The 60,197-nt window shown below is 48.3% G+C and overlaps 6 protein-coding genes across 6 annotated transcripts; 5 read left to right on the top strand and 1 right to left on the bottom strand.

Moving 5' to 3' along the window:
* The first annotated feature begins 7,306 nt into the window (after positions 1 to 7,306).
* On the top strand, positions 7,307 to 7,897 carry LOC135388998 (uncharacterized). The gene has a single exon (XM_064618902.1). The coding sequence runs from the start codon at positions 7,307 to 7,309 to the stop codon at positions 7,895 to 7,897; it is 591 nt and encodes a 196-aa protein (XP_064474972.1).
* Positions 7,898 to 20,028: 12,131 nt separating this feature from the next.
* On the top strand, positions 20,029 to 25,671 carry LOC135378746 (uncharacterized). The gene is made up of 2 exons (XM_064611832.1): positions 20,029 to 20,064; positions 25,008 to 25,671. The coding sequence occupies exon 2, from the start codon at positions 25,008 to 25,010 to the stop codon at positions 25,536 to 25,538; it is 531 nt and encodes a 176-aa protein (XP_064467902.1). The 5' UTR covers positions 20,029 to 20,064; the 3' UTR covers positions 25,539 to 25,671.
* A 6,737-nt stretch (positions 25,672 to 32,408) lies between these two features.
* On the bottom strand, positions 32,409 to 32,954 carry LOC135388991 (uncharacterized protein K02A2.6-like). The gene has a single exon (XM_064618890.1). The coding sequence runs from the start codon at positions 32,952 to 32,954 to the stop codon at positions 32,409 to 32,411; it is 546 nt and encodes a 181-aa protein (XP_064474960.1).
* Positions 32,955 to 33,744: 790 nt separating this feature from the next.
* Positions 33,745 to 35,022, top strand: LOC135388982 (putative nuclease HARBI1). The gene has a single exon (XM_064618879.1). It carries the CDS (start codon positions 33,745 to 33,747, stop codon positions 35,020 to 35,022), a length of 1,278 nt encoding a protein of 425 aa, XP_064474949.1.
* Positions 35,023 to 42,868: 7,846 nt separating this feature from the next.
* On the top strand, positions 42,869 to 43,846 carry LOC135388973 (uncharacterized). Its single transcript, XM_064618867.1, has one exon. The coding sequence runs from the start codon at positions 42,869 to 42,871 to the stop codon at positions 43,844 to 43,846; it is 978 nt and encodes a 325-aa protein (XP_064474937.1).
* Positions 43,847 to 55,544: 11,698 nt separating this feature from the next.
* LOC135388963 (uncharacterized) lies at positions 55,545 to 56,600 on the top strand. Its single transcript, XM_064618857.1, has one exon. The coding sequence runs from the start codon at positions 55,545 to 55,547 to the stop codon at positions 56,598 to 56,600; it is 1,056 nt and encodes a 351-aa protein (XP_064474927.1).
* The last annotated feature ends 3,597 nt before the right edge of the window (positions 56,601 to 60,197 follow it).

Below are 60,197 nucleotides of genomic sequence, written 5' to 3'. Positions count from 1 at the left end.
CAATGAGTGGTCTCTCGAAAGACGGCGGTTCTACCTGAGTACGTCATATGCATTAAGGATTAGAGGTTACCCACAAAACCCGGCGATCCCTGCTATAAGAGAGACACAATATAAACAACTCTTTTTGAACAGACCTTCAGCGGTATTGCCATTTAGTATGCGCATGTCGCTGGAAATTGAGCACTATGGCTTTTCAGAATATAACTCATTGATCCTTGAGTGCAGCAAAAAAATCTCACCATGGCAACCTTATCCAAAATGTGATAAATCACTGACCAGATTCGACAAACGTGATACGCCAAGCATTGTATTGAAACAGGAATTCGAGCACCTAAAGAGAACCTTTGGCAGCCATATTGAATTCTACACTGATGGATCAAAAACAAATACCAGGGTTTCATGTGCTATGGTTACTGGAATAGTTACACGTTCACACCGTCTAAAGAGCACCATGTCTATTTTTACTGCTGAAGTGTATGGAATAATTTTAGCCCTCAACTACATCCTACAAAATCACATAAGATCCTCAGTAATATACACAGATTCTCTCAGTTCTCTGCAGGCTATTTGTAACATACACCCCACTAAAAACCTGGTAGTTGCTCGTGCAAGGAGCCTGGCAAGCACTATAGCTAATAGGGCCTATCAGCTACTCTTCTGCTGGGTACCCAGTCATGTTGGGATACCTGGCAATGAGCGAGCTGATCATGCTGCTACGGCTGCGCTAACAAGTGACATATCCCCTTTCGAAATTCCATATCAAGACCTCAAACTATGTCTAAAAAGATGCATCAATAACGACTGGCAGACATCTTGGGACCAGCAAACCAATAATAAATTACACAGTATCAAGCCCTATGTAGGCTCCAGTTCACCTGGTATGTCCAGTCGACTATATGAAGTGCTATCCTCTCGCCTTCGTTTGGGACACACACACTTGATGCATGGGTATCTTCTTCGAGGAGAAGACCCACCGGAATGCAACCACTGTGGGAAACAGCTTTCAATCATTCACATCCTCATCACGTGTCCAGCGCACCAACATCTTCGTCAACATCATTTTGCTCCTTTTTATAGAACCTTCTTGCCCCTCCACCCAATGCTTCAGCTGGGTGATGACAGCTTTGTTCCTTTTGAAAACGTATATAGGTTTTTTAAAGATACTGGGTTTTTAAAGCATCTGTGATTTTAAATACAATTGCAAAGTTTGCGCCAAAAAAACCTTAATCATCATCATCATCATCACAATTGCAAAGTTACTCACATTTTAGTCCTACACACGTACCTTTTAACTAACTAGTCTTCAGTGGTATTTGGTGCATTATGGCCTTTGTAGCTGATGCGCCAATAAAACCCGAATCAAATCAAAAATAATGGAATTAGCTGCTGGAATTCTAAGTGTTGTTCGTAGTGCTAGCTTTGAAATCAGTAACAAAGACCGTACACTTCAGCTGCACAATTAAGGTGCGAGTGAACTAAGGTGTGATAGACTTTCAACATCATTGGAACAGGAAGGAACCTGATTTTTGATAAGGCATGTAATGATGCAGTCGTTTTACTTTTCAAGTGCTGAACATGACTATGCCAATTGAAGCGCTCATCGAGGATCACACCAAGAAGCTAAATATCTGACACTCTAGGAAGAATGATTAATCAGAATGTAATGGGCAAATGAATCTATCGTTAGTTTCTTCTGTGGTGGATGAAAAACAATGTGCATGACTGATGTTCTGAGGCTGGAACAATGCAATTTGTCTTCGCGAAGTTGGGAACTAAACTATTAAACGAAAGCCAATTCTTCATTTTTTCAAGTAAAAAATTTGCTTTTAAGAATAGGTCCTCGGGGGTTGCACCTTCCAAAAATATGTTCGTATTATTGACATATAAAGTACGATTATTCATGTAGGAATTTTGGTACATTGTTGATAAAAACAAGAAAAAGAAACCATCCTAATCCGCTTGGGGTGACCTGGCGTCGGGAACTTGGCGCCCCCATAGCCCGGCAGCAGCCGCAGTAGCCCCCTCCTGCACTCACGGTTGGGTCGCCGCAGGAGGGAGACCCTCACGTATAGCTGTGCGTGGCTTTCCCGTGTCTGGGGAAAGGGTGATCCTGGCGGTTGAGTGGACCCGGAGGTTGCTTAGGACCCTTCGGGGCCCCTCCGGGAAAGCAACACACCGCTTTGGCCCCTGCTTCCCATAGGCGGGTGATCCTGGAAGGCCCGGCCAGGGCTATTCAGCCTGTCCTCTAGTACGAACTTCGATCTCATCCCTCTCTGTGACTCCTTATGATCTTTGTTGTCAATGCGCCATTAAACTCCCAATCATCAACCCAATCATCAACCTCTCTGTGACTCCGACTTGGAGGCTGGAAAACAGTGCTGATGTCTTCTCTTCATACTGCTCTGGAAGCATATCTGGACGCTGGCAGTGTTCCCCGTAGTGTGCATCAGAAGTAGGATGAGACACTTTTTTTTTCTTTGGGATCACACCATCGTTGAACTCTTCTGCCAGTCGCCGTTTTCGAACGTTTGCTCTTTCCCTTGTGTGTTCCCTCCTGCCGATGAACTTTTTCAGCGATGCAGAAGGACTCTTGCCTGTAACAGATTGTGCACCCCATCGCTCGACCACGTTTCGTAGAACCGAAACCATTGATGCGGAAGCAAGGTGACGCTGGTGTTCAAGTAACTTTTTCATACTGCAGCGTTCGCAAAAGCTGAAATAACGGCCGAAACGGCATCAGATTTATTGCTGTGAACAGTCAGTTCGAACCTTTCCAGTCTGTCTAGCCTTTTTATGAACATGTCATGCTTGCTCTTTTCAGTTGAGCCCTATACTTTATGCATGCGCGTACTTGTCATTGTGTGAACACCTGACTTCGAGGTTCACCTTGCAAATCACATAACGTGGGCTCAGTTCCAGTTAGATCACTAGAGAAAAACTATTTCCCTACTTGTCTGTTTGCTTTTTCGCGATTTCAGACAACCGTGTTCACTACAGCACACAATTATTTATTCAGTATGGAACATCTACATTGTCCCGGACCTTTGACGACCCCGGTGGGCTCCCCGGGCATTCGGGCCACGCGGATGGTGGGGCTGGCGGGGACAACTTGAGCTTGAGCAGGAGCTGCGCCTCCTCTTCCTGGCTCTGCCTCCTTCCAGGTTACGGGCGTGGGCAGATGCCGGCCCGGCCACCTGGCGGAAGCGACCTCCGAGGAGGTACCCCCCCAGGTGGCAGTCACGGAACTGCCGCTCGATGAGTTCGAGCCCGGGTGCCACGAAACTAAGCACCCGGTGCTTCCTTTCTGAGGCCTGCTTAGCCGCGGCTTGACCAATGTGGTGAACCGCGGCCCCGACGTGCCTCGCCACTTCGGTATTGGCCACCTCTCCCTTTGCCATGGCCTTTACCAAGGCTGCCATCATACGTGAAGACGTCGCTGTCGCTGTCCAGGACCGCTGGCTGCGCGAACTGCCAGGGGACGCGTGGGAATTCCTCTCGGTTCTTTTTGCACCTTCGGTCTTGTCCTTCTGGATGCCAGTGGCTCTCAAAGAACGCTTCTGCCTCTCGGGAGAAGGTTTCAGCTTTAGCTGATGGCAGGTAGTTGTAATCCTCCTTCTCCTGTGGAACGAAAGAAATAAACTGAGTGCCTAAACGTTGCACAGTTCCATGGCATCGGAAAAATTGAAGACCGTGTCTAAATACCCTGAAAATTTTCACACCAACATACGACATGCTCAAAGTTTCACAACTTATACTAACCGCGTAGGTCTATAACTGTGCTAACGCATGACAGTGTGAACACCGCCATAAGCTTCGCGCTCACCAAGGCGCAAACGGTGATGATGAACATAAACCACAAATCATACCATTCTTGGGTCCAGAGATTGTCAAGTCGATGTCGGGTGTCCATAATGGTGCACTAGTTCACTTCAACAAATGGTGTCATAGCTTTTTCTTTTATAATTAAGCTTGCATCAATCGGAAGAGAATTTCATCCTTGCGTGTAGACGAGGCTGTAGATGCCAGCATTTCAGTTCTCTAGTGCCAGACATGGCGTATACGCGTCGGCGAACGTTCAATAGTCGATACATCGCGTCTGCCGGCATGCTAATTAACAAGAATACGCCAATTAACTTGGAAGACCAGGAAAGCCTTAGAATGCTCAGATACGGGCCAACGCAAGTCGTAAATAACGCACGAAATGGCAGTGAAACCGAAAGCGGTCTTCTCAGAGCGCAAGAAAAAGATAGCTGATAGGAGTACGCGTAGACTACATTGTGGAATCTGATAAAATGACTGGGTCAAGGGCTCACGTTACAGTAATATAAAAGAGCTTTTCTTCCAACCCTTCTGTCGCTCTCCGCCGAGCGCTTTCAGTTTCGCTGTCTCATTTGCATGTGCATTATAAGTGATAAAGAAGAAACAATTACTACTTTTGTGGTATTTGAGCTAGAAACAGGTGCTACATAAGAAGTAGCTCCCGTTTTTAGTGCGCAGAAAGGCTCGCTTATCGCTCTTTGCGCTTTCACTTATCGCTGTCCTTGTGACGTGGTCTATCTCCATAAAAAAATCACTGTATATATGCACGGTGCATCATTAAAAAACTTCAACCGCTTCATAAGGCGAGCGATATACGAAAACCAGAGGCGACATATTTTTGTGAGTTACAAACTGCTTGTAACGCGAGCCTCACAAAGATAACTTCCGGTTTCCGTTCATATAGGAAGAATTCCGTCTGTTTTAATTGTAACTCAACTCAGATGCTACATGCGTTATCTACTTTTGCGGATTCTGAAGTATATGACCACGTCAACGAAATTCAAGATGGGAAACACAATTCAGTCACAGACCTGTGATCTTGGGCACTGGTCGTCTCTGGTGGGGCAAGGTTCCTCTGGCTTGCCCTTGGCGTGCATGCACTTTGCAGGAACAGGAGGTCGGAATAGTGCTTCCATTTCGGCACATAAATGTCGTCGGTCCCCTGTCCCGACCGGCGACTGCTCAGGACCTTGTTGTGTTCCCGGTTAAACTGTGTTCGTAAGTTCCCCATTTCTTCATTATCTTGGGAACTGGAAATTGGGAAGTGGCTGTACCATACACAGATGTGTGCTTATGGAATATGAAACTCACTACTGAATCGGCCTTCTAAGGGCACATTTATGCTGCAGCATCGCTGCTCGCTGCCCGCTGCAGCTTCAAGCACATCGCTGCTCGCATAACCGCTAGGGTGCGTTTACCCTGCAGATTGCTCAAGATGCTGCTCGCTTTCGCTATATCAGTCGCCTAGCAGCGTTCACTGTGGAAGTATGATTTCTTCATCTGACAGCGACAGTTCGGACTCTCTTGCGGTCAAGTTATGGTTCGCGTCAAGGAGGAAAGCCAGAAGATATGGAGTTCACCCTTTGAATCAAGAACGCCCTAAAGAAGCCTATTTTCACACGTATTTTCAGCGCTTGAAGACCTATCCCGAAAGGTTCTCTGAACACGTCAGGATGTCACTGTCCACATTCGAGTACATACTGAACATGATGACACCTGAAGTGGAAATGCAGCTGAATATCCCTCCAAACGTCGTGAACCCTATATCTGTCGAGGAGCGGCTCGTAGTTACATTAAGGTAGGTTGCTTCATGCATTTTAGTTTATATGAATTTATGCTACTGTTTATTGTACTGCTTATTTGCGTTTACTGACGGCAATTGTGTTTATTAAAGCTTGAAAGGAATACATACTGAGCGACAGGAAAAGTCATAATCTGAAGCAGTACGTTGGGGAGTAGGTGGATATATCCCGTGGCTTGTAAATGTTCGCATCGTAGATACCATTGACTTTTTATTCGTTTCCTCGTATCTTTAACGGAATTTAGATAGCTGCTGCATGACGTCTACAGCTTTTTTTTTTTTTTTTGCGGTGAAGACAACATATGCCTAACGATCTGGCAGACCTTTCATTCCTGTAGTAAATGTATATCCTTTCCTCCCGCGTACCCTTTGCGACCAACAACGGAACCAGAAGACAAGAGCAGAATTACAAACAGCAGACGAGCTTTTACTGCGAACAAAATAGAGACGGCATAGCTACGGCATTACTCTTGGCTCTGCCACGTTCTGGGTTGCGACAGTTGAGTGCAACTGCCGTCGAAGAAGGCAATCCCTTGTGACGGCGCTGGCCAACTGTTTGATGGGGATTGGCGGGAGACCACAGTTGCCGAGCGGGGACTGGAGTTCACAGGTGTTACTGGCGGAGTTGAATATTCTCCCCTACCAAAGTACGACGATGGGTGATAAGGATCACTGAACCCGTGGCCCTCAGGAACCGTTCTCCCTCCGTCTGTATGGTACGTGCCTGTTGGTCCGTAACCAGATACGTATGCCCGTTCCATCACAAGTCGTTGAACGTCAATTCTGAATATCATCTTATTTACGGGTGTCATACATCTCACGTGAGGAAGAAGGGATGTGAAAAACGCAACATCTTCATCCTGTCTCGCAGCCGACTGGGGCTCCTTTTCTTTACGTAATCGTAACTTTTCTTTTTCAATTCCGACGAGCTCGCTACCAATTAAATCAGTGGGCCGCGTCCTCTTCCTGTGGCCAAGTGAGCTTGTCGGCATCTGTGGAATGGGAGTCGAATGGATCGGTGGGCATGCAGTCGATGTCGGTTGAGACTGAGGGAGCACCGGGGTGCTGCAGCTTGAGGTTGGTGTTAGCGGGCGGGAGCTCGCATCAGCCTCTTGGTCACTGTCGAGGTTTTCATCACGCGCTTCAGTATCCCCTTGCGCTGGATCGGTGAAGCTAAGGTTTCCACTTTTTTCCCTTGGCTCAAAAATGTCACGCAAGAAAAGTAGAGACCGAAAGTACTGCCACTGTACAGCGTCCTCGGGGGCTGGGTCTCCCGATGACGGCTTTGGCAGAGATTGGTACTTGTCCTTGAACTGCTGGCGCAACGTCTTCCATTTGCCTTTAGCTTCGGCTATTGCTGAAAAAATGACAGAAAGGAACGTTTTTGGTGTGACTCTGAGTAGCTTTCTACCAGTTCTTTTCCTTTTCAGGTTTTTAGCAACCGGAAACTCCTATGCAAGTCTGGCAGCAGAATTTCGACTCGGGCATACAACAGTTTCGGATATCGTCAAACAGATGTTACCACTGCTGTGGAAAGTCTTACAGCCACTCCATATGAAGCCACCAACCGCGGAAGGCTTCAGAGAAATTGCTCACAACTTTTACCGGAAGTGGGGATTCCCAAATTGTGCCGGAGCCATAGACGGCAAACACATCCGGATACTATCTCCAAAATGGTCCGGAACTATGTTTTTCAACTACAAGAGCTATTTCTCGATAGTCCTGCAAGCTGTCAGCGACGCAGAGTACAGATTCATTTTCATTGAGGAAGAAACTTACGGGAAGGAAAGCGATGGAGGCATTTTTAGGACCTCAGCGTTGTACGACAGGATTACAAAGGGTACACTTGGCATCCCCGAAGACAGAGGCCTCCCGCATAGCAACGTAGCGGCACCCTTTGTATTCATCGGTGACGAAGCCTACCCATTGCTCAAGCATCTGATGAAGCCGTACGCAGGAAGAACCCTTGACCCAGCAAAAGAGAAGTTCAACGTAGCCCTTTCTAGAGCAAGGAAGACAATTGAATGTGCTTTTGGCATTGCCGCTGGAAAGTGGAGAATACTACGAAAGTCAATTGAGACGAATGTGGGCATAACGGAGTGGGCAGTTAAGGCAGCCTGTGTCCTGCATAACGTCGTTATTGACAAGGAAAACGTGGATCTTCACCATGCCGGGGACGTACTTTCCAGGGCCCCAACGGGAAGAAGGAATCATGGTGCTTCTGCCGAAGCCGTTGAAGTGCGCAATCACTTCAAGAACTTTTTTAACGATCTGTGAAGCCTGACCCGTGACGAACTGAACGAAAAATTCTGTTGTGAGACAATGTGACCTCATTCCTGTGCCCCTTTTTTGACATGCTTCTTGGTATTATTAAAATACGTACTTGTTCCACATTTCTCCGCAACCTCAGTCCAAAGCTTATCGAGCTTGAACCTGTTGTGATGGTCAGCATGGCGTTGGTTCCAAATAGCTGTTCGTTCAAACACAGCCGATATTAGCACATCTTTCATATTTTCGCCCATAGCGGTACCACGCGAAGGGTCAATTGTTATCGGTGACAGATAAACATAGAAAGCGGTGAAAACTGGGGAAGAATGGAAACGAGGAAAAGTGGGAAGGAGGAAACCGACTTCATCACAACCAATCGCAGGTCGGATTTCAAGACGCCAGTCATCAATGATACCAGGAAGACAAACATGTTTACATCCCTAGGTGCAGCGAGCAGAGCGGCAAGCAGCGGCGAGGATAAGCGAGCAGCCAGGCTGCAAGGTAAATGCACCAACAGAAAGCTCTGTGTTTGACCTGTCATCGCCAGAAGTCAGGTAGTCCCCGGGCATGTTCAAACATGTTTGGCAGCATTGTTGTGGCGATGATCATGGCGTGCATCTTTGGCAAGCAGCGATGCTGCAGCATGAACGCGCCCACAGAGATACATGTGTTTGTTTCGTCATCGCCAAACAGCGATGTGCCATGTGCCAGCAGCGATGCTGCAGCATAAATGCACCCTAATTCGTCTTGCACTCTTCTGTAGCACCTTTCCTTGACGTCCTTTCTGTGGTACTGAAGATGCTTCAAATTCCATATTTCGGGGCACTTTTGACAGTGACACCAAAATGGAGGCACTCGAAAAAACAGTTTAACTTCATCATGTTCTGCAGTAACGGACCTGCAGCAGACTACAAGTGCTCTGCCAGTGACCTCTATTCCATTCTTCATCCACGTGAAACCAGTCTCAACGAGTTCTGTGCACTGTTTTATGAAGTCCTTGAGGAACACCTCCATACAAGGTTAACTTTCCCAAGCCAAACACTGAAGAGGACCACTTCACGAAACCTCTGGATGACCGGAAGTTCATTGATGAGCAGTTGTACTGGCCAATTTGAGTAGTATTTACTGTTGACACTGGAATTCTGTCAGTGTTGAAGGCCAAGGAGATGTTGAAAGGGTTTCAAAGCAGGTTGAAAACCCCTATGAATATCCACAAAATGCTAAAAAGACTCATCCATTCGTATCCTTTTGCCAAGCGGTTAAAATATCTGTCCACCTCATCCTGCACATGAGTGCAAAAAAAGCAAATCTTTGGTTTTGTGGAACCGGAAGCTTCGTTCACCGTAGTTCCTAGCGGTCCCTGTTTCTTTCGACGACAGGCTTGAAGTCCATCTTGTGTGTCTGTATAGCGGTGCGAAAGGACATAGTTATAACTGACAAGAATACTAGCTTTCATCGTAATTGACACAGCATAGTGAACAACGCAGTTGCCGTGTATATCTCGGCTGCTTGATGATCGGCTGCGCCTCGTAGTATCCGCCCTGCGTTCATTTTATGACGTGTCTCTTTGGACTGGACGCGGCCGTGTCTCTTTGAATTGCCACTGGCTTCCTTAGTGGCGTTCTTTTGTGGGTTTCTTTGAGAATATTACGCGTGTTTTAGCTTGTTTGGCTAGTAGAGTGTGACTTGTGTAGTGTAAGCATTTTGTGTATTTAGTTCGCTGAAGGTGACCGGGAGCAACGCAGTATTGGACTGCAGGAGTGCTCTCTAGGCTGGAAACTACGCAACGCACGATCTCCTGTTGACGGCTGCGCATTTTGCCGCAATAACGGTGAACCACGTTCTTTTTACATGAGCCATCCTTTGCGGAACGTGTACAGCGCTGTATCTTGTCCAATTCTTCGGAACTACAGATGCCCGGTGTGCCACAACCTGGGCGGTGACACTGCACACACCACTCGGTACTGCCCTCTCAACAGGGGCCAAGTAGTCAGCGCCTCTTCAATCTGCACGACTTCACGCCAGTCCAATGGATAATTACGTGGAGCTTGTTCACGCAAGCAGCCTTCTGCAATCAAAATCAACAAGCTGCAGAAAATAAATTATAATAAATTGATCACTTTCATTCTCGTTTACATAAGGCAGTCGGCAAGTGTGAGATATGCTTGTCTTGCGTTGGAGACGAGTCGTTATGGTCATTTCCCTTGTTTGTTAATGGAGAGGAGGCAGAAGTACTCTTTTCTTTCTCCTTTAGGACAACCACAAGCATTTTGTGCGAGCAAGGGGTGGGTTCCTTAGGATAACGGCATTTACAACTGCAGCTTTCTTCGTTCTTCTCTTTCTTTTATTGATTTTTAATTTTTATTTTACTTTATTTTTTCATCAACACTCCTGGTGAACCAATAAGAAAAATCGATCAAACGACTGCTGCACCATTATTTCTGCCCACGCAGTGAGGTACCATCGTCCCCGGACGAAAGTTCCCTGGACAAAATGTCCCTAGCTGACTGCGGAATGAAAGTTAAATTTTGAGTTCTTGTTACACTACCGTTGCTAGCTTCCGCGACGATTAGGGAAGCGAAAAGCATACTGTACCTGTTGTCGCCATTCACCGAGCCCACAATACCCAGCAGCGGCAAGGTCACGTGTCGACATCACAACAGGAGAGCGGAGGATCATCTCTTGAGGATAAACTACCTCACCGTCCTCATCGCCTACAGTCCTGGGCAGTCAGACACACTCACCGACACCAACATCGCTGGTTGTCCTTGTCCGTTCACCCTCAACGGACACAACATTCGCTCAAGGCGAGGCTGACAAGCGGCAAGACACAGCCGCACACGTTGCAACGCTGTAGGCACCAGAAAAGCGTCGAAAATCTTTCGACCTGGCTCGACTCTTCTCCTCTTTCCTGCACCATCAGTAACCTCAACATCCGGACCTCTTTCAAGTCCAGTGAGGTAGGCGCAGTAGGTGGACTGATTGAACTCCACCACACCAACTGAACCGACCAAGCTTGCCAAAGGCCGGAAGTAGACAGTCAAGCTGTCAAGGAGCTGAGCAGTCTGTGGCTCAATCATTGCCATCGGAAAATGGATGGTAGGATCTGGCCGGGCCTGCTGGAACCTCAGTGCCTGGTGGAGCTGGTAGTCAAACAAATGCAAAGTCACAATACACAAGTCCTGCACGGACATCTGTGACTGCTGGATGGCCTGTGGACGCAACGCTTGAATGTGATTGAAAATCATTTGAACATGAAAACCAACAAACCAGTCAGGTATGGTCAGTATGGTCAACAGGTCAGTATGGTCAGGTACCATAACCAATTGCCTGGTAGAACTTGCACCAAGCCTCTCCACACAGGCAGTAATCAGACGGAACAGCTTCTCCGAACAGCCGGTCATCTAACTGCTGCATGAACTTTGAGTTCGCCCTCTCTCTATCTCTGTTTTGCCAAGCAGACGCTCGCTGCCCCCTTCTTCCTCTTTTGACCAAATGGGCAGATGAGAACGGATCGAGTTATTCACTGAGAAAAGCGCCTGTGTTTTCTTTGCAAGCAAGCATGGTGTGCATCCTGAACCCAGTGTATTGCTTCATGGAGAGAGGACACCGGTTACACCTCAGTGTATCATCTGCCAGTGGGACCATGTGCCATGCAAGTCTGTGGCAAAGATCTTGATGATTTTCATTCTCTGAATGGCCCTTTCCACATGAACTCCAGCAGGGGCTATGTTCTTTGTCAGCGATGCCTCTTGTTTTGTCAACTGTTTCTTCTGCTGAAGGAATGGAGGCAGTACCACAGTTATCAAGTTGTTTGCACGCGTCGAATCGAGGAGGAAGTTTTTATCCTACTCTGATAAAAAAAATGACTTTGTCTGAGGCTCGTCCTCCATATCCTTTGCTGACGTACGTGATCATCCCAGCTGGAGAGATGCCTACCATATATTCTAATGTGTGCCCATGCTTGTAGTGACAGTATGCCCTTGCAGCACATTTGAGGTCTACAGCTTGGTTGCTAGTGCCCCATAAGACCTCAATAATTATCATCATCATCATCATCATTTGAGTCACTTTGGAACAGTAAGAGAAACCGTGTACAGTCACGTATAGCTCTTGTATAACTCGTATCTGTGAGAAATTGTGAGAGCACACTTGCATGTTTTCTTGGATTTCTGCTGTTGTATTATCCATAGCTTTCAGGAATTCGTTTGTTGGTATGTCCGGGCCAGTAGCTTTTCCCTGGATTATGCTCATGCGCCAGTAAAACCTCAATCCAATCCAATTCAGTCCAATTTTCCTGGGATTAGTTCTCTCTAGGTTTTGATACCATCCATTCACACTATTCAAGTAAACACTTACCTCATCGTCTCAATTCCTTTTCTGTTGTCATTATGTCGGCCACTAGCTAAGCCTCGTGGTGTTCAAAAGTTCCACAATTTGCCTTCATTAATGTGCGATTTTTTTTGTCCAACCTGTTCCTCTAACTCTCACCTTGCTTGTGTAGGACGACTTGCCCACACGTTGCACACCATGTAGCACTGCCTGCAGTGGGGCACAACCCAGTGTTCTAACGATGTGGGCAACAACATTAGACTCAAGCCTAGAGTAGCTGAAGAAGAGCTTCTCCGGGATCGCATCGTGGTCAGACGTTTGAGACAAAAAAAAAAAAAAAAACTGTCCACAAAGTTGCAAACGGAGAGCGACCTCACCTTGGAACGAGCTGTACTGCTCGCCAAGCAAACCGAAACCAAGAGAATCTGAAACACTCCGCCAACACAGCGTCAGCTGAAACTCTCCATGTTGACAGGCTACAAGCCAAGTCACAACAGACAAAGAACAACACACCTATGTTTTCTGTCTTATCACTGTAGTCACAAAAACAGTCACAGCTCTTTTTAAACCACTGACACATAAGACCCTTCTTGTCTTAAACCAGCATAGAACATGCAAACACAGCACGGAAAATAAATCGTGTGTCTTGGCACTATTTGGCCCGAGTCGCTCTTAGACAGCAAGAGCCTTTACCTAATTTTTCATCTGACAAATAAGAACTTATGTGCTACATTTTCCATGTTGTTCACCCTAGGGAAACATAAGTTTGATGTTCCACCTAAAGTATAGTTAGAAGAACAGCATGACCTCATTGGAAGTATTCATCTGTATTAGCCTAAAAACCGAAACCTCAGTCGTCTATAAATTGCGTGTTTATAACACGGAGAACTATACTTTATGATTATTTTCACATGATCTGCTCTGCGTCCGATGATTAGCTGTTTGAAGTGAACGAGACTGACGAACAATAGTTCGCGAAATGTCCATACTGTGCTGATGAGACACAACAGCATCAGGCAAAACACTAACCTCTGCAGCTGCAGCTAAATTCAAAGATGGAACTGCTGTCTTCCCCAAGCGGTACCTCTGTCGCTGCAGTCCGAGTCGTCGTGACACAGAGGGGTGCATCACGTAGTCTGAAGGTGTGAAGTGCCGTTCGCAGAACCGAATGTTCTCCAGCTTTCTACCTTGCCAGAGTCGTGACGGGACTGTCGCAAGCCATTGCTGCCGCCGCTGGTCGTCATTTGGTAAACCATGAAACCGAATATCCGATGAGTACGCCGCATTCGGACACCCTTCAACCAGACATCCGTAACCAGGCATACTCGGCTAACAGTGAGCGTTCACAGCACGATCACTTATCGTATCACGTATGATCACTAACGATCACGTATGAGAAACGCAAGAAACTGCAGACACAAACTCCAGAACAAAGCACCGCGGTTTCCGAAAGTAGCGTCTGCAATAATCTTCTCCGTCGCGCGCTAATCGGATTAGCGCGGGTCGAAGTAATTACAACGCACGACAAAGATGTGATATATTGGGTATACTTTTTATTCCTGCACATTTTAACATTTAGAAATGCACGTACAAGGATCATTTTGTACAAATAATGGGTTACAAGTTCATGCTGATGTCACAACCACACGTACGCAATCCCAGGCTGTGATTGGGTAGGGCTCGACGTCACGGCACACGTCACTTGCAGATGTTTTAATTTATGCGCGGGCGCTTCTTCGGTTTAGCCCTTGGCGTGTCATCATCATGTCCTCAACCGGCGACGGCGAAAGGTTGTTGGTCGTTCGTGCGTGTTGGGCGCCAACCCTTGCCCGCGACCCCTACAGAGTTGTTGTTGGTGTTGCTCTAAATAGCTCGGTGGAGGCGCTTCACTATAGGGAGGCGGTGGAGCCTCCGGGCCTCGCACCACGAACACTCGAATATGGGACCCCTTCTTTTTTGCCAGGCGCCCTCGTTGCTTATGCGCCATGAAAACCCGAATCATCATCATCATCATCATCATGTCCTCGACCGGCGATGGCGAAAGGTTGCTGCTGGTCGTTCGTTCGTGCGTGTTGGGCGCCAACCCTTGCCCGCGACCAATACAGAGTTGGTGTTGCTCTAAATAGCTCGGTGGAGGCGCTTCACTATAGGGAGGCGGTGGAGCCTCCGGGCCTCCCACCACGAACACTCGAATATGGGACCCCTTCTTTTTTGCCAGGCGCCCTCGTTGCTTATGCGCCATGAAAACCCGAATCATCATCATCATCATGTCCTCGACCGGCGATGGCGAAAGGTTGCTGCTGGTCGTTCGTTCGTGCGTGTTGGGCGCCAACCCTTGCCCGCGACCCCTACAGAGTTGTTGTTGGTGTTGCTCTAAATAGCTCGGTGGAGGCGCTTCACTATAGGGAGGCGGTGGAGCCTCCGGGCCTCCCACCAGGAACACTCGAATATGGGACCCCTCAGGTAATATGGGACCCCTTCTTTTTTTGCCAGGCGCCCTCTTTGCTTATGCGCCATGAAAACCCGAATCATCATCATCATCATGTCCTCGACCGGCGACGGCGAAAGGTTGCTGGTCGTTCGTTCGTGCGTGTTGGGCGCCAACCCTTGCCCGCGACCCCTACAGAGTTGTTGTTGGTGTTGCTCTAAATAGCTCGGTGGAGGCGCTTCACTATAGGGAGGCGGTGGAGCCTCCGGGCCTCCCACCACGAACACTTAAATATGGGACCCCTCAGGTAATATGGGACCCCTTCTTTTTTGCCAGGCGCCCTCGTTGCTTATGCGCCATGAAAACCCGAATCATCATCATCATCATGTCCTCGACCGGCGACGGCGAAAGGTTGCTGGTCGTTAGTTCATGCGTGTTGGGCGCCAACCCTTGCCCGCGACCCCTACAGAGTTGTTGTTGGTGTTGCTCTAAATAGCTCGGTGGAGGCGCTTCACTATAGGGAGGCGGTGGAACCTCCGGGCCTCCCACCACGAACACTTGAATATGGGACCCCTCAGGTAATATGGGACCCCTTCTTTTTTGCCAGGCGCCCTCGTTGCTTATGCGCCATGAAAACCCGAATCATCATCATCATCATGTCCTCGACCGGCGACGGCGAAAGGTTGCTGGTCTTTAGTTCGTGCATGTTGGGCGCCAACCCTTGCCCGCGACCCCTACAGAGTTGTTGTTGGTGTTGCTCTAAATAGCTCGGTGGGTGGCGCTTCACTATAGGGAGGCGGTGGAGCCTCCTGGCCTCCCACCACGAACACTCGAATATGGGATCCCTCAGGTAATATGGGACCCCTTCTTTTTTGCCAGGCGCCCTCGTTGCTTATGCGCCATGAAAACCCGAATCATCATCATCATCATGTCCTCGACCGGCGACGGCGAAAGGTTGCTGGTCGTTAGTTCGTGCATGTTGGGCGCCAACCCTTGCCCGCGACCCCTACAGAGTTGTTGTTGGTGTTGCTCTAAATAGCTCGGTGGAGGCGCTTCACTATAGGGAGGCGGTGGAGCCTCCGGGCCTCCCACCACGAACACTTGAATATGGGACCCCTCAGGTAATATGGGACCCCTTCTTTTTTGCCAGGCGCCCTCGTTGCTTATGCGCCATGAAAACCCGAATCATCATCATCATCATCATCATGTCCTCGACCGGCGATGGCGAAAGGTTGCTGCTGGTCGTTCGTTCGTGCGTGTTGGGCGCCAACCCTTGCCCGCGACCAATACAGAGTTGGTGTTGCTCTAAATAGCTCGGTGGAGGCGCTTCACTATAGGGAGGCGGTGGAGCCTCCGGGCCTCCCACCACGAACACTCGAATATGGGACCCCTTCTTTTTTGCCAGGCGCCCTCGTTGCTTATGCGCCATGAAAACCCGAATCATCATCATCATCATGTCCTCGACCGGCGATGGCGAAAGGTTGCTGCTGGTCGTTCGTTCGTGCGTGTTGGGCGCCAACCCTTGCCCGCGACCCCTACAGAGTTGTTGTTGGTGTTGCTCTAAATAGCTCGGTGGAGGCGCTTCACTATAGGGAGGCGGTGGAGCCTCCGGGCCTCCCACCAGGAACACTCGAATATGGGACCCCTCAGGTAATATGGGACCCCTTCTTTTTTTGCCAGGCGCCCTCTTTGCTTATGCGCCATGAAAACCCGAATCATCATCATCAACATGTCCTAGACCGGCGACGGCGAAAGGTTGCTGGTCGTTCGTTCGTGCGTGTTGGGCGCCAACCCTTGCCCGCGACCCCTACAGAGTTGTTGTTGGTGTTGCTCTAAATAGCTCGGTGGAGGCGCTTCACTATAGGGAGGCGGTGGAGCCTCCGGGCCTCCCACCACGAACACTTAAATATGGGACCCCTCAGGTAATATGGGACCCCTTCTTTTTTGCCAGGCGCCCTCGTTGCTTATGCGCCATGAAAACCCGAATCATCATCATCATCATGTCCTCGACCGGCGACGGCGAAAGGTTGCTGGTCGTTAGTTCATGCGTGTTGGGCGCCAACCCTTGCCCGCGACCCCTACAGAGTTGTTGTTGGTGTTGCTCTAAATAGCTCGGTGGAGGCGCTTCACTATAGGGAGGCGGTGGAACCTCCGGGCCTCCCACCACGAACATTTGAATATGGGACCCCTCAGGTAATATGGGACCCCTTCTTTTTTGCCAGGCGCCCTCGTTGCTTATGCGCCATGAAAACCCGAATCATCATCATCATCATGTCCTCGACCGGCGACGGCGAAAGGTTGCTGGTCTTTAGTTCGTGCATGTTGGGCGCCAACCCTTGCCCGCGACCCCTACAGAGTTGTTGTTGGTGTTGCTCTAAATAGCTCGGTGGGTGGCGCTTCACTATAGGGAGGCGGTGGAGCCTCCTGGCCTCCCACCACGAACACTCGAATATGGGACCCCTCAGGTAATATGGGACCCCTTCTTTTTTGCCAGGCGCCCTCGTTGCTTATGCGCCATGAAAACCCGAATCATCATCATCATCATGTCCTCGACCGGCGACGGCGAAAGGTTGCTGGTCGTTAGTTCGTGCATGTTGGGCGCCAACCCTTGCCCGCGACCCCTACAGAGTTGTTGTTGGTGTTGCTCTAAATAGCTCGGTGGAGGCGCTTCACTATAGGGAGGCGGTGGAGCCTCCGGGCCTCCCACCACGAACACTTGAATATGGGACCCCTCAGGTAATATGGGACCCCTTCTTTTTTGCCAGGCGCCCTCGTTGGTTATGCGCCATGAAAACCCGAATCATCATCATCATCATGTCCTCGACCGGCGACGGCGAAAGGTTGCTGGTCGTTAGTTCGTGCGTGTTGGGCGTCAACCCTTGCCCGCGACCCCTACAGAGTTGTTGTTGGTGTTGCTCTAAATAGCTCGGTGGAGGCGCTTCACTATAGGGAGGCGGTGGAGCCTACTGGCCTCCCACCACGAACACTCGAATATGGGACCCCTCAGGTAATATGGGACCCCTTCTTTTATGCCAGGCGCCCTCTTTGCTTATGCGCCATGAAAACCCGAATCATCATCATCATCATGTCCTCGACCGGCGACGGCGAAAGGTTGCTGGTCTTTAGTTCGTGCATGTTGGGCGCCAACCCTTGCCCGCGACCCCTACAGAGTTGTTGTTGGTGTTGCTCTAAATAGCTCGGTGGAGGCGCTTCACTATAGGGAGGCGGTGGAGCCTCCTGGCCTCCCACCACGAACACTCGAATATGGGACCCCTCAGGTAATATGGGACCCCTTCTTTTTTGCCAGGCTCCCTCTTTGCTTATGCGCCATGAAAACCCGAATCATCATCATCATCATGTCCTCGACCGGCGACGGCGAAAGGTTGCTGGTCGTTCGTTCGTGCGTGTTGGGCGCCAACCCTTGCCCGCGACCCCTACAGAGTTGTTGTTGGTGTTGCTCTAAATAGCTCGGTGGAGGCGCTTCACTATAGGGAGGCGGTGGAGCCTCCGGGCCTCCCACCAGGAACACTCGAATATGGGACCCCTCAGGTAATATGGGACCCCTTCTTTTTTTGCCAGGCGCCCTCTTTGCTTATGCGCCATGAAAACCCGAATCATCATCATCATCATGTCCTCGACCGGCGACGGCGAAAGGTTGCTGGTCGTTCGTTCGTGCGTGTTGGGCGCCAACCCTTGCCCGCGACCCCTACAGGGTTGTTGTTGGTGTTGCTCTAAATAGCTCGGTGGAGGCGCTTCACTATAGGGAGGCGGTGGAGCCTCCGGGCCTCCCACCACGAGCACTCGAATATGGGACCCCTCAGGTAATATGGGACCCCTTCTTTTTGGCCGGGCGCAAATGAATACAACATTTTTGGGGGAATGTCACCAGAAGTGTTTTGCAGCCTTGGAGTTTGCATTCTCCTCTGTCTTCTTTGTCCAAGGGCCAGTGCTAACATAATCTGTACTGACACTTTTCTGTGGCAGAAGCTTTGCAGAATGACTCAACAACTTCTTCCTTTCATATTCGGCTTCAACAGTTCCAAGTGGTTTTCCTCTTCCTGTTATAGGATTCTTTCAGTCACGGAGACACAAATTCTTGGTGTCAGGCTTGTCACCTCCTACTGGAGAGACGTAAGTTGGTCACAAGCTCTGCCATGCCCCATAAAACGTCTTATACAAAATATCTTCCACATATTGATGTCCCGATTAAAGTCTGTTAATTGAGGTTGTGTTATTCAAAATGCTTCTTATGATGACCAGGGAAAAAAATTGGGCGCATTCGTAGTTGTACTTTGGCACCAGGTGCGCGCGTGCCGTCTTTTCCTGCTTGCTTATGGGAGTTCCGAGTGGCCAATCATGAATGTGGCTTGCCGCAGAAACCCCCTCGCCTGTTTCTTTATCCAGCTTTATCGTCCGCATACTTATCTCCATACTAAAGTCAATTGCCGAAGGCAAGGGAAATACACATCGTGCACTATTTGCATGTTTCACACAAATTTTATTTTGTTCCATCTATATACATATATACAACATATAACATTCATGCTCAAACAATTACAAATATACAAACAATTATACATACAAATATTTACATATTTACACTTTCTTCTCATGCGGAGCTGCTTCCTCCTCCGCCGCCAGCAGTGCGTTGATGTGTCGCCTTGTGTGGATGTACACAGCCTTGCTGACGACGAAGGTGCCACAAGTTGGACACGTCTCGAGTGCGTGCCCCGATGGTGCAGTTACGACTTCCGCTTCTTGCCCCACCGCCGCTCTTTGGCTCATCTGTGTCTGACGAATATCGAGGAACCGGTTGGCCCACGGGTCCCCGCGTACTCCCAGAGGCTCCATGCACCAGGGTTCTTCAGTCCACGCGAGGACTGTGACCCTGCTCCGCTCCCTTTGCACCAGCGTCCCGTCGTCCCGTCCTTTAGTTCCATCTCCTGTCTCAGCGGCTGGGCTTTGTCCACTGTCTTGATCTACTGGTTGGCGGCGCCATCATGGAACAGCGGAACAATTAGTACTCCGCATAAAATAAAAATAAAAATAATGTGTGCACCGTAAACATTCCTGTCTCATATTTTTTGTTTCTTTTCACAAGAACGTGCAAGTTTTCTCCTTCAGCAAAAGACACATCCTTTCTTGGCGCATACATCTGCGGAAGGGGGAAAGGTATCTAGCTTACATGCGAATAAAAGTAATATTTCTGGCAATTTCTATCTTCATTCTTTCCTACAAACCCCGTAAAAGTTGTGGCGATAAGAGAGCGCCACGGGTTACGGCGATAGGGGGCAGCCGTGCTCCAGGGGGGCGTACCCCACGCAGAGGGATAAAAGCGGTGATCCGCTGGATAAGACCCTTTTTTCGTTGTGCGGTTTTTGCTGGGTGCAAGCTGTCTGAACGTGAAATAAACCTGGTATGTCTGTTTGAATTTCTGTTGTGCTGCTTGTTCCTTCGCGCACGGAACGGACGGGCTGACGCCCCGAGGTTGTGGGAACTTAGGTTTCCACAACTGGCGCCCAACGTTTGGGGTTCGAGCTCGTTCGTCCCGTGGCGGGGAACACGCGGCACTGTGAGTTTGTGTAGTTAGTACTTGTTGTAGTTTACAGTTTTTGCTCTTAGTTTTTTTGCCGTTGTTTTTTTGTGTGTGCGTTTTTCGTGTGTTTCTTTGAGTTTTTCAGCTCCCACCCGGTGGACGAGCCCTCGGAGCTGATGGCTGACAAGGCGAAGGTGCCCGCGCCGCAGTCAGACGCCATCACAACAGCAGAACTCCTGTCACGCATGACGGAGTTGTGCTCGTTGGTGGTTCAACGCCTGGATGCCGGGTCGGTTTCGCCGCCGCAGGCACAAGCACCTCTACGACTCAACTTACCGGTGCCTACCTTCTCAGGTTACACCGATAAGAAGTCTGTTGCCGATTTCCTGGATGACCTCACCGCCTATCAGACGGGTATGGGAATTTCGGATGAAGTCCTAATCCAACGCATCCTGCAGGTTGCTTTGGTCGGAGACGCCGCCCGCTGGCTTCGGTTGCAATCGGAGTTTACGTCCTTGCAGGACTTCCAGGAGCGGTTCAAAAACGAATTCCTTCCCCCGGATTACGAATACCGTGTCCTAGAGGAATTACATAAGCGTACTCAACATCCTGAGGAAAGCTTATCTGAATTCGTTCGGGCATTGCAGGATCTGTACAGCAGAGCGGATCCCACTGCTACGGAAGAGCAGCGTGTCGCACGGGCGATCCGTCAGTGCCACCCGCGCTTCCGGCCCTACTTAAGAGCCCATCGCTTTGAAACCCTTGAGGCGTTGGCCCAGGAGGCTCGTTCAATACAAGGCGACCTCCTGGCAGAGCTTCAATACCGGCCCCCTCCGCCCCCGGAGCTAGCGTTGGAACCGCGCTGCGCGTGGTCGGGAGGAGCCGCCTCGGTCGAACGCCTGTATGCAACAGGTTTGGGTGACAACCCCCGTAATTCAGACAATGCGGAGTCATCCCACCGAGCCCTAGATCCGTTCCTCTATGACCAGAGGACGATCCCCGCAGGAACGAGCCTTGACAGACCCGTCCCGCCCCGAAGTCGCGGTCAACCTGGCCTTTCAGCTAGCGAAACCCCACGGCAGCGGGAGCGGCATCATCCTGCGCCCCCGCAGCCACGAGCGCCTACCGGCTGTTGGAATTGCGGCAGCCCTGACCATTTTCGTCGGGAATGCCCGCGACAAAGACCGAACACCCGTAATGTGCCATCGGGAAACGGTCGCAGCCGGCGTCCATGAATGCTCGCTCAACGACGTCGGCAAGTTGCGAAGAAAGCGAGCAGACGGTTACTATCCGTGGCCTTGATCAGTCAAAAACTAGCTTTGCAAGCGGTAAGATAACGCAAAGAGATGCTTTGGCTCCTCTTGCTTTTTCTGTCCGAGATTACATCGAGGATAAGGAACCAAACATCGCCGTTCGAATTTTGGGTAAAGATTACATCGCCCTTATCGACACGGGAGCTACGCTTTCCCTTATCGGGGATAGTGTTTACGAGCATTGCGTATCGCGGCATGTGGAATTGCAATCCACAGATGTCACTCTTCGTCTTGCTTCCAATGACGCCGTTCCAGCACAGGCAGCAGTTGTGCTCTGGGTACGTTTGGATGGTAGACGACGAAAGCAGCGCTTCGTGCACCTTCCTGGCCTGGCAGTTCCTGTTATCCTGGGCAGAGACTTCATCATCCGGCAGAAGTTGGTGCTGGACCTGCCCAATGGAGGATACGTGTACCACGGCTCGTCGGGATTTTTCCGCTTCGCCGCAGCACGGGAACACTGCACAGCACAGCAAGCTGTGGCAGCGTCTGTTGAAACGTCTCGGCTGCCGACTGTCTTGGGGTCATTCCATGGTCCTGAGGAGCAACGCCGTCAGCTTGAACAAGTACTGCGGCAGTTTGACGGAATCTTTCCCGAAAAACCGGGTAAGTCGTCTGTGTTACAGCATAGCATAGACACCGGTAACGCTAGGCCCTGGCGTTGTAATCCGAGACCATTGAGTGTGCATAAGCGTGCTTTGCTAGACGCTGCTCTTGACGAAATGCTCCAAACCGGTGCAGTTCAAAGGTCTCGGAGCCCTTGGGCATTTCCTGTTGTTCTGGCTCCCAAACGTGATGGTACGGCTAGGTTATGCGTCGACTACCGTCGACTTAACGCAGTAACTGTAAGGGACTCTTACCCCTTCCCGTCCATTGAGTCAATCTTGTATTCCCTGGGCAATGCAACTGTGTTTTCAACGCTTGATTGTAGTAGAGGATTTTTGCAAATCCAAGTTGCCCCGGAGGATGTCCCAAAAACAGCCTTTACGTGCCATAGAGGTTTGTTTGAATTTGTACGAATGCCTTTCGGACTGTCTAATTCACCCGCCAGTTTCCAGCGGTTGATGGATACAGTGTTGGGAGATGCGAAGTACAATTTCGCAATGGCATACATGGATGATGTCGTAGTGTTTTCTAGAAATTTTCAGGAACACTTGGAACACCTATCAATCGTCCTTGCAAGGATGAACGAAGCGGGCATTACTATCAACCCCCGCAAGGTGCAGCTGGCATCGTCTAGGATCAGCCTCCTCGGCTTTGTGGTGGACAGAGGGACCATCCGTCCTAACGACGACAAGCTAAAGGCGATCACGGACTTTCCGGTTCCCGGTAACGTCAAAGCCTTGCAGCGCTTCCTAGGTATGGTTGGTTTTTACAGACAATTCATTCCTAATTGTGCCGAGCTAACGCAGCCGCTTAACCAGTTGTTGCGCAAGGACACGCGCTGGAATTGGGGAGAAGAGCAGGAACGATCATTTCGAGCTCTATCACAAGCAATCGCTGATACGGCTAGGCTTTATCTGCCCGACCTCAACAAACCATTTGTTGTGCAAACAGATGCAAGCGATTATGGTGTTGGCGCAGTTCTCTTGCAGGAGCATGACGCTATTCTTTGTCCAGTGGCTTTTGCAAGTCGCACGCTGAATCCGGCAGAACGGAACTACTCCGTGACGGAAAAGGAGTGCTTGGCGATCATCTTCGCTTTCAGGAAGTTCGACCTTTACCTGGACGGCAGTACCTTCACTGTCCAGACTGACCACCAGGCACTTTCTTGGCTGCAGCGGCTTCATAACCCGTCTGGACGACTTGCCAGGTGGGCCCTGACGCTACAAGGCTACTCCTTCAACGTGGAGTACAGGCGGGGCTCAACAAACGTGGTAGCAGACGCGCTGTTCCGCGCGCCTCTACCGGAGGGGGAAGAGGAAGGCACCGAGGCGCCTTCTCAACTTCTGGCAGCAGCACAGGTGGCACGAGACGTATCTTCGTCTTGGGGCACGGTCGTGAGCAGAGAGCAGCTCCTAGACGCTCAGAGAGCGGACAGCCTTTGTCAGCGGGTGTCGCAGTGGATAGCTGAGCAAGACTCGGCGGACACCGGAACGACTGACGGACGGCACGACTCCTATCTGCTGGGCGAGGATGGCATCCTGTTCAGATACATACCCCAGGCGGATGAGGACGACGGCTCATCCCCGTTCAGAGTCGTGGTGCCACGGAAGTTGCGTAAGTCTTTCATACGTTACTTTCATGACTCGGCCTTGGCAGGTCACAGCAGCGGCAGGAAAACTTACGAAAAGTTGTGTCGTGTTGCGACATGGCCAGGAATGAGGCAGGATGTAACAAAGTATGTTCGTACTTGTCCCGTATGCCAGAGAGCGAAACCTCGTGGTGGTTTACCCCCTGGGCGCTTACAGCCTGTTCAGAGCAATAGACCCTGGCAGATAGTTGCTTGTGATGTGATGGGACCATTTCACGAAATGGGTTGAGCTGTTTCCTCTCAGGACACTGACTTCCCAGAGAGTGTGGGAAAAGTTACTCGACACCTTTTGCCGGTTCGGGTTTCCCGCACAGCTGATCACCGACAACGCAACCTACTTTACAAGTAAGGTGTTCTCAGATTCTTGCGCTGTCTTAGGCATTCAGCATAAGAAGACTTCCCCGTATCACCCTCAGGCTAACATTACCGAACGTGTTAATCGGAACCTGAAAATGATGTTGGTTGCTTTTACTAGCCAGCACCACCGTGATTGGGATCTTCGCCTGGCTGAGCTGGCGTTCGCTACGCGGACGACGGTCAATAGGTCTACAGGATTCACCCCGGCGTTCCTGAACTTGGGACGAGAGGCCCCTTTTCCTGTGGAGAATGCTCTGGGCCTCCGGGATGGTGCTACCCGGCCTCCTTATTCAAGGTTTGCTGAGGACCTCCGGAGTCGACTGGACGATGCAGCCCGGACGGCTCGGGAGAACCTGGACGTCGCAAGGTTGGACCAGGCTCGCCAGTACAACCGTGGACGTCGGAACCTCACCTACAGCGTCGGTGACCTCGTCCTTCGGCGGACTCACCCGCTAAGTGATGCGTCACGAGGCTTTGCAGCTTCACTCGCAGATAGGTGGGATGGCCCCTTCGAGGTAAGTGCGTGCTCCTCCGGCCTCACTTACAGGCTTCGTCGCTGCGACACCGGCGAAGAGACTGGGCCGGTTCACATCTCGGACTTGAAGTCTTACCATCTCCGAGACCCTGACGGAGAGGAGCCAGATTCGCAACCTGCCTCCCTCCAAGACCTGGACCCGGATCCCGTTCCCGGACCTGCGTCCAGCCGCTACAACTTGCGTCCCCGCAGGCGGCGCACGTAGCTGCCACTATCTCCATCGCTAAGCATAGTGCTTGTGATTTAGTGCTTTAGTAGTGTGATTTCTGTTCCACAGTTTTCCGCTATCTGTTTTGGGGGGACGCCTTCTCAGGCGCCCACGGTTTGAGGCCGCCTTCTCACCGCTTCCCTTTACATCTCCTCTCAGATGCAACGACGTCCGCAGCATCCCGCCCGCCGTGCACCTGCCCGCTCCCGTTCCCGCGGAAGCCGCCCGGATCCGGATCCACCCCAGCACCACTCCGTGGCCACTTGGACAGTTGTGTCCCACGGACAGCCGGTTTCCTGGGCATCCCGCACACGGTGGGCTCACCAGCCAAGGCCCCTCCGGGGGGACGACCCCACACAGACTCCGGCTCCGTTTCGCGGTCTGACGCTCACCGACCGCCACCCGGCCGATCCCCTACAGCCCCTCACTGCGGAGGAGAAGCGGATCCTATGCCCGCTCTGCTTGGTCCCCGACCTGCACCGTCCGACACACCGCCGGGGCCCACTTCACCAGGCCCGAACGGAGGCCGCCCGGACAGCCAACGACGTGACAACAGCCCTCTCCACCCTCAGGCGGCTCAGACCCGAACTTCTGGTGGAGACCAGGCCTCCCCCTCCTCCGCCGCCTGCCCCCTCTTCAGCCATGGACGACGCCGTACTAGACCTGTCGGACGACCTCATGACCCTGTAAGGGAGGGGGGGTGTGGCGATAAGAGAGCGCCACGGGTTACGGCGATAGGGGGCAGCCGTGCTCCAGGGGGGCGTACCCCACGCAGAGGGATAAAAGCGGTGATCCGCTGGATAAGACCCTTTTTTCGTTGTGCGGTTTTTGCTGGGTGCAAGCTGTCTGAACGTGAAATAAACCTGGTATGTCTGTTTGAATTTCTGTTGTGCTGCTTGTTCCTTCGCGCACGGAACGGACGGGCTGACGCCCCGAGGTTGTGGGAACTTAGGTTTCCACAAAGTTTTTGGGTGAAGAAAAATTCTCCTTCATGTACAATGGGGGTCCGTCCAACTTATTACAACGAGATAGAAGGTTGGCACAGCTGCTAAAATGTCATAACCCAGGAGCGCGAACAGTCCGACACAGAGCGGACAGGGACAGGCGCTATTTCATGTACATAACTTATTTCAGCTTATGCAGGTTGCATGGGCCGAGCACTATGCACTAAAAAATACGAATTAAATGCGTAGTCACTCTCTGTATCGGCGAGGAACGACGAGGATAGAGTCACGACGTGAGGAAGACGTGGTTTACCAGAACGCATGTATGTCTATAGCTTAAGTGGTGAGCCCCTTATATATGGTGAAGAAACGTGTAACATGGAGGAGGGAGCGTGGGAAAGAGGGCGCAGGGGAGAAAGGAGGTAGAGGATAGATCTCTTCGCATCCTAGCGTGTCGTTCTCCTTTATTTATTTTTCTTTTTTTGCATGCTGCCAGTGTCATGAAAACCAAGGCCACACCCACTACACCAATCCCTCAGGGGCATTAATTCTACATACTCAATTAATTCTCAATAGTTCCGGTGACGGAAACTCAAGACGCTCAGGAGACCGCGGACCAAGAGACCAAAAAGTGGCAGGAGTCTGTGTGACCAGCTGACGATGATGACAAGTTGGCACGGACGGCTCTGGGCTGCCGCTTGTAGGGTGTGAAGTCGAGACGAGAGTCTTGGCGATGTTCTGCAGTAAGTGCTGTTGCATTGGGGAAGACACCACCACATGTTCTGTACACTAAAGCTTGATGCTTGCAAAACGTACCTTGTGTTTCTGCCTCATAGGTACATGTTCCAATATCTGCATAGACTCCGTATGTCTCTTCTGTTTCTTGAGCACTTAAAGCAGAATACACGTTGTACTCCAGAGAGACAATTTTGTCCCTGTGGCATCATTTTGCATAGCTTGTCATAAAAGAGTCGTGTTTAGGGACGCGTGCCTCAAGTACTTCTCCGGTATGACAGCAACAAAATTGACCGGGGCTACAGAATTGAACGTCTTCGTTCTTCCAAGGAGAATATCTGAGGATACGGATGCATGCCTTCGGAAAAGTTGTTTGTGTTGTTCCCTCGTGTTGACAACCAGTTTCAGAGAAAAAGTACCCAATCTTCTCTCCGCAGAAGGTCCTGTAGGCCTGTAACAGGGCTTCATGAAAGAGAGTCTGCAGGTGTGTAAGGTGGATTGAGCCGTTTTAGAAATGTAGACCATTTGGTGGATCCGGTTTTGAGTGAGACCGTACAAGGTATGTCCCAGTGAAAAGGTGACTGCTGTCAAAGAAAATGGAAGGCATTGACAACGTTTATTTTCTATTATGGGTCATTCAAAGTAGTCCCCCGCCGACTCAATGCACTGCCGGAACCGCCTGTGAAACTGCTCGAAGCAGTGCATAAAGTCCTCCTTCGGTATGGCTCTAAGGAACCTCGCCGCAACGTCTTGAATATCCTCTGTGGAGTCATGCCGTGTCCCCTTCATGGCCAACTTCAATTTTGGGAACAGCCAGAAGTCCCCTGGAGCCAGGTCTTGGGAGTAGGGCGGATGATCGAGGCTTAAGCCTCGATCATCCGCCACCGTCATCACCGTCAGGCGAGAATCGTTCATGTGCCACCACATATCTGCCACCAGGTTCTGAATATTTTGCTGCTCCTTATGAAACCAAATGGCCTTAGCAACTCCAACCCTAAGTCGAACATTATTGTTCAGAACTGGCTTCTTCAACACCTGAGCAACAGGGGTTGTCCTCTTTGTAATATCTCGGAAGATGAGTAACATAGTTTCGAAGAAGTTGGTTGCGACACACTACGTTACGAACAACCTGATGTTGGTACGGTGCAGCTTCAAGGATTGCCTTGTATGTTCCGGAATCACCACCAGTAATCAGCCGTGTGTACTTTAGACCACGCAGCTCAATGCTGCGCCTGAAATCTTCAACAACGAGGTTTTCCTCCATGTGAGTAGAACTGCTGTCCGTTTTTGTAGCACAGATGCTCCTTTGTGCTCTCTCCTGGCTTGGAGCTTGCACAGACAGTGCAGAACTTGTTCGAGACTCCTAGGAACAACACTTTCTTCGTGCGGTAACCTACAATTACATGTGGGGGTTGGCATTCACTCCATAGTAGATCGTCACTTGATCTTATGCGTGCCGTTTTGTAGCTACCCGAATACGTTCGACTGGACGAGTTCTTCACTTCGAAATAGGAATTTAGGACCATCTATGTTCAAATCACAATTTGGTCTGACTGGATAATTATCCTCTTCAGTATTTGCATATAGCTCTAATATTTGAACAGTCTAAAGATTGCTTCATACTGGCAAATATGCAGAAGTGCATTTCAGACGTGGCTCTACCTCGTGACATGCACTTTACATATTTATATGTGCAAGATGATCTTCTCTGTTGCATCCAAAGATGTTGGACATCGGTTCTATGATAGTAGTGACTCAGGCATCTGCCCACCTCAACTTTGCCTGTTGTCAAATATAAACTCGTAGTTACATATGTCGTACACATGTTACCAATTTTGCAGGAGCCTTTGGACCTCATTTACCGACATCTGTCTCCCGGCGACAATTTGACGTTGCATATTCGAGGGCAGTTACACACATATGAGTAGATCTTCGAGGCACCTTCAGTTACAGCTCCCTTCCGCAGGCAAAGCTGGAAGTTAAGGCATCAAGCCACGTGCAGAACTCATCCATGGAGTTGTGTGCGACTTTGACGACATTCATATAGATGTCGGGCTGACTTGTGGGTGGTGGTGGTGGTAGTGACGTAATTTGGAAAAGAAAACGAGGTTTGCCTGCTCAAAGTTGGCGGCACGTTTCGTTTTCAGGGAGGGGGAAGGGGGAAGGAAGGGGAGAGGGGGAGCTAGAGGAAGTCGAGCAGTTGGGTCTCTTCGAGGAAAAGGAGGAGGGCGTCACGGGTTTTTCGCCTGGTTGTGTAGGATCTAGTTGGATGGGTGATGTCCAGGCTGAGAAGGGGTGCTCCATTGGGGTGTGATATTTTCTGAAGGAGAGTGTTGCACTCCTCCGTGTTGTTGCTGCAGTGAAGGAGGAGATGTTCAAAGTCGGCTGTGACTTGGCAGGAGTGGCAAAAGGGGGAGTCAGCTTTTCCTATCTTGTGCAGGAAAGCGGGTGTAAAGGCGCTGCCCGTGCGTATGCGGTGCAGGGCAGTACTCTTCCTTCTCGGAAGACCTTTTGTGGGGCAATGGGGTCCGTCTTAACCAATTGTTCAGAGTGCTCGTATTCGTACATCTTCAAGGTACGCTGTTATGGTGTGGCGGGTCGCCTTGGGGTCGAGTGGCGCCTTGATGCAGGGATCATGCTGGTGTGCTTCCGAAGCTAAGTTATTGGCCTGTTCGTTGCCTGGAATGCCGACATGCGAAGGAAGCCACTGCATGGTGATGGAGAAGGAGTGGTTCTCCAGTTCCTCCACGACGTCTCTGATGTTCCAGGATAGTGTGTCCTCGGGCTTTGGGTGCTGCAGGCGGGCGAGGGCTGCTCGGGAGTCACAGAGTATGACTACAGGTTGTGGTGGCAGGGCAGCTAAGGCTTTGGCTGCGTGGAAGATGGCGATCTGCTTGCCGTGGTAGAAGAGACTTGACCAAGTATGCGACCATTCCAACTGATTCCCAGTGATGGAATGCAGTAGTCTGAGGAGCTGGAAGCAGTTGAGCGGTTTACAGAGCCGTCGGTGAAGACTTTAGTGTGACGGGAGTAGCCTTCTTGAGTGAAATCTAAGGCGATTGCTTTGGCAACCATAGGTGAGATGTTTTTCTTCTTTCGGAGTTTCGGGATTGTTGTTTGGCAACAGATGTTGGGGAGTTCCCAAGGTGTGCTGAGGGAAGGCTCTTGTTGCTCTGGCTTTGTGAAAAGTTTGAAGGTTCGGAAGAGGTTGATGAAACGGGAGGAGCTGTGTTGCTCCAACCGTTTGATGATCTCCTTTCCCGCTCGGTACAGACTTGTGAGGTGGCTTCGAAAGTCGTTTTTCCTTGTGGTAAAACTCACATTCTGCTGCTGCTGCTGCTTTGCACCGGAAAGGAAGGAAAGGCGAGACGACAAAGCAGCCTGACATCCACACTTATTGTGACACCTAATCTGCAAGCCACGACTCTGTTGAGGGTCAATCAACTCTGGAAGCAGACAGGAACTATAAAACAACTAGAAGTGACCAACCATGTTGCTCCAGAAGGTGTAATCTTTCCCTATACGTTGAATCGAGATCTTGCCACCAGCAAAAATGACACAGAAGTGTCGCTCTGTGACGTGCAACTGCCCTTGCACCTGATAATAGTACTGACGGTTTTGTCGCGAGTTGAGTGAGGCCAGGAGACAAGAGTCGGCAAATCAGATCAGACTATTTTAATGATCGCTCTGGCCGGTCGCTCGAGTGGAAGAACTAAACTAGCTCGCATCTCGCAAGCGCGAGGTGGCAGGCCAGAAAAAGGTCATGTGGCCAATGGCGATGGTGGTGCAGCTAGTGCTGCTACAGTTTTCTTGCAAGAGGAGGTTGCCGTGACCATCGGTGGTGGAAAATTTTTTTTCGCTGGTGCGACATGTGACTCCTCTTTCCCAAGGGTGGGCTGTGGCCTGTGCTTCACTTTGTCCTTATGACTGCGCCACCCCAAAATGAGTCTATGTCAGTATCATCGTCTTGGCTTCCTGTAAGTACCTGGTTTCCTGCGCGAAGTGCAGGACACTTTTTTGTTTTTTCACTAGAAAAGACAGTTTTGTCCTCTGTATGGATGTGTCCAGCAGAGGTTTGGCATTCGAATATTGTGGGTGCCTGTTCAACTTTTTTGTACCTTGTTTCAGCACAGGCACAGTGATACCATTGCTTACATACAGAGCATTGTACCCATTTTGTTGAGTGCTTCCTTCCACTGCATGTTTCCTCTTACCTGGTGTTAAATTGCATGCACCACCAACTATGGTGACATAGATTTCTTCATGGAATTCATTTGTGTTGCGGATATGTGATGAACGCTTAATCATTGCAAAATGATTGGCTAACCAACAGATAAGTACACAGCCACTGATACAGTCCTTGTTTGCCCACCAGTTGTCTGTTTTGAGGTAATATTCATCCTTCTCTTGGGTCCACATCAAGTCATTTCCTCCGCAAAGCACGAAATGAATGTAAACAAAGAAAATCCTTCAGGTCGCTGTCAGTGTCATCTTTGCGACCATAGCAATCGAAGCAGTTGATGATGCAGGTGTTGAGAAGGGCTGTGATTAACATCCACTTCTTGTGTCTGTTTATGCATGGAAAGAAAATGTAGTTCTTCTCTTGGACTGTGCCACAGCTGAGTAGGTTTTCGTCTAGGAAAACGGTGTTGCTGTGCTGTCTGTGTGTCGTGATGCTGCACGGCAGCAATGGTACCAAATAAGTGTATGCACTGGCAACATGCTTGTACCTCTTGCCCAGTTTCATGAGATAAGCTTCTGATTGTGCCAAATAACTCCCTCACCTTAAAAAATGGGCTTTGCTTTTTTATGGTGTCATCCTCTTCTGCATCAACATGTGTGTCTAAAGACTTCAGTGCTGCAAGAGCTATGTAGATTCTTGCAGGCTCCTCAAACTCTAAAACAACGTTACTCAACTTTATGGTGTATTTTACATGCAGGGATAATGCCCTCCATTTCTGGTGAGTAGTATAGAGTCTGGTCCAGACTCGACACTAGGTGCCTCATTCGATCCCCCACAGCGTCTGGGCCAGCTTCAGTCGCGTATTTTTTTCCGCGGGCGGTGCGTGTGCGGAGGGTTGTCCGCGCGCTTATAACATGCATAGACATGCAAAGAGGAGTCATACACAAAAAGTACAAGTTGAAATATATTTATTAATGCCAATTGTGCTGGGAATTGTGCCATTTCTGATGCCAATCAGGTGAAGGAAAAAAAACCCAGCTGAAAAACCTTCACGACCTGTAACAGAAGAAGCACAAGACAGTATATGTAAAGAATATACACGTTTAATAATCTCCAAATATTTCGTTCAATGTATTTGCAATAACCCGTTTTATAAACTCTTTCGTTTCAGACCCTGAAAATGTGGTGTTCCGAGTGATCAGGGGTACGGATGCCAGGTACACGATAAGATTACGAAGGATTTTACTGAGCATTCAGTCATCGCTACATACACGCCTCACATGTTGCCATAACTCACACTACGACAACGATGCCCTTGGCGGCGATGCTGTAGACCGTACAATGGACGAATGAAAACGAAACTGAAACTTAACACATCACAATACATGACATCTCCCCCTACTAAGCGAAAACGCAGTCCTTCATCCAACCCGGAGGCTTCCGAGCTCTTGTAGGATGGTCATGAACTGTTTCGCGATTCCTTGTAGGTATTACGGCCATACGGAAAGAATCCGTGGAATCTTCGTCTGTAACTGTATCTGGTCTTTGTAGAGCTCCCCAGGCTGTGGCCGGAGATATGTGGATTTCTTGCTGGGCAGGGTCCACCTCAGGTTCCATTTCCGCCCATCTGATGTGGTCGAGATGTCTGCGTTGCAGCCTTGTTCCTGTGTCGACAATCCATGATCGCAGCCCATGACGCTAAACAAGGTTCCCTGGTATCCAGGCCTGGGTGCCATTACAATTGCGTATCCAGACCCTCTGCTGCGGTGTCAATGTTCTGGCTCTTGACAAATACCTGTCTTCGTACGCTGTTCTCCCTTTAAGACGAAGCAAGTCCAGACTCGAGGGAAACTCTCGTCCAAACATCCGAACAGCTGGTGTCTCCCCTGTGCTGGCGCTGACAGTTGAATGCTGATTAAAAGGAAAACGAGCCAGTCGGCACTCAATCGACCCTTGAGTATACTTCCGAAGTGCCGTTTTTGCCTCGGCAATCATTCTCTTCGCCAGGCCATTGGTAGCCGGTTGATATGGTGCACTAGTCATCAGGGTGATACCATTGCTCTTGTAGAAATCCTTAATTTCAGCGGAAACGAAAGTCGCACCATTGTCCGAAACTATCTTTTCCGTGATACCGGACGTGGAAAAGATCCACCTCAGTTCTCGGATTACAGTCTTCGACGAAGCTGAGTGCACGTTCCTCACTTCAAGCCACTTCGTAAATGAGTCCACCACTACAAGCGCCATGAAGCCTCCACCGGTCCCGCAAAGTCCAAGTGAAAGACCTGCCACCGTCGAGAAGCTTCTTCGAAATGATGTACAGGAGCCTTCGCCGGAAGCCTTCTGTTTTCCTGGCAGATGACACAGTCTTGAACCTGACGCTCAATCTCAGAGTCCATGCCCGGCCACCACGTGTAGGCTCTGGCGCAGGCCTTGGCAGCAACGATACCTCTGTGGCCTGCATGGAGCAAGTCCAGAGCCTTCCTTCGGGCTCGGGGTGGAATCACTACACGTGAACCTCTTATTATACCCCAGTTACACTGGCTTTCTCAACCGCGGTTGAGTCGACCACGGTTGAGTAGCGTCAACCGCAGTTGACCCAACCACGGTCGAAACCAGTTACACAGAGCGAATTCACCTCAGTCGAGGCTAGCGCCCCAAACGGACAACATCAGAAGCTACGGAACAGTAAAAAAAGTTTACGCTGAGCAAAAACAGAATTAACTCATGCATAGATGACTTAAACAACATGTAACGTTTATTTAAAACAGTTTAAGCACTATACGTGCAGGCAGTTATGTATGACCTTATTTTTGACAACTTGTTGCAACTATGGCTTTCCGTTTTAACGGAATACGACTGGGCGTTAGCAACATTGTAATTCAATCTGTCTTGTTTTTGTCTTTGTATGCTCGCTCCCGCCGTATTTTTGCCAATTTGTCTTCCGTTTCGTTCGTTTGCTTTCTGAGTTCCACCGTGTATTGTTTTCGTGTTGCTGTATATATCTTGTATCTATTGTGCTCCATCGCGCGTAGCGATGTCACTGAGCAAAGCTACATCCGCGGAGATACAGGGGAGAGACAAGAACTTTTTCCTCTGTTTCGCCCAGCTGCAGTATGAACTGAGACGAAGGCAGTGTGAGCTCAACGCTGTCCATAACGGACTGGACTGCCAACGCCGGAAGAGAAAACGAGCGCAACAACAACTGCAAACCCTGACCACTGTTGCCTTGCGGTTGTGTACAAGACAGAGAGAGCTTCGGAACTACCGCCGTCCAGCGTCGTGGTGGGAGACAACACTCCCAGGACTTCCCGACGACTATTTTAAAAGTGACTTTCGTGTAACTCGGGCCACGTTCAACTACCTGGTTGAAGTATGCCAAAGTATGGCTAAGGCCGACACCCACTTACGGAAAGCGATACCGCTCAGAAAAAGAGTAGCCGTTGCCCTGTATAGGCTGTCGTCATCTGCGGAGGACAGGACTGTCGCGAACTTGTTCGGGGTGAGCAGGTCTTTCGTCAACATTGTCTACAGGGAGTTCTGCGCACAAATTGTCAGTAAACTGGAAGCGCAGTTTGTCAAGCTTCCAACAGACGCTGAGTTGCCAGAGCACCTGCGTCGGTTCGAAGCCGTAACAGGTTTTCCGCAAGGCTTTGGAGCTCTAGATGGCTGCCATATTGAGGTGTGCCCGCCGAAGGACCAGGGCTCAGACTACTACAATTATAAGGGATGGTACAGTGTGATTTTGCTTGCCATTGCTGACCATACCTACAAGTTTTCATATGTGAATGTGGGGTCTCCTGGAAGGAACCACGATTCAGCAGTACTTCAGAGGTCCAGGCTGCCTGCTGTAATTAACAGTACCCTCTTCAACACATTCACAGTGAGCTTGCAAGGTGTGGATGTGGGCCCTGTCATATTGTGTGACCAGGCTTTTCCGCTGCAGCAACACCTAATGAAGTCGTATCCGAACAGGGCTACAAACACACCACAAAAGCAAGAGTTCAACGCCCGACTCTCTGGTGCAAGGCGAGTAGTGGAAAACGCATTTGGAAGGCTGAAAGCGAGGTTCAGGATTCTACACAAGGGACTTGAGTGTGATATTGACAACTGTACCACCATCATCAGAGCCTGCTGCATCCTGCACAACATCTGTGAGGACCTCAATGATGGAGTTGAGCAACAGTGGATTGAAGAGTGCAGACATCTTCCAAGGGAGATGCCACAACATCACACATCTGCTGCTACGGAAAGCGGAGCACATGTTCGTGATGCCATTGCACAGCACCTGTACTGCATGAAGACCACAGCCTAAAGCATGCTGCAGAAGACCCTATCCTGAACGACGGACCATCACCTATCAAAAACGGCCCTTTTCAGGGCCACCAAAAATGCCTACGTCAAAGGCTGCATCTGCGTATAGAACAAACCCTTCAAATTTTTTCTTAGGAATACAGGCCTTTTGCACAAGTGAGCGGGGGTGGTCATAAGCACCCACCTCAAGATAGCTACATTTAAGACATCTTAGTATCTAGAACACAATGACACTCGTATGAATTAAGCTATAACTTGTTGCACATAATTTCCTATCCATGTCGAAACACTATGTACAGTGAACCCTAGTTAACATGCCCATCACAGGTGCGGATTTTGGTCGTAAAACAAATTGTCATACTACCGAGAAAAGCTTTGGCAGTAGAAAAAGCCATATGAGTACTACAGAGATCAACAACGTCAGGTGTCCTGCGAAACCTTGTTGCTACTTTAGTATTCATCACAGTCATCCTGAGATATGTATTAAAGGGGCACTAAACCGATATAAGAGCAATGATGTATCAGTAAGAATATGTTCATTTAACTCTGAAACATATTTCCTTAAATTAGGGAGGTCGACACCAACATATATAGTTGAGCAGTAATTACAAACCGTGTTGCATACTATTTCGACAGCAAACAGGTCCTCCGCGGCTGACCTTGTGGGAGTCCAGGATTGGTTGACGACGCAAAACGTCATTCGGGGAGAACTCTGCCCCGTTTGCTGTAACCAAGTGACGTTTGCTGATGCATTAGACAAAGGGGAGGGTTGAGCTGATTTCACTGTTTGAGCCACTTTTTAAATAGTGAAAGTGCTTGAGCTACACAAAGTCTTCCACATATTTAGGTGGAGGGAAACCCCCTTTAGCAGGGTGTGTTTACATGGCGACAAGACAGCCATTCGAAGCAAATACATGGCTGTAATGAGCAAATGCAAAGCAAGCTAGAAAAAAAGTTAGAGATGGAAGGAAACCGAAAACCGCTTGGGAACCTGATTTTTTTCAAGAACCAGAACGTACCGCAATTCGCCATCGGCAATTAACCAAAACCAAAACCTGAACTGAAAAAAAATGTGATTTCAGTTACCAGTTAGAAATGAAATGCCACAGAGGTTTTAATTATGTAAATATGATTCCAATTAGGAAACCAATTCCTAAAAAAATTACTAAATTTTTATCTTGTTAATGATAATATGCACATGACCAACTGCTTGGTTAGTCTTTTCTCGAGTCTCAAGGATACTAACCTAAAAGAAAGTTCTTTGACAGCGTAAATTTTTGCTGAACTATTCGGCTGAGGGACGTTCGAGAAACATGTCATGTATAGTTATGACCAGCTATACCAGAACTAGACAGAAAATCATCACTCACAGGCTAGAACTAACAGGCTTAACACACTCTGAATTGATGTACAAGTACATGCAACAGCTACTACAAAGAATGAAAGTTTATTATACAGGGTGTGTGCAGATAAGTGACACTTGTGCACTTAACTCCTCGTCTGCTTACCCGACAAGATTCAGTGGCACACAATGGCACATTTATGCGTGCGAAATCTACAAAAAAAATTGTGGGAGCTGTACTAAGCAGAAAAAAATAAACAGTGACGAAAACATCAGTTTCCATGCATTAGAATAAGGCAACATCACGGCCTGAAGTAAGTTGTGTGCACTAGGAACACAACCCATGATTATCCATATGGGACATCGCTTCGGTTTCAGCACAGATTTAGCGATACTTGAATACAACTCTCCTGAGGCTGATATGTTGCCCCAGTCTAATGCACGGATGCTGACATTTTTGTCTGTCAGTTCATTTTTTAAGCTGAGTATGGCTTCCACGATTTCTTTTGTAGAGTTCGCATGCATAAATGCGAGCCACCAGAAGTTCCTCGGGCAAGTAGACAACAAGCTAAGTGCGCAAATGACACTTATCTGCACACACCCTGTACATGAAACTGCAAATTACATATGATGCTGCAAAACATTACGATGCATTAAAATAATTGTTCATCATATGCAGCATTTCCCGCTGCAGCTGGTTTGCCTCTTCCTGAAGGTGTAGGGCTCTTTTCCTCATTTTTCGTTCTTTTTGTCTGCTTTAGCAGCTCTTTTTTCTGCAGCTTTTGAAAGCTGCATCAGCACAGTCTGTTTTTTTTTCTTTTTTTCTGGGAGGTGCTTCCACAGGATCCACGTTCTCCTGTGTCTCCTCCTCAGTCAACACTTCTGGTGGTGCAGAGGCAACTACCTCAGCACCTTCCTCTGGCTCATGGACAACTGGGACCTTGAAAATGAGTAATAATGCATATTAACAGACAGTACAAAAGCTACATTATAACTGAAACATCGCAATGCTAGCATTGGACAGCTATTCTGGCTTTATTGGGCGATCAAGTTAGCTCCTTTGCTACTTTGAACCAGACAGATAGCACCGCAGTGCACAAGCTTCAGGAAGCCGCATGACATTTAGAATCTTCCCTTGTCTTTGCATTACGTAAGCTCATACGCCATCAATTAGTGAACACATCAACAGATCATCCGAAGTTCTTTACGCGAGATTGAGGATTGGACACACATGGCTCACGCATCAACACCTACTCAGAGGTCAGGACCCGCCAGCTTGTGCGCACTGCGGTGACAGCTTGACTGTCTTGCACGTACTGGCATCCTGCCCTCACTTCGAACACCAACGCCAACAGTATTTCACCGCATTCTACAGATACCATGTCCCACTCCACCCAGCCCTTCTACTGGGTGACACCCCTCTTGTGCCGTTTGATAACGTAATCAAATTTTTGACCACGTGTGGGTTTCTTAGTCAGATGTAGATGATAAGCATTGCTCCGCTTTTATCCATTATCACCGAACTCCTCATGTAAATATCTCATTGTCACACTTGTATATAGCTTTTAACTGCCATGCTCGCTTGCTATCGTCATCCCCCTCTCTCTTATCCTGGTCAATCAATCATCGCTCATCGCTCATACCTGTAGATAGGTTTTAACTACCACACTCTCTCTCACATCATCTTTCCCATAATCGTCTCCGACACAGTCAGCATAGTTTTGGCGCTCTATGGCCTTTGTTGCCTTTGTGCCATTAAACACATAATCAATCAATCAATCAATCAATCAATTAGTCTACACGGTCTTTGCACAAGTGTTTATGCCAGATGACAGGTATACCGCATATCATAGGGGTCCTGATGCTAAGAAATGTTGTGTTTTCTTATTCCAAAGCAAATTTGAAGTGCAAAATTTGAAGTCTCACTCCCAGACACAGTTAAAGTTAGGCAACTTGACAAAGTGTGCCAGCGGGAAAGTTCATGAAAGACGCAAACCGTCTTGAGCGAAGAGAGGTCTTCGTGTAGACTTTCACAATTCAAGTTGCGGCTTCAAGTCAAGTCACATCTGCGAATTCCGGGGTAGCAGGCTGAATAAAAATTGGTTTAGGACACAAATGATGCTATACCAGCAGTGGACAGCTGTTTCTGCTTTGGGCAATTGTCAGCAGTGCACAGGTACTATTATAATTACAACTGTATTTCCTGTAACTCGTAGCAGTGAAACGGTTGATTTAGAAGCAACCTCAGTATTTGTTATTCATCATTCTTCTTATCATACATCTTGTGACAGCTGCTTTACGTAACAACATACAAATACAAAGATTACTAAACCAAATATTTACCTTTCAAGATAATCCTATATTTTTGTAAGGTAAAAAAGCATTTTGCACACAAGGTATAACTATTGCTACATAGGGTGTGTCTCCCTTCAAACACATACATTTCTTAAGTGATGTGTACTGATTTCAAAAGAGTGCACCAGCAGCAACGAGTACATATTATATTGGGCTATGAAATAAACTCCCCCATTTTCGTCTCCCCTCATCATCTTGAAGCAGAGCAGTCGGATGCCAAGTTCCACAGAGCATATCAGGTTATCACCCATGCGTAGTGGTTCAGCTTATGGTTCATGACTTCACTGTTCTTGATGGTGAAGCTGTTGTGTGGATGTGTGTAAACGAAGTAGTGTAGCTGTAGTTCAGGCAGCTGGAAATACAGGTTTTCACATGTCACAAGTCGTAACAAATAGTACCAAACACTAAAGAGCCGCAAAATGTCCAAACGCTTTACCTGGATACTTTCTTCCACTAGCGAGAGGTCATTGACGGGAAGTGTCCCCAAAAAGCCGTGAATTTTGCGGAAATATGGCCACGTTATTGCCGCCGAACCAGTTCCGCACCTCGCTAGTGCCCTGCATTTACAAAAACGGGCTTTGTAATTCAGTACTGAACATACAACAGTGCGACAGTTGGTCAGTAGAAGCAAGAATGCGCTATGAACGCCAAACAGAGAAGAAGGTAAATAAGTGCAATGAGATGAAAAGCACCCCTACCTGTATTCTTTCGTCAGGCTCTCTATCTTCATTCTGACTTTGCTTACCTACGAAGGTTGCACCGTGGCAACCCTCGGTTACGGCTGACGCGATGCGGTCATAAATGACTGCATTCCTTTTTTGGCTTCTCAAAGCCCCTAGACTATCTTCCCACAAGTTTAGGAGATGCCTGGTCATTGCATCCGACCAGACGAAACGCTTCTTTTTCGTTTGCTCCATCGTAAAATCGGCTGACGACGCAGACGCAGCATTGGAGGCAGCCATCTTGTCTGTCAGTTCAGTCGGTCAACTGACGGCGAGGAGCTCAGATGAAAGTCAGACTCAACCGTGGTTGAGAGCGCTAGTGTAGCTAGGGTATTACACAGCTGTTATGGGTAGACAACTCAGATGCCAACCGAACGTAAGGCCTGAAACGCGCTTCTGTAAGCTTGTGCACAGTTCCTGCTTGCGCTGCTTTAAACACATCTGAAAGAATGTCATCTTCCCGAGTCCACCCGGCGTCGGGAACTTGGCGCCCCCATCGCGCGGCAGCAGCCGCAGTAGCCCCCTCCTGCACTCACGGTTGGGTCGCCGCAGGAGGGAGACCCCCACGTATAGCTGTGTGTGGCTTTCCCATGTCTGGGGAAAAGGGGATCCTGGTGGTTGAGTGGACCTGGAGGTTGTTTAGGACCCTTCGGGGCCCCTCCGGGAAAGCAACACACCGCTCTAGCCCCTGCTTCCCATAGTCGGGTGGTCCTGGAAGTCCCGGCCAGGATTATTCAGCTAGTCGCCATCTCCCTTTTCATTACTTTCTCTTCCTTGGTCTCCTTCTTTTTCTCCTTTTCCTTTTTTCACATTCTTTAGCGGCAAGGGTCAACCTTGGGCAGTCTTTTCACTCTCCAGGAGCTGCACTAGGGTATAGTGCAGAGGCAAGTGTTAACATGTGGGACACGTTCCCTCGTTGGGCTCGATGGTGGGCGACACACCTGCTGCACCGACCCATTTCTTTCTTCGCGTGGGTTCTTCATCATCAACTGCTCGCACGGGACCAAGGTTTGCACACGGTGCCACATGGCCTGCCCAAAATGAAAATGGCAACCTCGTTGCTGAGCCATTGGGAACTCAGCTGTCAGCGCCGTCAGTCGACGTAAGAAGTATGCATAGGAAGGTATCTCGTGTATATCCCGTTTTAGGAAGGTACTTAAAGCCAAGTGATTGTTGTGACACCACGCACAAGTGGTTTGGAGCCACCCGCGCTACGGCTGTGCGTGGCTTTGCCTCAACTGGGGAGAAGAAGGTTCTGGTAGCTGAGGCAGTGCTGAGTGTTTGGGCCGTTATGGCCCCTCAGTAGAGGCAACATTCCACTTCGGCTGCCGCTACCCCCAGACGGTATGCGCCATTAAATTCCCAATCATCATCTTATAGCCTCCGTTGCTGCTGCGCCATTAAAATACTAATCATCATCATCATCATCCCAATCATCATCATCCCCAGACGGTATCTTCTGAATTACTTCACTTACCTCATTGTCTGAATAGCTTTCCTGAAGTTCTTGTTCGGTTCGGTATATTGTCAACTCCCTTGCCTGGTGATACTCCAAAGTTCCACAACCTGGCTTCATTAAGAAGCAATTTTCGTCCAAAATAATTTCACCTGGTTTTGTAGAACGACTCGTAAACGATATTGAACACCACACAGCACTGCCTGCAGTGGGGTACAAGCCAGTGTTCCAACGATGTTGGCAACGTCTTACCACAGTGAGAACTCACTATCACTAGCCAACACGTGTAGGCATCATCAAGTGTACAGATTTTATAGTTTAACTTTGGAGCAATGCATGACACACAAAAGGATCCACCACTGCTAGTCCACTTTCAGAAATGCACTCAATGTGCCAGTGCTTATCAGACCTTGTGCACATCACAGCTTCCTTTGTTGGAGGCTCCGCATTGCATGCAATGCAACGAGACGAAATCTGTCCTTCACATGCTGATTACATGTCCATCATACGATACACACAGACTTCACCATTTTCACGAGCTGTACACCTACCATACACCTCTACATCCCTCCCTTTTGCTGGGGGATGAGGCTCTCTTACCATTTGAACGGGTTTTTAACTTCTTTCAAGACATTGGCATTTTAACTGCATTGTAGTTTTATTATTTGATTTTTATGTCATTTGATACTGTAACTGTAAAGTCTTGTTTAACTAAATCACTAGACTTTTAACTTGTACTTTTATTACCATTGTCTTGGCGCATTATGGCCTTCGTCGCTTATGCGCCAGGAAAACCTGAATCATCATCATCATCATCCTTGCATCGGAGATTGCCACGTAATTGCATCTTCTTCAGGACTCCTCTTGCTAAAGCAGCTTCCTCCCGTATTCAGATCATGTCACAGCTGCCATATCTCTGCAGTTATAATTGCTGTTTCACACACGCACACACACACTTAGCTTAGTTAGTTAAACTCGCAACTTTATTACTTGCTTTCGGTTACATCATAAAAAGCACAGACAAGTTCCCATCGCGTTCCTCACGGTCGCTGGCATCGTAGATATGTCTTTGCATAGCATGCACATCACACAGACCTGTGCGGCTCCCTCCTTTCGCAAATCTTTCAGCAATCCAGCATGTTAGCACCCATGCAGAAAAGTCAGTTTGAAGTGTGTGCTCTGTGTCGTACCTTATGTCTAACTCCCGGCGTCGGGAACTTGGCGCCCCCATCGCCCGGCAGCAGCCGCAGTAGCCCCCTCCTGCACCCACGGTTGGGTCGCCGCAGGAGGGAGACCCCACGTATAGCTGTGCGTGGCTTTCCCGTGTCTGGGGAAAGGGGAATCCTGGCGGTTGAGTGGACCCGGAGGTGGTTTAGGACCCTTCGGGGCCCCTCCGGGAAAGCAACACACCGCTTTGGCCCCTGCTTCCCATAGTCGGGTGGTCCTGGAAGACCCAGCCAGGATTATTCAGCTAGTCACCATCTTCGTTTTCATTACTTTCTCTTCCTTGGTCTCCTTCCTTCTCTCCTTTTCCTCTTTTCACCTGCTTTGGCGGCAAGGGTCAACCTTGGGCAGTCTTTCCCTCTCCAGAAGCTGCACTAGGGTATAGTGCAGGGGAAGTGTTAACGTGCAGAGCACGTTTCCGTTGTTGGGGTCGGTGGTGGCCGACACGCCACCTGCACTGAAGCACCCACTTTCTTTTATGGACTCAACACAATCCAAAAAACATGATCGGGGCCCCAAGAGGCACCGCACCGAGGCACATCAGCAGCACTCACTTCAATTTTTCTCCTCTGAACCGTGGTATGCAAAGTTCCTTGTTCTGCATGCAGAGGATGGAACAAAGCCACTGTCTAAGATATCTCCTTTCTTAATAGCAAAGGAACTAGAAAAGATCATTGGGAAAACATACAATGTTAAAAAGTTGCCAACAGGAGACTTACAAATCGAAGTCAGCAACAGACAGCAAAGCATGGCACTCCTTTCTCTGAGCAGAATTGGAGACGTGGGAGTCAGTGTTACGAAACACCGGACTCTGAATGTTTTGAAAGGGGTAATATCTGAGGAACAACTCCTTGACTGTTCTGACACTGAGATCCAAGAAGGGCTTAAAGATGAGGGTGTAACAGCAGCCAGGCGAATTGTCATGCGTCGTGATGGTAGGGAAATCCCAACCAAGCATGTGGTCCTTTCTTTTCAGCTACACAGACTTCCTTCCACCGTAAAGGCAGGATATATCAACTGCCACGTCCAACCGTTTGTTCCAAACCCACGACGCTGCTTCAAATGCCAGCGTTTTGGACACGGATCACAGGCTTGCCGTGGGAAGACCACTTGCCCAAAGTGCGCCGGTACCGAGCAAGACCATGTTGTTGAAGCCTGTCAAAAGGAGCTCCACTGTGCAAACTGCAAGGGCAACCACCCCGCCTACTCTCGATCCTGCCCTCGATGGAAGGAAGAAAAGGACATACTTAGAATAAAAGTAACACAAGACATTTCGTACAAAGACGCGAAGACACAGTACGAATTTGCAAACAAGGGCGGTTACGCCGCAGTGGCGCGCAGGGGAGTGGTGCCACTGACAAAATCCGTAGAGACTCAGACTTCTGAGCCTCTACCCCACACTCCCCAAACAAAAGAGAAGCCAGTGGAGAGTTCTTCTCCAGTGGCTCCGGCTGCTTCTGTAGGTCACCAACAGGCCGCGACGGCCTCGAAGGAGGTTGTCGGTGCCCCCTCAGTTTGGGACGGTGTCCCAAGGGACTCATCTCAAACTACGAATCTGAGTATGGAGGTTGACGACGATGACTGCTCGTCGCAGAAGTCAACGTCGAGCCTCCCCAACAGTTCTTCTGAAATGAAAGAACAAAGACAACGTAGAACTGGCAGAGGAAGGGGATGTAACTCGAAGGAAAAGGCAAAGCAACCACCCCCAAGAGTACAGCCCCCCTGAACATACACACAGACAATGCAGATACACTCTCTTCTTCTGTTGCTCAGCATCTTAAATATGGGACAAGTTATCCTTCAGTGGAACTGCCGGCGCCTTTTCCAAAACATTGACGACGTGCATGATGTTTTAGAGAAATACAGGGCAGTGTGTATTTGTTTACAGGAAACATACCTACATGAACACAACCTAAATCCTTTTCGCAGACACACCATTGTCAGGAAGGATCGTGCAGACAGTACACGTGCATCTGGAGGTGTGGCTGTGGTTTTCCCACATTCAATACCCACAAAACATGTTCCACTTGTTACGGACCTCGAGGCAGTAGCAGTTCAAGTATGCCTTGACAGGGTCCTCACAATATGTTCGCTCTACCTGTCACCATCAGTTGTACTAGAACAGAGAGCTTTGGAGAACTTAATTGATCAACTTCCTCAGCCATTTATGATCCTTGGTGACCTGAATGCACACAACCCCTTGTGGGGTAGTGCAAGAGTGGATAGGCGAGGAAAAATGTTGGAGAGGGTGCTCTTTTCAAGGCCTATTTGTCTACTGAACACAGGCTTACCCACATATGTACATTCTTCGACTCAAAGTTTTTCTTGCTTAGATATTTCACTGTGCAGTCCCTCTCTCTTTCATTCTCTTCACTTGACAGTTGAACAGAACCTGCATGGAAGTGATCACTTCCCCGTGGTTATAAAATTCCGTGGTCACACAAACTCGCTGATGACACGACCGCCACGATGGAAACATTCCGAGGCAGACTGGAACTTGTTCCAAACAGAGGCCAGTCTTGCGCCTTCGTCCTTTGAACGCATGTCTGTTGAAGAGGCAAATAACACTATTACCAGCATAATCGTACACGCTGCTGAGCAGTCCATTCCTCAGACCTGGCCGTCTTCCCAGGCGTCCCAAACCCTGGTGGACAGATGAATGCGCAAAGGCACGCAAAGCACAGAACAGAGCGTGGGGTATCTTTAGGAGGTACCCCACTGGGACAAACCTCCTTCTTTTCAAAAGAGCTCGTGCTAGGGCACGTTGGACACGGCGACAAGCCAAAAAACAGTCTTGGAGCACTTTTGTGTCATCTTTAAACACAAACACCCCATCTAAAGTAGTATGGGACAGGCTTAAGAAAATTAAAGGTGACTATACTAGTTTTTCTATCCCTTTGCTTCAGGTGAATGGGGCAGCCTGTCAGAGTGCGGACGAGCAAGCTAATGTCCTTGGCGAGCATTTTTGCAACGTGTCGAGCTCGTCCCACTACAGTAGTGACTTCTTAAAGCTTAAAGAACGTGCTGAGAAGCAGCACATCCCTTGTAGATCAGGCGACAGGTGTGCTTATAACAAGCCATTTACAATGACAGAACTGTTGAGGGCCTTGTCTGCTCGAAAAAACACAGCACCAGGACCAGACAGAATCACCTATTCAATGCTAGTACACTTGCCACGCGACTCTCTATCCAGTCTTCTTGACTTCTTTAACCTAGTCTGGCGAGAAGGTCAGCTTCCTTCCCAGTGGAAAATGGCAACCATCATCCCTCTCCTAAAGCCAGGAAAAGATGAATCGGATCCATCGAGTTACAGGCCAATCGCACTGACCAGTTGCCTGGGTAAAACATTTGAGCGGATGGTAACTGGTCGTGCTATGTACTTCCTCGAAGAAAATCAGTGCTTAGACAGGTATCAGTGTGGCTTTAGGGCTGCACGATCAACATCAGATCACCTGTTGAGGCTGGAAACCACAATAAGAGAAGCATTTATCAGGAGACAACACTGTGTGTCATTGTTTTTCGATCTAGAAAAGGCTTACGACACAGCGTGGCGGTATGGCATACTTAGGGACTTGCATGTTCTAGGAATTCGTGGTCGTCTGTTTCGCTGTATCGCCAATTTTCTTGAAGGACGGACATTCAGGGTTCAGTTAGGCACTACAATCTCTCAAGCATTCACACAAGAGAATGGTGTTCCCCAAGGAGCTGTTCTCAGTGTCACCCTATTCATAATCAAAGTGAACTCTCTTGTCCGTGTCCTACCTCCATCCATTTCATATTCACTTTATGTAGATGACTTGCAGATATCTTGCTCTTCTTCCAGTCTTGCTGTCTGTGAGCGTCAGCTACAACTTGCCGTTAACAAGCTGTGCAAATGGGCATGCGAAAATGGATTTAGATTTTCACCCAGCAAGACTGTTTGTGTACCTTTTTCACGACGCAGGGGCCTCTTTGCTGAGCCAGAACTTAAAATGAATGGTCAGGATATCACTGTTCAGGACGAGCATAAATTTCTTGGCGTTAACTTTGATAAAAAGCTAACCTTCTCTTCCCACGTGAAGAACTTGAAAGCAAAATGCTTAAAGTCTCTGAACATACTTAAAATTGTATCCCACAGATCATGGGGTGCAGACCGTCAAACCCTTCACCGTATATATAGCAGCACTGTTCGTGCCAAGTTAGATTACGGGTGTTTCGTTTACGGATCGGCACGCCCATCCGTCTTGAAGGCTCTAGACGCTGTGCACCACCTCGGGTTAAGGCTAGTGCTTGGGGCTTTCAGAACCACTCCAGTCCAGTCTCTTTACGTACAGTCAAACGAGTGGTCTCTGGAAACACGCCGTTTTTATCTTGGAGCTTCATATAGCGTGAGAATTAGGGGGCACTCTCAACATCCTGCTTTGGCCTGCATAAAAGGAACTCGCTTTAAGCAGCTTTTTGAGAACAAGCCCCATGCGGTAGCCCCGTTCAGCATGCGACTCCAACATAATGTTGAGAACTATGCTTTCACCTGTTTTACCTTACCTTCAGTAGACTGTAGCAAGATGGTTCCCCCTTGGCAACAACCCGTTGCGTGTGATGTAACTCTTCTAAAGTACAACAAACAGGAAACCCCTGCAGCAGAAATCATGCATGAATTTGAAGACCTGAAAGAAAGCTTTGGTGATCATGTTGAGATTTACACGGATGCATCGAAATCCAACGTTGGGGTGTCATGCGCCATGATATCTGGCACATGCACAAAGTCACACAATTTAAGTGCTGTTTTATCGATCTTTAGTTGTGAGATGTACGCTATTTTTGTAGCACTCAATCACATTCTTCAGGAACACGTTGTGACGTCAGTGATATACTCAGACTCCCTCAGCTCTCTGCGTGCAATCAGTAGTCTTGCAACACACAAGAACCTACTGGTCAGGCGGGCACGGTACCTAATGAGTCTCATACAAGAAAAAGGGTACAGCTTGAGGCTATGCTGGGTGCCAAGCCACGCCGGCATTCGCGGAAATGAGAAAGCTGATCGTGCAGCTGCAGCTGTCCGAGGAAATGACATCACACCTTTTGAAATTCCGTCTAGTGACCTGATGCTGCAACTCAAGAAAGACATCAACAAGAAATGGCAGGGTTTCTGGGCAACACAAACACACAACAAACTTCATACAGTCAAACCTCATGTTGGCGAATGTGTTCAACTTTTTCCAAAGCGACATCATGAGGTCCTATGGAGTCGACTGAGGCTAGGGCACACCTTTCTCACTCATGCACATCTTTTACGGCGAGAGGAAGCACCCGTGTGCACAAGGTGCGGAGCTGACCTTCCCGTTTTACACCTGCTCATCACTTGCCCTTTGTTTGAGGAACATCGTAAGCAGTATTTCCCTTTCTTTTATGGCCACTATTTGCCTCTTCACCCATCACTTTTGCTGGGTGATGAGGCTCTCGTTCCCTTTGAAAATGTTTTAAATTTTTTTAGAGAGGTGAATGTAATCAACCAGTTGTGAAGTTTTAGTTCACCAGTTTTACCTTCCAATTTACACAGAAGTGTAGTTACACAACTGTCCTTTTAATTAAATCACTATGCTCTTAACATAACCCATTCATGTATCATCATCTTATTTGGCGCACTATGATCTCAGTTGTCGCTGCGCCATTAAACTTACAATCAAATCAAAATCAAATCCTTCTCCTGTGGAACGAAAGAAATAAACTGAGTGCCTAAACGTTGTACAGTTCCATGGCATCGGAAAAATTGAAGACAGTGTCTAAATACCCTGAAAATTTTCACACCAACATACGACATGCTCAAAGTTTCACAACTTATAGTAACCGCGTAAGTCTATAACTGTGCTAACGCATGACATTGTGAACACCGCCATAAGCTTCGCGCTCACCAAGGCGCAAACGGTGATGATGAACATAAACCACAAATCATACCATTCTTGGGTCCAGAGATTGTCAAGTCGATGTCGGTGTCCAGAAGGCAGTCAGTGTCGGGTGTCCATAATGGTGCACTAATTCACTTCAACAAATGGTGTCATAGCTTTTTCTTTTATAATTAAGCTTGCATCAATCGGAAGAGAATTTCATCCTTGCATGTAGACGAGGCTGTAGATGCCAGCATTTCAGTTCTCTAGTGCCAGACACGGCGTATACGCGTCGGCGAACGTTCAATAGTCGATACATCGCGTCTGCCGGCATGCTAATTAACAAGAATACGCCAATTAACTTGGAAGACCAGGAAAGCCTTAGAATGCTCAGATACGGGCCAACGCAACTCGTAAATAACGCACGAAATGGCAGTGAAACCGAAAGCGGTCTTCTCAGAGCGCAAGAAAAAGATAGCTGATAGGAGTACGCGTAGACTACATTGTGGAATCTGATAAAATGACTGGGTCAAGGGCTCACGTTACAGTAATATAAAAGAGCTTTTCTTCCAACCTTTCTGTCGCTTTCCGCTGAGCGCTTTCAGTTTCGCTGTCTCATTTGCATACGCATTATAAGTGATAAAGAAGAAACAATTACTACTTTTGTGGTATTTGAGTTAGAAACAGGTGCTACATAACAAGTAGCACCCGTTTTTAGTGCGCAGAAAGGCTCGCTTATCGCTCTTCGCGCTTTCACTTATCGCTTTCCTTGTGACGCGACCTATTTCCATAAAAAAATCACTGTGTATATGCAGGGTGCGTCATTAAAAACTTCAACCGCTTCATAAGGCGAGCGATATACGGAAACCAGAGGCGAAATATTTTTGTGAGTTACAAACTGCTTGTAACGCGAGCCTCACAAAGATAACTTCCGGTTTCCGTTCATATAGGAAGAATTCCGCCTGTTTTACTTGTAACTCAACTCAGATGCTACATGCGTTATCTACTTTTGCGGATTCTGAAGTATATGACCGCGTCAACGAAATTCAAGATGGGAAACACAATTCAGTCACAGACCTGTGTCTCTTGGGCACTGGTCGTCTCTGGTGGGGCAAGGTTGCTCTGGCTTGCCCTTGGCGTGCATGCACTTTGCAGGAACAGGAGGTCGGAATAGTGCTTCCATTTGGGCACATAAATGTCGTCGGTCCCCTGTCCCGACCGGCGACTGCTCAGGACCTTGTTGTGTTCCCGGTTAAACTGTGTTCGTAAGTTTCCCCATTTCTTCATTATCTTGGGAACTGGAAATGGGGAAGTGGCTGTACCATACACAGATGTGTGCTTATGGAATATGAAACTCACTACTGAATCGGCCTTCTAATTCGTCTGCACTCTTCTGTAGCACCTTTCCTTGACGTCCTTTCTGTGGAACTGAAATAAATGCTTCACATTCCATATTTCGGGGCACTCTGCAATAGCCTGAAGGATGGTCTTTTCATTCTCAAATGAAAATTCCACCCCTGCGCCTTCCATCGTACAGCACCACACGAACCGAAAGCAAAAACTTCTACCGCACCTCTGATTCTGTGCTTTTGCACTACAGTCATGACTTCCGATTTCCTGACGGTAATCCTTTCCCACGTTTGACAGTTTTACAACAGGGGGCTCACCTTGAGAGTGAGGGTCGACGGTATGAAAAAAAAAAAAAAAATCGGCACCTTTCAGCACCGAAAAACAAAGAAAAGTAGCGCTCGTTATTCTTTTATCGCTCTCTTCACCAAGGGATCTGCAGCGATTAAAAAGTACACTGTGCTATACAATATACGTTTTTGTTGTTGTTGTTGTTGTTGGTCGCTCAACGCTGAACGCTTCCCAGAATGAGCGACAAAAGGAAGCCGGAGACTACATTTGTGGCACGAAAACAAAGACGGATATCTACCAGCTCGCCACTATCTTCGCTATCTTGTCATTTCGCTTTTGTTCTCTCTATGGAGCATATTGCACTGAATAAACACGCACAGACGCAGTGTATGCGAGTGTCGATTTTACTTACAGAGCAATAGAATAAAGTCGGGTGATATCTTTTTGGCATTTGCATTAAAACACCGATAAAAAAAAACTGTCGTAAAATATATAGACGCCCTGTATAAAGCTGTCGGAATCGCCTCCAAAGCATGATATACTCCATCTGCCCACAAACTAAATTTGTTCAAAATGACGGGAAAATGTCTGGCCTCTTTGTACTGATCTTGACGCGATCTAGCACACAGAGAGACAAAACTAAAATGGAAGGAAACACAGACAGCCGATGATGGCAACTGCTCCGAATTTATTGAATTTTTTTGCGGACACTTCCATGTCCGCGGACACTAAAAAAGAAGATATGCGAAGAAAAAACCCCACAAAAAGAGAGCAGTTTTACTCCCCTACAACATGCAGAATTAAGGAAGAAAATGGAACTCTGAAAACCCAGAGCTTCACGAGATAATCGAAGATCCGTCCCCATGTCGGCGAAAAAACTCTGCCGTCTCCCAAAATTAGCAACACGATCGGCCAACTCGCATTTCGGCCGACTTTGTTGGCAGATAAATCGGTGAACGCAGTCACACTGGGCCGACTTGCTCGGTTTTTTGTGTCAGTAGTCGTTGGCGGTCCAATGTGACATCGAAATCGGCCAACTCTCTGTCTGCCGACTGTTGGTGTCGGCATCGGGCATCGGTATCGTGTTGGTGTCGGCGGTCGATGAAGAAAAAGTCGTTCCAGTGTGACACGGGCATAAGTAATTTGGGGGGGGGGGTGCTCTGGCAGGGGCGTCCTGGTGGTTATATTGGCATAAATGTTGGTGTTTGCCTCTTCAAAGTCTCTAGTTCTGCCTGGGCCTGTTCTGCCTCAGTTTTTAGTTCCTCACATCTTCTCCGCAGTTCCACCCTGCAGCCGTTATAGCCCTAGCAGCTTTTGCGCCAAAAAAAACCAAATCATCATCATCATCATCAACCACCCTGCGGCCGGCCTCTTTCATCAGGGTCATTTCCAGGAATCGGATGGTCTCCGCGTGTTCGAAGAACATCTCTCTGGTGATCCTCTTTGTGTCGGTGGGTATTGAACTCTCTATGTCGATACAGGCCTCTTGTAGATGTTTGAGTCGCTGAAAGACATCAATTTTTTTGTGAGTCCTGGAGCCCTGGGGATCCTATCTCGTTCCCTGCGTCAGGGGTCGTCTGTGGCATGGCCGTGAGGCAGCCAGCCTCGCTTTCTCTGGAGTTCTGGTTTTGTGTAGTGGCTGCGGTCTGCCAGGCGCCTTCGGGCACCTAAGTCAGTCTCTGGTTAGTTTGGTAGAGCCCAATGAGTATACTTGTCGAACGCTTCTTGGACTTGGCTCCTTTGCCCCGCGTTATGCATTTTGTTGTTGATGACCTGTCTCTTGGTTACTAGTTCATCTAGTCCTTCCACCGGTGGGAGATGTCTCTCTGCCATTGAGGGGTTAGCTTTTAAGTCTCGAGACTCTTTTGTCGGGTGGACTGGCTCCCCGTGGGTGCTGTCTTCCAGTGTGTTTCGCATCTTTGCATTGCAGGGGCATTAAGGGGTGTTTTGCAGGGTTTCTGGGGCAGGGTTTGCAAGGCGTTGCGGGGGTGTTTGCAGGGGTGTTGGGTGCTTTCACCTGAGGTCCTTACTTGGTTTCTGTGGCAGCGCGGTTTGTGTTTCCTAGTGTGGGCGCTGAGACCGTGTTTGGGCGGCACGTGGGATCGCCTGGCTGGCAACAGAATCTCAAATTCTGGTTTAAATACAATATATTGGGGTCTATTGCCTCTATTTTTGTGCGGTTTGGATTTTCATGGTTGTGGCGTTGAGCGCTTTCATTTCATGCCCTTATCGACCGTCTAGGACTGTGTTGACCGACCCCCGCAGGGGGCATCAACGTACGCGGATGTTTGGTGAGTGGCGCCACCACGGACCCCAGCCCCCAGTCCCAAGGTGTTATCCGTACCGTGCCGAGGGGATTTAAGGTGAAGGGTAGAAACCTTGAACGGTGGCAGTCGGGGTTTTGGTCAAGCCCCGGCTGATGGGTTGTAACAACTCCGGGACCTTCCCACATGTATGGACATGAAGTGTGGGCGACTTCAAGGAATGTCCGTGTATCAAACCTGCATGGTTAGAAACTCAAACTCCTCAAAGATCGCGGCCGCCAAACGGCCGCGGACCGAAGACCTTTCAATTGTAACCAAGGGCTTCAGCCCAAAGTACCTTGTTCTTACATCTACCAGCAAAGATGGAAAAGAAAAATGCACACCATTAGGAAAAATGTCGCCTTTCTTTATCGAAAAGGCTATAAGATCACTTTCAAAGCATATCACAGAAATCAAGAAAATGAGATCTGGGGACATACTAGTGAAATGTACATCAGAAGCAGACTGCAACTACATACTGAATGCCAAAGAAATGATGGGGACACCCATTGCAGCCTCGTTGCACAAAACACTAAATACTTGCAGAGGAGTTATATCAGTTTCAGAACTGATAGATGTGCCAACAGAAGAGATCTTGGAAAATCTAAAAGAACAGGAGGTCATTGATGTGCGAAAGATAAAGATCCGCAAGAATAATGAGTACATCACTGCTAGAAACTTAGTCGTCACATTTGATCAACCTACACTCCCCGAGAAGCTTAAGATTGGATACCTCTCAGCAGAAGTTAGGCCGTATATTCCAAATCCTTTGCGCTGCTTCAGGTGTAATAGATTCGGGCATGCGGCTGATGCCTGTCGAGGTTCACCTTGCTGTGCACGCTGTGGCCAACCCCAGCATGAAACAAAGGATTGCAAGTGTTCTTGTAGTTGTGTTAACTGCTCAGGGGACCACCCAGCATACTCCCGATCATGTCCGAAATGGAAGCTTGAAAAAGAAATACTACACATCAAGGTGACACAAAACTTAACGTACCCTGAGGCAAGAAAGAAAGCATCTCCGTTTATCTTTGAAAAATCGTTCGCTTCCGTAATAAAAGAAAAGCCCAAAATGGCGACATGTGCAATTCAAACTGAGATAGAATCAGTACCAAATTCACAAGAAAAGCAAACCGACACTATTTTTCCTCCCACACAGAGCAGCACACCTACAGTGCTGCTTACCACCTCACATTCCCACATGGAAGGTTCCATGGAGTGGAATGATGAGGACTCGAGCTCTGAACTGTCCTTTGCCAGTTTGAGCTCACAACCACAAAGAAAGCATAAAGCTGGCTTGTCTGCCAGCGGCTCACTTCCTGATATTTCCGACAAAGAGCTGGCAGAAGCCAGAAAGAAAGCTCCAAGGCAGAAAATAACTGCACCCAAAAAGACATGATCAGGCATCATCACACATTAGGACACTTACTGGGCTGCTACTTCCTGGCATATTTGCTTTGTAACACATATGCTATGGGTCAGTCAGTTCTCCAGTGGAATTGCCGGGGATTCACTTCCAACATAGATGATGTTAACAATCTTCTTGACAGGTACGACATACTCTGTTTTTGTTTGCAAGAGACATACTTAAATACGAAACATGAAAACCCAATCCGTCATTGAAATATCTTCAGGAAAGATCGTACAGATGCCACTCGTTCATCAGGTGGTGTGGCTATACTAACACCAAAATCCCTTCCTACCAAAAGCTTTCCACTTGTAACAGATCTGGAGGCTGTGGCAGTCCAGATTTCCTTCCAAAGGATCATCACTGTCTGCTCCTTGTACCTACCTCCAAATATCAGAGTGAAAAAGAGGGAACTGGAAGATTTATGCAACCAACTGCCGTCACCGTTTCTAATCCTAGGTGACCTCAATGCGCACAACCCTTTGTGGGGCAGTGCAAGAGCTGACAGACGAGGAAAGATGATAGACGACGTCTTACTTAATACCTCTCTTTGCCTCCTAAATACAGGCACTCCAACTTACGTAAATGCAGCTACACAGGCCTTTTCGGCAACAGATATATCGTTGTGTAGCCCATGTCTCTTTCAGTGCATAGTCTGGGAAGTGGATGAGAACCCATATGGTAGTGACCACATCCCGGTGGTCCTAAAATTCCGTGTTAATTCAGTTAGTTTAACGACACGTCCACCGCGATGGAAGTTGTCACAGACAGATTGGACTTTATTCGAAAAAGAAGCTAATCTTGTGCCGTCATTCTTTGGATCTTTATCTGTTGAGCATGCAAATGATGTTGTAACAAGCACCATCATAAATGCAGCTAGAAAGTCCATTCCACAAACAACTGATCTCGTCCCCAGGCGTCCTAAACCTTGGTGGACTAGTGATTGTGAAAAGACTCGCAAGGAACAAAATCGTGCTTGGGGAATCTTCCGAAGGTACCCGACTGCAGCAAATTTACTTACATTTAAGAAAACTCGGGCTAAAGCACGTTGGACCCGACGGCAAGCTAAGCGAGAATCGTGGAGGAATTTTATATCATCCCTAAACAATAACACACCTTCCAAAGTTGTATGGGACAGACTCAATAAGATCAAGGGTGATTACGCAAGCTTCTCTGTTCCATTACTGCAAATAAGTGGTACACCCTGTCAGGGCATAGAGCAACAGGCAGACGCGCTCGGTGAACACTTCCAAAATATCTCAAGCTCGTCACACTATAGCAATGAGTTCTTGAAAATCAAAAAACAAGCTGAAAAACAGAATATTCCAAAGGGAACAGGTGACAAGTATGCATATAATATGCCGTTTACGATGACTGAACTGTTAAAAGCATTATCATCATCAAAAGTCACAGCTCCTGGACCACACCGCATCACATATTCGATGCTCTGTCGACTGTCAAGGGAATCACTAGAGGGCCTTCTTCAATTCTTCAACGTCGTTTGGAAAGAGGGTCACCTTCCTTCCCGTTGGAAGGTTGCAACCATTATCCCCTTCTTAAAACCAGGGAAAGATCCATCAAATCCATCAAGCCACAGACCTATAGCACTCACAAGTTGTCTTGGAAAAACTTTTGAGCGTATGATAAACAATCGTCTCGTTTATTACCTTGAGGAAAACGAATGTCTAGACCGTTACCAGTGTGGGTTCCGGGCTGCGTGCTCAACTACTGATCATCTCGTGCGGCTGGAAACAGTTATTAGGGAATCGTTTGACAGAAGGCAACATTGCCTCTCTGTCTTTTTCGACTTAGAAACCCCGCAGGGGGCACCAGCTTCGGCTGGTGTTTGGTGAGTGGCGCCACCACGGACCCCAGCCCCCAGTCCTAAGGTGTAATCCGTACCGTGCCGAGGGGATGTGAGGTGAAGGGTAGAAACCTTGAACGGTGGCGGTCGGGGTCTTGGTCAAGCCCTGGCCGATGGGTTGTCAAAACTCCGGGACCTTCCCGTATGTATGAGTATGAAGTACGGGCGACTCTTTGGAATACTCGTTTCAACAAACCTGTATGGTTAAACACTTCTCTTCCCTTCCGATCGGGGGCGGCAAACGCCCCCGGACCGGTGTCTCGAAATCTAATGCTCAATTTTTTCTGTCGAAATACATAGTCTTGTCGGCTACTTCTCCGGAAGAAGAAAAAAGTACACCACTTGGGAAAATGTCGCCCTTCTTTATTGAGAAGGCAGTGTCTTCCCTCTCCAACCACATCACCGAAATCAAGAAACTGCGATCTGGTGACCTTCTCATCAAATGCACATCAGAGACAGACTGCAAAAAGATACTGAACGCCCGAGAAATGCTTGGTATCCCCATATGTGCTTCCTTGCATAAGACCTTGAATACGTGTCGTGGTGTGATAGCTGTTGCTGAGCTGATCGATGTCCCAGTAGAGGAGATCCTTGAAAACCTAAAGGAGCAGGCAGTAATCGATGTTCGAAAGCTTAAGATAAGGAAAAACAATGAATATATTACCACCAGAAATGTTGTCCTTACTTTCAACCGTCCTTCACTGCCTGATAAATTGAAAGTTGGATATTTGTCTGCGGAGGTCCGTCCGTATATCCCAAACCCTCTTCGTTGCTTTAAGTGCAACCGTTTTGGGCACGCTGCTGATGCCTGCCGTGGGTCGTCGTGCTGTGCTCGTTGTGGCCAGCAGGGCCATGATACGAAAGAGTGTAGAGGGCCTGATTGTTGTGTGAACTGCACTAATGATCACCCCTCTTACTCGAGATCCTGCCCTAAATGGAAATTAGAAAAGGAGATTTTACGTATCAAGGTTATTGAAAACATCAGTTACCCCGAAGCAAGGAAAAGAGTATCCCCTTTCATCACACCGAGATCCTTCTCGGCAGTGCTTCAACAGAAACCAAAGATGGTAACTGTACACACGCAAACAGATGTTCCACATAGTAACCAACTATCAGCAAGTGAAGATGGGGTAAAAAAGAAGCCCCAAGATGAAACTACGGTAGTGACTGCGACAGCAGTCCTACCCTCGTCATCACCCTCCATGGAGGCGGGCTCTATGGAGTGTGATGATGATTCGAGCTCGGAGCTCTCCTTGGGGAGCACGAGCTCACCATTTCTGACACCCGCACGAGGAAACCTCTCGAGGAGTGGTTCTCTCCCCGAGATATCGGAGAAGGATTTGGCGGAGGCCAGAAGAAAACCCCCGAAGCCAAGGATTACTCCTCCCCAGAGGAGTAAGACCTAGGAGACATGGGAAATGGAAATCCTTCTTTCTGGTCGACATAACAAATTATTGTACGCACGTTTCTCAGTTCTGTACTTCTGATGGGCCACACAATCCTCCAATGGAATTGTCGTGGGTTGCTTTGCAACTTGGACGATATTCATGATCTTTTTGAAAAGTACAATGCAATATGCTTTTGTGTCCAAGAAACATACCTAAATGCACATACACAAAATCCATTCCGAAGGTATAACATTTTCCGGAAAGATCGAACTGACACAACCCGTGCATCCGGTGGAGTAGCCATCATTACCCGTGGGGCTGTTCCAGCAAAAGAGGTCCCTTTGGTGACAGATCTGGAAGCTGTTGCAGTACAAATTTGCCTTGATAGAATTTTAACAATATGTTCGATTTATCTCCCACCTGCAACAGCAATTACGCAAACACACATTGAAAACTTGTGTGGCCAGCTTCCATCTCCTTTTATTCTTGCTGGTGATTTTAATGCTCATAACCCCCTTTGGGGTGGTGCCAGAGTTGATCCCCGAGGAAAGATGTTAGAAAGGATTATATTGTCATCAGCGCTTTGTCTACTGAACACAGGTGTACATACCTATGTACACACCGCGACACAATCCTTTTCCTCTTTGGATCTTAGCTTCTGTAGTCCGTCCCTTTTTCAAGATCTGACATGGACTGTAGAGGATAACCCTCACGGGAGTGACCATTTCCCTGTGGTTATGAAATTTTTGCACACTGTAAATTCTTTATCGAGTCGACCTCCCAGATGGAAACTTGAACATGCTGATTGGGGAAACTTTTCAGAAAATTGTGACCTATCCTTAATTCCTTTTGATGAGATAAGGATTGAGGAAGCTAGTAACTTAATCACAAACATCATCCAACAAGCAGCTACTCAATTCATACCGCAAACGTCTCACCATCTACCGCGACGACCAAAGCCGTGGTGGACGATTGAGTGTGAGGAGACTAGAAAACTTCAAAACCGTGCGTGGAATAGATTTCGGCGGTACCCCACTACCCAAAATCTTCTGCTCTTCAAAAGAGCAAGAGCAAAAGCCAGATGGACAAGGAAACAAGCCAAGCGGTCCTCTTGGCAAAACTTTGTATCATCTTTATCCCGCGATACCCCATTCAAGGTGGTTTGGGACAGGCTCAGAAAAATTAAAGGTGAATACACAAATTTTTCCATTCCCTTGCTGCAAATCAATGGCCGCTCATGTGAAAGCTTACAAGAACAGGCAAATGTGCTTGGTGAACACTTTGAGAGCGTTTCAGGTCCTTCGCATTATAGTGCAGACTTTCTTAAACTCAAAAACATTGCCGAGAAACAGAAAATTAGAATGAATGGTGGCGATGACCATTCATATAACCAGCCGTTCAGTATGGTGGAGCTTCTGCGAGCTTTATCCTCTACAAAGGCGACTGCACCTGGCCCAGATAATGTCATGTACCCTATGCTTCACCATCTGTCGGACGAGTCAAAGGCAATTTTGTTACACTTTTTTAATCGGGTGTGGGTAGAAGGGGCATTACCATCATCTTGGAAAATCGCTACAGTTATTCCACTTCTAAAAGCTGGCAAAGAACCATCTTGTCCGAGCAGTTACAGACCCATCGCTCTAACGAGCTGTATAGGCAAGACCTTTGAACGAATGGTCAATGGTCGCCTTGTCCATTTTCTTGAGGAAAACAAATGTCTATCAACACTACAATGTGGTTTCAGGGTGGGGCGTTCCACAATGGATCATCTCATTCGTTTAGAAACGACCATACGTGAGGCGTTTGTTAGAAGGCAGCACTGTTTATCTGTCCTTTTTGACTTAGAAAAGGCGTATGACACTGCATGGAGGTATAGTATTCTTCAGGACATCTATTCTTTCGGCATAAGGGGACGCCTACTTAGATGCATTGCTGATTTTCTTCAAAACAGAAAATTCATGGTCCGGCTGGGCACTGTGTTGTCTCGTCCTTTCTGTCAGGAGAACGGAGTCCCGCAGGGATCTGTTCTCAGTGTTACTTTATTTTTAGTCAAAATCAACTCAGTGGCATACGCCATCCCACCTTCGATATCGTATTCTCTTTATGTAGATGACATACAAATATCTTGTTGTTCTGCAAACTTGACAATATGCGAAAGACAAGTGCAGCTAGCAATAAATAGGCTCAACAAGTGGTCATCTGAAAACGGGTTTAAATTCTCGGCTGAAAAAACTGTGTCAGTCCTGTTTTCGAGGGTGAGAGGAATGTTCCCACCACCGTCTTTAAATCTGGGTGGTCGCGATATCCAGGTAAAATCCGAACACAAATTTCTTGGGGTTACCTTTGACAGTAAGCTTACCTTCCTACCACATATTAAAAATCTCAAGACCAAATGCATGAAGTCTCTGAACCTCCTAAAGATAATATCTCACAGATCCTGGGGAGCAGATCGAGACACATTACACAAGATTTATGTTTCCACAGTACGCTCTAGACTGGATTACGCTTCAATTGTCTATGGATCTGCCCGCCAATCTGTACTAAAAATTCTCGATCCGTTGCATCATCAAGCGCTGCGTTTGATAATTGGCGCTTTCCGCACGACACCAGTTGAAAGCCTTTATGTTGAAGGGAATGAGTGGTCTTTGGAGAGACGTAGGACGTACCTTTCAATATCTTATGCACTCAGAGTGAGAGGCTATCCGAACCATCCAACTTTGTCTTGTGTGAAGGAAACGCGGTTCAAACTGCTTTTTCTTAGCAAACCCAGTGTTGTCCCTCCTTTCAGCATGCGACTGTCACAGAGGATCGACGCTTGTGAATTTCCTGAGTATCACACTCCAGTTCTCGCAGTTGGAGAAGGAGTTCCCCCATGGCAGCCACCTCCACAATCCAACTACTTCCTCACGAAATATAGGAAACATGATACTCCTCCGTGTGTTCTCCAACAGGAGTTCATGTACCTTGTTGGTACTTTTGGAGAGCATACAGCTTTTTATACAGATGGCTCGAAAACTCCTACTGCTGTTTCCTGTGCAATGGTAACAGGATCGTGTACAAAATCCTGTCGATTCATGAACCTTGTATCAATATTTAGTGCTGAGGTCTATGCAATTATCTTGGCGGTTAACCATATTCTGGAACAGCAGATTCAATCTTCAGTTATCTACAGTGACTCCCTCAGCTCCCTCCAAGCTATCTGTAGCTTACACAAACAAAAGAACCACATGGTCTTGACTGCACAATACTTAGTGAACAAAGCATTGAGCAAAGGTCTTCGATTGTCCTTCTGTTGGGTACCCAGCCATGTTGGGATACCCGGGAATGAACATGCAGATGCTGCTGCAACAGCCGCGCTTTCCTCTTACATTAGCTCATTTGATGTCCCTTCTCAGGACCTTCGCAGGGTCTTGAGGATGAAAATAAACAGCACATGGCAGCAACACTGGGACACCCAGCATCAAAATAAGCTTAGGCTCATTAAGCAGTCAATCGAATACTCCTATTGTAGTGTCGAAAACCGCTTACAGGGTATCATTTTAAGTCGTTTAAGGCTTGGTCATGCACATCTGACACACGGTTTTTTGTTGCGTGGCGAAGAGCCACCAGAATGCA

This window comes from Ornithodoros turicata, chromosome 1 (assembly GCF_037126465.1).
Source record: "Ornithodoros turicata isolate Travis chromosome 1, ASM3712646v1, whole genome shotgun sequence".
Taxonomy (NCBI): domain Eukaryota; kingdom Metazoa; phylum Arthropoda; class Arachnida; order Ixodida; family Argasidae; genus Ornithodoros; species Ornithodoros turicata.
This window is presented reverse-complemented; position numbering and strand designations above follow the sequence as displayed.

Bases quoted from the DNA above. Each gene is read 5' to 3' on its own strand.
- LOC135388982 (XM_064618879.1), top strand. From the start codon at position 33,745: ATGTCACTGAGCAAAGCTACATCCGCGGAGATACAGGGGAGAGACAAG.
- LOC135388991 (XM_064618890.1), bottom strand. From the start codon at position 32,954: ATGGCGCTTGTAGTGGTGGACTCATTTACGAAGTGGCTTGAAGTGAGG.
- LOC135388998 (XM_064618902.1), top strand. From the start codon at position 7,307: ATGTTTTTCAACTACAAGAGCTATTTCTCGATAGTCCTGCAAGCTGTC.
- LOC135378746 (XM_064611832.1), top strand. From the start codon at position 25,008: ATGCAACGACGTCCGCAGCATCCCGCCCGCCGTGCACCTGCCCGCTCC.
- LOC135388973 (XM_064618867.1), top strand. From the start codon at position 42,869: ATGGCACTCCTTTCTCTGAGCAGAATTGGAGACGTGGGAGTCAGTGTT.
- LOC135388963 (XM_064618857.1), top strand. From the start codon at position 55,545: ATGTCGCCCTTCTTTATTGAGAAGGCAGTGTCTTCCCTCTCCAACCAC.